Source organism: Haliotis cracherodii, unplaced genomic scaffold, assembly GCF_022045235.1.
Source record: "Haliotis cracherodii isolate W230 unplaced genomic scaffold, xgHalCrac1.p SCAF_8, whole genome shotgun sequence".
Lineage (NCBI taxonomy): Eukaryota > Metazoa > Mollusca > Gastropoda > Lepetellida > Haliotidae > Haliotis > Haliotis cracherodii.
This window is the reverse complement of record NW_027266341.1, coordinates 55,559,169-55,631,257: the sequence shown is the minus strand read 5'-3', so window position 1 is coordinate 55,631,257 and position 72,089 is coordinate 55,559,169. Positions and strand designations below refer to the sequence as shown.

At 39.9% G+C, this 72,089-nt stretch overlaps 2 protein-coding genes across 3 annotated transcripts; one reads left to right on the top strand and one right to left on the bottom strand.

The window, feature by feature from the left end:
• Window positions 1-14,485: 14,485 nt before the first annotated feature.
• LOC139449744 (protein cramped-like) lies at window positions 14,486-47,158 on the bottom strand. Its single transcript, XM_071231268.1, has 21 exons — window positions 46,898-47,158; window positions 44,490-44,749; window positions 41,178-41,275; window positions 40,047-40,200; window positions 38,718-38,789; window positions 35,676-35,724; window positions 34,096-34,131; window positions 33,890-33,939; window positions 32,502-32,701; window positions 30,380-30,530; window positions 29,516-30,195; window positions 27,494-27,766; window positions 26,465-26,572; window positions 25,069-25,360; window positions 23,336-23,416; window positions 22,397-22,479; window positions 21,535-21,694; window positions 20,894-20,956; window positions 19,822-19,967; window positions 17,982-18,131; window positions 14,486-15,083 (listed from the first exon to the last, which is right to left on the bottom strand). Exons 1-21 carry the CDS (start codon window positions 46,963-46,965, stop codon window positions 14,961-14,963), a joined length of 3,297 nt encoding a protein of 1,098 aa, XP_071087369.1. The 5' UTR covers window positions 46,966-47,158; the 3' UTR covers window positions 14,486-14,960.
• Window positions 47,159-49,613: 2,455 nt separating this feature from the next.
• LOC139449573 (jupiter microtubule associated homolog 1-like) lies at window positions 49,614-62,272 on the top strand. Of its 2 annotated transcripts, none has more exons than XM_071231028.1 (4): window positions 49,614-49,813; window positions 56,548-56,762; window positions 59,331-59,443; window positions 60,554-62,272. In XM_071231028.1, the coding sequence occupies exons 1-4, from the start codon at window positions 49,758-49,760 to the stop codon at window positions 60,698-60,700; spliced, it is 531 nt and encodes a 176-aa protein (XP_071087129.1). In that variant the 5' UTR covers window positions 49,614-49,757; the 3' UTR covers window positions 60,701-62,272. The 2 variants fall into 2 exon arrangements, with proteins under 2 accessions (XP_071087129.1, XP_071087128.1); XM_071231027.1 differs by having other exon boundaries at window positions 56,548-56,768.
• Window positions 62,273-72,089: the final 9,817 nt, after the last annotated feature.

Below are 72,089 nucleotides of genomic sequence, written 5' to 3'. Positions count from 1 at the left end.
TGAAGTGCTCGTAATATATCCCATGTGGCGACACTTGTGTTTTAGAGAAGGCAATTCTCGATTCGCACTCCTTTAAAAGGAAGCCACAGTTATTGTTACATTAGAAACGATGAGCTATTATATTGGAATAAAAAAATTATTCCAGATAACAAAGTGTCAGAGAGCTGTCCTCAGAGAATATCCCGTGTCACAATTGTCGCCACATAAACATTTAGAAGTGTCTGATCTTAAGGTAACCCCACCTACTTAGAAATCTTTTGCTAAGTGCAGATCATGAAACTGGGACACAGCAGCACAGCAATATAGGGGCAACATTCACTTTTTAACAATATCCATATGAATTTATGTCTCATGTTCGGAAACCCTGGGATTTGCAGGTTGCTGTCACCCAGATATTATTAGCTGTAAGGAAGAAACACTGTACAGAAAACAAACAACTTGTGTATACATTACAGAAACATTTATTCAGATGACCGAAAGTCGAAAGTAATATGCCTCAAGGGAGATCCAAAAACGGGCCAAAATTGTATAGAAAGTATGGTCTTGTGCCATGCTAATAAGCAAAGAGGTTTGCCAAAAGGAAACTGAAAGTTGGGCCAAAACTGTGAGCCTAAAAATACGCCAAAAATACGCTGGAATGGTAGTCTCTCTCTCTCTCTCTCTCTCTCTCTCTCTCTCTCTCTCTCTCTCTCTCTCTCTAATACACACATACATGTAGGCTCGTTCATTCACTCCAGCTCTCATCTCTAACATATATACACAATATACACTCTCCCTCTCACACATACATACACACATCATACATACATGCTCATTCACTCTCTCACACTCACACACAAACACTCACACACACATACCCACATACATGCATACAGACAGACATGATAATTCAATCTTACATTTACTCTTACACGCACACAATACACACACACAAACATACATATTCATTCAGTCTCTCTCTCTCTGTCTCTCTCTCTCCCACACACACACACACACACACAAACACACACACACACACATGCTCATTCAATCGTATATTTACTCTCACACAAACGCACACATACATACAAACCTGCTCATTCATTCACTCACTTGCACACATTCAGACATTAAAAGGATAAAGGAGTCTAAGAGAAGATCTTCCTAAAGAAGGCAGCCGCTCCCGTCAGCGCCTTTCTAAAGGGATGAATGTCTCTGTCATCCACAAAGCTGTGGTCGTCCTGGTCCTCGTACACCCAGTAGTCACTGTCATCATCATCACTTGGGGCAGGATAGTAATCAGCGTGGTTGATGGTGACGGGGGCGGGGAGCGTCTCACCGTAGACAGGGCGGGCCCAGAACGGAGTGAAGACGCTCAGGGGGTCGGGACAACGGGAAGGGGACACAGCCAGGGAACGCTACACATCGAGGGGGTGGAGGGAGGGAGGGACAAAGGAAGTCAGGTCAGACAGAAATACGGGATACTTTTGCAAAGAAAACGAATCACAGTTTATTATAGGGACTGGGCAGACTTAATGTGCAACAAATCACCTATACTAGACGGAAGAATTTACAGGGAGGGCATGTAAAATTATACATACACAGTCGGACTCCTCATCCTGAGACGGCCACAAACTCACAGCCGCAGGAGTGCCATAATAGCGAATTATGTCCTCCCGAGCTGAAAAAGAAAAACGAAAGCTAGGCTCAGTTAAATGTACGCCGACGGCTACGTTCAAAAAATCACAATTTACGACTTCTGACAGCTACAGTATGTCACTCGACCTCGGCCCTTTGACACCTCGAACTCCAAGTGTATGTAGGGTTACAGGCTGTGCTGCAAGACGACATTTAACCAATAAAATGGGCCAAACACCTGCTTTTCACGTAATACAGGTTATCTTACATCTGTACTACATCGCCCGACACTATAATGTACGAACAGGTTTCATCTGAGCACCACATGTCAAGTTTACAATGTAAAATGTTCAGTTAAGACAATTGCAAATGGCGGCCGCCATCTTCAGTCCCGATACAGCTGCCTAACAACGACCAATTTCACGTCTAATTTAACATCTTAATACTGTTAAGTGGAATAATTGTGATCTTAAATACCTTGAATGTGAAGCCTTGTATTCATCTTGGAAGAAGAAACACTTGGAATGATACAGCAGTGAGCAAAACGTAGAGGTCAGCGGAGCAAAAGCGATCGTTTTTCTGTTGAAAACAGAAGGGACGTCGATAACGGCAACGGTAACTACGTTACGGAGTTCCAGGAGTCAGAACGAGGCTCATCGCCAGCTTCCGGCGTGGTCAAGCCTAATGGCATTGCCGAGGGTGAAACTGCCAGTTTATTTCGTCTGAACACCGGGATTAAGTTGTAACTTACAACTGAAACGTTGCCTACATCAGTTTCAAAACATTGTGCAGGTGAAACGGGGTGTTTTTCGTGCCTCCATTACTCGAAACAGGGTGAATTTTGTTCACTTTGATATGGATCATCTCTTGTAGACATTAACCTTAAACGTTTGCTAGGCCGAATAGCGATACCATATAACGACCCTCTATTATACCAGCCTTCACAATACCTTTTACATTCGACAGACTGACACGGGCTAGCAGGCTAGTAAGAATGCCCATCTCTCATAATCCAAGTGGGATTGGGGAATTATTCCCTAGCCTAAAGGGATAAAATAAAAGTTAAATGGTACTGGTAAATACCAACGTGTGCAGCGACAGTTCTTATTTGGTTTGATTTCTAATCTGGAAAAACGACGACCACAGAAAATAGCTAATAGGAGAGAAAGATAAATGACAAGCATATTGGTTATTACTATACTAGGCCTAAGGGGCCGACCATTTCATGTTCTGTTGGAAGGGGGAGTGGGCGACGTTGGATTTTGTATGGAGACTGGATATTTTTCAGCTACAAATGCAAAATCAGCTAAAATTATGAGCCTAAATAAAACATTTTTTCAAAATTCCACCTTGCAACAACGTATTTTTGGTGGCTGACATGTTCTTTTTGTCCAACAGATGGAAGCATAATTAGTTTTCAATCAATTTCGGAGACAATATATTTATTTTCTGAAAAAATCCTAGCCACCCACACACTCACAGTCAGAGGAATCCTATTGACCGTCCCATTTTGAAAACGCTGATGTGGACGTACAGGGGTAGAATTCAGACCCCTTGTATTATTTAGGTATTTTTGTAGAATGCAAGATACGAATATTACGTCATATATATGTACATCAATCTACTCTTGCATACGAGTAGGTGTCAGTATGGCTTTCTACTTGCGCCTGGCCTCGGCCTATGTATAAAAGCATGCCCTCTGCAATATCTGAAGACCACGGGCCAAAGGACCAGCAGTGAGGTCGACTCCTGTAAAGCCATAATGATGAGACGAGTGGAATCCAATATTGACTGGGGCGAAGGGAGATCACTCTCAACCCCTTGTCCGACTACTGCTATTAGTTGGGTGAAGTGCTCGTAATATATCCCATGTGGAGGCATTTGTGTTTTAGAGTAGAAAGGCAATTCTCGATTCGCACTCCTTTATAAGATAGCCACAATGATTGTTACGTTAGAAACATCTTGGAAAACTCTGAATGTGGTGTTTCTTCAGGACAACGCACCTGTGCGTTGTTTGTTTTCACCATGGCTGCTTAAGCATGACTAGTTTCAAACCTATTGAACACCCTCCGTATTCACCAGATTTGGCACGGTCAGATTTCCACCTCTTCTCAACTTGAAGGAAGAACTGTCAGGCAAACATTTCGTAAATGATATCATTTCTGCTGTTAACTTTTAACACTACCAGGAGACCTGCTGCACCAGTAGGATCCAGGCATTCCATAACCATTGACAGAATTCTGTGGACATTGGAGTGGATTATGTTAAATATTAATTATCAATAACTCATTGAACGCAGTTACGCTCAGAACTTTTCAGCCACCCCTTGTACTTGGGACTGTAAAAACCTAGTCCTAGATTTCATTAAAGCAGTAAATGTTTTCAATCTTTGTTACTTCAAATCACGAGTGAGTGAGTTGGGTTTAACGCTGCTTTTAACAGTATTCCTATGTCACGGTGTGTCTGCTTAATGTGGGAGGAACGCCCGAAGTGATGTAGGTCTCAGACGTTTACCACGTGGGTGAAACCCACGAGCACGGTTTGGTGCTGACAAACCTAGAAACATAATCGGGGCGAACCGGGATTCAAACCCACAATCATAGGTTTCTGGCGTGTCCAATCGACAAAACTCTGCACAGCGAATCGCTGCGCCTTAGACAACTGGTCCGCCACTTCAAATCACAAGTTACCCCACTTAATTAATTGTGTGTTACTTCATCTTGTGTATTCCACCATGACATTTGTCAGTACTATGGATTCAAGATCAAGGCATATGCTATCCACATTGTGAAGTGCTCTATGATTAATACTAAGCCCCACAGCACATAACAGCTGAAATGGAAATACAACCGAAATACTGACCAAAGTCCCTCACTCACTCCAAGAATGACAAAACAAGACACTGAAATAAAGATTTTATTTTTTTCTATAAACAAAGATCACAGCAAAATATGCTTATTGTATTGAAAATTTGACTATACCTGTATGCAAGATGTCCATATGTACATTCAGTGTGAGTTCACACTCGGAGGTCAAGCCCACACAACCTCATGTCTTGAGCAAAACAAACAAACTTAGGCTGTGAAATCTGAGATGGGCTCAGCTTTAAAAATCTGAAAAATCATTAACTTTTATCTCTTCAGGACACTTTACAATGTCCTGGAGCACAGAATTATTAGGTTGCTATTTTGTTAGGAACTTATGAACCAAACAAACTCATTGACACAATAAAATGACCTTGAATTCTTTGTTTAAGGCCCTGACCAAATTGTTGAAGGATTATTTTAAAGCCATGCATGGTCACCACAGCCAACTAACAACAAATCCAGTCTCACTTTTCATCCACAACCTCCCAAGTCTGGCTTAACAAAAGTAAAATACTGCCCTGAATAAGAAGTGCTAAGTCCTCCAATACTGGAAGTAAAAGTCAGCACCAGGGCCTAATAGCACAAAGCTGTCTAAGCCCTATCAACATAGTAGCTCCTATTGACTTGAGTCTTAGTGCTAAGATCACTTTGTGCAAGTGGACCCCGGCAGATTTAAACGGCAAAATATACATGTCAAGCACAACAGATGTAGGTTCAGTCCATTAATTGTAGGTATATGGTTACCAATCTTTGCCTTGTATGAGTGAGTGAGTGAGTTGGGTTTAACGCTGCTTTTAACAGTATTCCAGTCATATCGCTGCGTGTCAGCTTAATGTGGGAGGAAAGCCCAAAGTGATGCAGGTCTCAGACATTTACCACTTCAGTGAAATCCACAAGCACGGGTATGGTGCTGACAAACCTAGAAACATAATCGGGGCGAACCAGGATTCGAACCCACAATCATAGGTTTCTGGCGTGCCCAAGGGACGCAACTCTGCACAGCGAATCGCGGCGCCTTAGGCGACTGGGCCACCCGTGCCCCCCCTCACCTTGTATGATATACTGATGGAAATGAATAAGGTAACACTTAGTTTTAGACACAGTGAAATGATATGCTATTGCTTCCCAACCTTGTCTTCCAAATACACACTGGAAACAATGCGCACAAACACATCTTAACATTTGAATACTGACAAATGTTGAATTTGTATGTTAATTTCAAATGTAATGATAGTAAAGCTTATTTCCCCATTTTTTTCATTGTTCCCTTATTCGTTTCCATCAGTACACATTAGATTGGCCAATTGAATGGTGATCATAGTCTCATATTTAAACAACTTTTTAAAATATTTGCTGTGATTTCATACAAAATAATTATAGTCACAAAGTCAGCCAATATATGCTAAGATGGAGGGAGTGTCATGACACTTCTGTTTTCGGTACTAACTTTTGGCAGGATTAAAACAAATACACTGTTTAAGTTCCGGCCTGACAAAGCCGTGAAATAATACTACAAAGACTTCTTCATTACCTGTTCAAGCTGCCGTGAAGTTTTATGAGAACATTACAATTTAGTTGAAGATGAGGTGACCATCTGTTTTACAAAACAGAAATATAAGCTACAAGACCACACACATACTGTTGTCACAATTGAGATGTTTATCGGAAGCAATGTAAATTTGGGAGACAAAAACACAAATAAAACATCCATAAAATTTGTAATAGAACTAAAAATCTTGAATAATCACCATCATCACCTTTCACATATGAATTATTCACTTCCCTTTTTCCTAAATTGACTTCCATAAAATAATCTGTGATAAGATAATGAGTGAGTTGGGCTTAACGCCGCTTTTAACAGTATTCCAGTTATATCAGCTTAATGTGGGAGGAAAACCCGAAGTGATGCAGGTCCCAGCCATTTACCACTTCGGTGAAACCCACGAGCACGGGTATGGTGCTGACAAACCTAGAAACATAATTGGGGCGAACATGGATTCAAACCCACAATCATAGGTTACTGGCGTGCCCAAAGGACGCCACTCTGCACAGCGAATCGCGGCGCCTTAGACGACTGGGCCACACGTGCCCCTGATAAGATAATGCATGAAGTGGGTTAATGTCGGTGGGCCCCATGTGACGGCAACCAAGTAATACAACTTAGAAGTGACAAACCAGTGGTTAATAGTGTGAACAACTACCCATGGCCATCCCGTCTCCTCTGTTCTCTCCATACTTCTCTGCCATTGCTGCCGCCCCATGACCAATTTCAGCCCTACTTTAAGACAAGAATGTGGCACTGGAGAACTATTGAGGCCTTACATCTCAAATGTTAGGCCAAGATTTCTTTTAATTTGTTCAATCAAGGATCCACCAGCCCTATTCCTACATGAATGAAAAACTAAACTCCAATATTCCCCACCCATGCACAAATATTCTACAATTCTTGGCAGTTTTTAGAATTACATAAAAAAAGTAAAAATCTGTCCCTTGTCCTCAATAGCCTAGCCTAAATTTACACCAATAGGTTAGGGAGATAAGCCAACATTGTGCACACTGACAGTTTAAAAATAAAAAAATCCTTGATTGTGTGATGGCCATGATTTGTGTTTTATTGGCAGGAAAAATCTGTGATCCAACAAATAATAATATAATGGCCTTATGTTCCTCTTGTCCTTGAATAATGTGCAGTCATACACAACATGGAGGCAAAAATACTGGTAGTTATGCTGGAGTAATACACTGGTCAATATTGTGACAAGTTTGAGATGGCATCTTTGATGTGTATGCTCACAGTGCAATATGTACTACATGCTTCCTTCCACACTATGCAGTGGTTTTCATGCATACCAGAAATGCAATATATAACAGCATAAGCTCATGCCAAGCCACAGTTTATACATACACTTACACACTATGCAAAATGAGGTGTATCTGCATACCAGGTATGCTATATGCATATGCTAACACCATCCAGTATATACATGTACATATACACTATGCAAAATGAGGTGTATCTGCATACTAGGTATGCAATATGCATATGCTAACACCATCCAGTATATACATGTACATATACACTATGCAAAATGAGGTGTATCTGCATACTAGGTATGCTATATGCATATGCTAACACCATCCAGTATATACATGTACATATACACTATGCAAAATGAGGTGTATCTGCATACTAGGTATGCTATATGCATATGCTAACACCATCCAGTATATACATGTACATATACACTAAGCAAAATGAGGTGTATCTGCATACTAGGTATGCAATATGCATATGCTAACACCATCCAGTATATACATGTACATATACACTACACAAAATGATGTATATGCATACACAATTTGCAACATTTGGTATGTGAAACTCTGCATTGGTGCATCCACGCTGTAATATAGTACAAATTTGAGTGTTCAATGGTGTATAGATCCTTTCACACCAGGCAACATAGGCCTCAACACTGTCCATTATAGTATGTGTGCATACACTATGCAATATGGTGAATGAGCTTTAATACTATGCAATGTACAAGCTTCAACACTGCAATATGACACACCTACACACTCCAGGGTACAGGGTGCGATTTTTCATTGACAAGACAAAATTGGCTTGAGCAGCCCAGTTTTATAAGACTGCTATCAGTAAAATATATGAGTATATATAATATATACTTACTTCAAATTGATACCATGTACGAATGCAAATATATTAACTTTCATTTTTGAAGAGATCGACAATCTTCACTTTATACATGTCGGCTAAAAATATGTTTTTATTGTAACATGGTAGTCATAAGGACATTATTATGTTTTACAGCAGGGGTAGATTTAACAACAAATACGATGTAGCCAGCATGGCTTGCTTCTTTCAAAAGTTACTGGCACTTCTCCAAACCAAATGGTCCAAAACTAAATGTTGGAGGCCACTGTTGAGTTACTTGTGTGGCTCTGAAATGTTCAGAACTCCTCACCCCTAAAACGTCATTTCCTGCAATCTGAGATTAAATCTTGGCTTCCTTTTGCCTCATCTGTGGCAATTTATGACAAAATAAAGATGTTATTTTACAGAACATTACAAAATGGACGTCGGTTGTGTCATTCTACCAAGATGATCTGTGTGTTAACCATTCACAAGACTTTATCCCCCCTAAATATTTCACATAAAAAATTCCCTAGTTTCCATTTAAAAAAATAGCATACACAGAGAAGAAGTGAAATTTTGACTAGCCAGACGGGCCATCTACTCTTGATTCAGCAAGCCTTTTATAATTGTAAGTGGCCATGGGCCAACGGGCTAGCAATTAAATCTTCCCCTGATTACAGTAAATTTGAAGTGTAAATGTATATGTCCTAGGACAGTCACTGCTCAGTGTAATATTAAAAAAGTATGTCACTAATGAGTAAACTAACATTGTCTGAAATGTCTTTTTGTCTTAATTCTCCAGTATAGTATGTGGTACAGCTAGTTTATCAACTGCAGAGAAGAAAAAAAATTGCACCCTGCATAACACTGTAATATAGCATGTGTATGTTCACACTCCATGCAGGGAAGACTTACACATTGCAATATAGCATAAATACTGTGTGATGCGGTGTTAATGCTTGGATACAGACACTGATGTAAATATACACAGTGCAACATGTAGCATGCAGGTTTACATGTTGTGCCATGACGTGCATATTGAACTGCAAAAGAGCAGAGTAAGGTGACAGACAAGTCTGGTTGGCAAGGTAACATCAATACTGGCTTTAAACACAATCACCATGTGTATGCTGCGTAATAGGATGGCTCTGAGATGGCTTGTAGTGATGATGAAGACAAAACAAACATACAAAGCCTAGGGCAAAGCCTTTCATGGTACAAAGTCTCATGTTGGACAAAAGACGACCCAATTTTAAGACATCTCTGTACCCCCCCCCCCCCCCCCCCCCCCCCCCCCGCCAACACACACACACCCCTCACAATACACACACACCCCACAATATACACACACATCCATACAAAATTACTGTTAAAATGACACTCATGAAGTTCTTCAGTCATACAAATCTAACTCCACCATGTATTAATGATAGTGTGGCAGGGTGTTTTGAGGATGTCAAATTGACTACTTTCTCACTCAACTGCAGTGGGGATATCATTTTAACTTCAGAGTAATATGAGCTATCATCTACTGACTTGAACTGTAATCCATAAAAAGTTAATTTATCGAAAGGAAAACTTACAGATTTATCACTTCACCTGAGCCCACCCATAAAAAATGTACCGTATTTGACGTAATAAGCACCGACGGCGATATTTGCTAATATGTTGGCTACTGAACAATCCAAATTAGCACCCCTTCCGATTGATCAATGTACCTAAGACTTATTTATTCGCGTATCATACGCACTCATGTGTTATACACACCCTTAATCATGGGAAATTAAATTCTTGAAAAATATATCTGTCGTATATAAACATTTCAGGCTGTCAGCATAAACCACGAAATTTAATTTTCAACTCGGTTTTTTTCCACCAAAATAATATTCAAATAAGAGCCCCCTATTTCTAATTTTGAGAGCGCCCTGGGCGCTTATTATGTCGAATACGGTAAGCCTTTTTAGTCCACATTGAACTTCTGAAGTCCTGCCTAACACGCCCAATGTGATGAGCTACATATGACGTCTTTACCATGAACTGACCGCAACTGCTACGTTGATATTGAGGATGAGGATGACTATCTCGACCTAGCACCGTGAAGTGGACATCTAATGTGCAGCTTGGAGTAAGCAGGTAAAGCATGTTAGGGATATGTCTGCAAGCGACATCAAGATCTCACCGCCAACTACAGCAGGTTGCAATCCCTTCGTATTGTAACATGTATTTTGTACAAACGTTCCATATTTACAAACATGAACACTCTAGTGAACAATTCATGAAAATTAACTTAACTACAATATATATATCACACTCACATTGTCTACAATACATCATTGACAGGAAACTCATGGATTTCAACATCAGTGTGATGCCCTCAGAACTGACAAACCATAATATATATACATGCATGTATATATATATATATATATATACCACATCATCATAATTATACATATACTGTACAGTACACCAGCTTCTTCAAGCACCAATACTGTCACTCCAGTCTAACAAGACTCACAAGTTCATGGCATGTTATTCCACTAAGTTGGTTCTGTTAAGCTATCAAGAAAATATCACTACCTTCTGGTTGCTTATGCTAAGTCAAAATCATTCATAAAATGTTTGGTTGTTTGTTGTTTAACGCCGCACTCAGCAATATTCCAGCTAAATGGCGGCGGTCTGTAAATAGACGAGTATGAACCAGACAATCCAGTGATTGACATCATGAGCATCGATCCATGCAATTGGGATACGATGACATGCATCAACCAAGTTAGCGAGCCTGACCACCTGATCCCATTAGTCGCCTTTTACGACAAGCATAAAGTGTTAAGGTCTTCATTTCTAAAATCCAAACTCAACACCTAAAGACTGCAGTTCGTGGACTGACTCCACATGGGCCAGCTTTCAGAAACAAAGAGAAATGAAGATCATTCTGTTTCTAGCATTCAATGACCAGGGGCCCCTGAAAATCTCAACCACTGATGATAAGTAATCTTGCTCTAAAACGTGTCATGTGTGGGACACAATCCATGATTTGTTTGTTTCTTTGTTGTTTAATGCCAGACTCAGCAATATTCCAGCTGTATGACGGCGGTGACACGTCCACACCGTTTACCCTTAATTGTCTTGATAAAAATTTGGAAAACTTTAACACCCATTCCAACCTGCTGTTTCTCATGACTACCAGTTGATAAATAGATGGTATACCATTATGATGAGGCTACATCACGCAGTTCTATACTTAACATCTTTATCGGTCTGGGTGTTTAAAAATTCTCAGAGAACATAAAAAGTAAAAACATAATATATCTATCAACCACAAGCAAAGCTGATAAATAAAAACAGTTGATTCTTAGGAAATGAGCTTAAAATGTGCAACCAGGTGACCTGTTATGTTTGTTTGATATCAAAAATGTGTATTAAAGCACAAAAATAGAACAATGTAATGTAATAATGCCACAGTGTCTTCCGGAATCAGGAGGGCTTATAAGCTAGACACTCTTGTTCTTGAATGGTATTACATAACAGTACCAATTTCAAAGATATCTAGACACACAAGAAATGATCTTGTCAATGTCGGAGTTTTAAAATCAGATATGAAATTATTGCCCTTTCATTGATGAAGCATAACAAATTTCACAGGTCTTCCTGAAACATGTTTTGTTTTTCTTAAATGAATTCAGATTTTTGTTAACAAATGAGCTTGTACTGTATTTCATTTCACAAAAAAGGAATTGGCCTCAACTCAACCATGACAACATTTTAAAAACTTCATAAGCCCGCCTTCACTGAAAAAGCAAATCAGTCAGACAAAAGCATCATAATCATAGTTCTTGGAATTGTGTTATTTCTTCTAAGCTGGGACGAGTCAAAATTTACTATCCGGGTACCCGCCACCCTATTACCCGACCCTACCGGGGTATCCACTGTAGATATTGAGAGATAGGTACAAACTGTCCGATTTGGAAAAGTTTGACCGTAGCCCTGGCAAAATGTATTTAGATACACGTGTAAAATGATCTGGTCATGCATACACTGAAGTTTACTGCATGGAGTTTTATCTTTATTCAAACATATAATAGTCAGAAGGAATGGGTGCATTGTTAGAAAGAAATGGGAACATTAGTGACTTATAGTGTAACCATAGAGTTTTAGATAATTTTTGTCATCGAACAATATATCACGTGACTAACCTGGGGTCCAGGTAGTCCTGTGGGTACCAGGGTCCCACTCAGGACCCACCTGGCCCGAGCACCCGAGTTACCCATCCCATCCTTAATTTATTCCCATAAGCCATGTATGAGGTATTTTTACTCAAAATAGTAACTTATTTTTAAGAGGGAAAGACCAATGAAAGAATGCAGTGATTCCGATGTTTACAATTACATTAAATTTGGTGGTCCATGGCCCTTTTGAATGTGCATTTTAACAAGTAAAACTGACACAGCTACAGGTCAATATGCAAAACGAAAGAGAAATTATACATCAACCATAACATTTAAATCACTCAAATCTGTTGATTCGAGAAAAGAAGAATCAACGGTCCCTAAATGGGATCATTGATTCTAGTTCTGAAATCAACAGAAACAAGGCTTTCTCCATTGCATACCATACTTGGTATGAGTGCTGTAGGGCTTTTTTGTTACCGTTAGTGAGTTGGGTTTAACGCCGCTTTAAACAGTATTCCAGTTATATCACAGCGTGTCAGCTTAATGTGGGAGGAAAGCCCGAAGTGATGCAGGTCTCAGACGTTTACCACTTCGGTGAAACACACGAGCACGGCTATGGTGCTAACAAACCTAGAAACATAATCGGGGCGAACCGGGATTCGAACCCACAATCATAGGTTTCTGGCGTGCCCAAGGGACGCAACTCTGCACAGCGAATCGCGGCGCCTTAGACGACTGGGCCGCCCGTGCCCCCTAAAGTTAGTGGGATATCTTGGATCAGAAAGATCTTTTTTCCCCTTTAAGTAGAAGTATACTGTCCAGCAAGGTTGTTCGACTGATGATGAAGGCCTTAAGAATAAAAAATAATTGTTTCATAGCCTAAGGTTGGGATGGAGAACAACAGCAGTGAAATAGCCGGAAGAATCTCTGCAGAGAAAGCAACAACATCGTGTCAGGTAAGGTTGGCTTAAAAGATCGATAATCAGAAGAAATATTAACAATTATCAGCATAAAAATTGTGTTATCAATAATATCTTGCATAAATTAGTGATGAAATAAAGTTTAAATTTACCAAAAAAGACTTCATTTTGTCAATCATGTCAATTGCCAAAGACGGAAAGCAACTGTTTTTGTTATCTCTTAAATGTCCACAAAGTAGTCCATGCATAAATGTGTCACAATTCATCAGTGACGTGAAATATGTTGATTTCTTTCAGGCTTTTTTGCATATTCGTTCAAAGTTACTTCTCCGATATCTATTGATAGTGGATCGATATTTTATTAACGATTATCAATTTCTATGATCCATATCAGTAGCCAGCCCTAACATCAGGATTTCTCGTTCTTATCACTGGCAAAAGATCCATGAATACTTTGTAATGATATCATTTGAAGGCATCCTAAATCGATGGTGACGAAGGACATTGATCATATGGCTGAATCAGACAATCTCCTGGAGTTCTCTCAAGCTCTAACACTACCACAAACACAGCTGTGTGAGGCATTCAGACACCACTGATACTGACACATAAATACTGATTCTCTTGTCAGTAGAATCACCCCATAACCTGTGCATCAGAGACTGAGCAATCCTCTAGATTCCTCTTATTACATCAATGCTCCTCAATACCGGCCCCACGTCAGTCTTTGCATAAGAACCTGTATCTTATATTTCTTTTCTCCTTAAAACACAGCTCTAAAAGAAAGTCAAGGAACCTCTGATTTTTTCATATTACTATACTTAATCTGGCATGGCATGACACACGATTCTTTCATATTACTATAGTTAATCTGCCATGGCATGACACACGATTCTTTCATATTACTAAAGTTAATCTGCCATGGCATGACAGATTAACTGGAACAACATGCAAAAATCAGGCAGGTGACTTTGTTCGAAATGTGCCTCTGTTCACCCAGCAGTGAATGGGTACCCGGTAGGATGAGATGTGGTTGGTTAACCTTCTGGCGCCTAAAAGGGAGCTGAGAATGATTCTTGAGTGTACACTAATCCAGTGACTGGGGTAATAATAGCGCATTGAGCATGCCCCTTAGTGATGTGGAAATAAGCGCAATATAAATAGCCTATTATTATTATTATATTATTTATAGAAAAGTATACATAACATCGGTAATCGGAGGTTATCAATGCTATTAAAATAATTTGTCTACTTTAAATTAGCTTTCATAAGTAAGCAAGAAGTGTATGATCTGCATCTCGGAACTAAAACCGTAAGACTCCTAATTACAGTACCAGCATACATTTCAAAGATCACAAACTATATCCACTTGATGCAATAAGCTCCACTAGTTTAACCATCTGGTGAGATGTGCTGGAACTCGTGAATCCCGCTCAACTCCTAGATGGGCGTCGGTGACTTGGGGCATGATCTGACCTCCAGCGAGTACTGGATGGTGGAGGGGTAGAGGCAATTACAATACTGCTTCGGACTCTGTGATCAGTACAGCAATGGATTGACTAGCTCTTCAGTGTTTGGTTTTAAAATCATCATGACTTGTGATCGGTGTGTCACTAGATTGTGGTAATGTAGAACTTGAATGTATGCTTCTGGAGACAGAAGTACGAGTCATGCAACAAGGCTCTTGTCCTGGTAGTGTGGTAGAATCTCCATGCATTAACACAGATCAGTGCTTGGCGTCTCTATGTCTTGGTAGTGTTGAACCTGCGATGTGTGCTGCCAGAGACTCGAACTTGCTCACGTAATCCATACTGTTCTCGTTCATCATCACCTGAAGCGTTGTGTCCACCTGCAACAACCAACATATCAATCAATGTCAGTGAGTGGGAGGGCAAGTGGGATGGCAATCTCATAAAAATCAGATCTTTTACTCCGATACCTTAATCCATCAAATCTGAGTACATCTCCATCTCATCACAAAAGATGGACCCTCAGCAAACTTTGACCTTCGACAATGGATACATGGGTTCTTGACCCAATCAGATGCCAGCTTTCTAAAACAATTCGGCTTCATTTCCTTAACATCTCAATTTGAAAATTGTGAATTTATAAAAATTAAAACCCACATAGAACACAAATATTCCCTCGATGGTGACCTTTTGAGTGTAGATGCAATGAAAGAGGAGAAACAGCTGCCTGAATAGAACATACACAACAATATAGGCTCTCTTGTTCGGCAGTCGGAAGTCCCCAGCTATATTCAGAAATCAGATATACTTATCCGAATGTTTTGCTCACTTTTATTGAAAATTTAGAAGCCTCAAAGCTGATTGGCTTATCAGACACGGCACGACATGATTGAGTTTGGTTTTAAGCCACTTTTACCAATACTCCAGCAATATCACGGCAGGGGGACACCAGAGTTGGGCTTCACACAATGTACCCATGTCGGGAATCGAACCCGGGTCTTCAGCATGACGAGCGAACACTTTAAGCACAAGGCTACCCGACCGCCCCAGATACAACATGAAGCAACATCCTTTGGTAGTATCCTCATTTCTTCATGCATGGAGGTAGAGCATGGGAGAAAAAGATCTGACTTCAATGATATCATACTTAGCTTTTTCCCATACCATCCTAAAGTCACATTACATGAGTGAGTGAGTGAGTTTGGATTAACGCCGCTTTTAACAGTATTCCAGTTATATCGCGGCGTCATTACATGAGTGAGTGTGTGAATAGGGTTGAACCAGGGGTCCGGAAAATTTAAAATCCCAATCGGACATTTACATTTATGCTACGCCCCCTTCAAACAGCGTGTTTTAGTACGACTTTTTACACACAAATTACAAGTTGTTATGTATTCATAATATGATGAATTATGAATTGTTTCAATTTAAATTGTTTAATTCACCTGACAATTAATAACAAATAATATCATTTTAGATATATATGGAAAACATACGTTTGTTTCTGTTATAATAACGATCTGTCAACGTTGTGAACTGTCTTATTAATATTCATGAGTCTGCTCAAGTGTACGCGTTGTAACATTTGGATCGAGACTATTATCCCATATTTGGTTATCACGTGACCTCACGGGAAAAGTGTTTTTTTTAAACTAAAGATTATTTAAAAACAAGACAGATAATATAATCATAAATCCTAAACTATCGTTGATAGCAGTAGTTATTTGAATACTTTTTCATCTGTACTTAATTATTGACCATAAAAAAATTTGATAACGATCGTCCGAGAAAGCAAAATGGCGGTCAATCAAGATTCAATATACGACTAGCTACTGAAAACAATAAAATCTGCAAATCCTCGTTGTATGTCAACCAAGTGAAAGTCGTTAGTCACGACTTACAAAATGATCATTCAGACTTTGAGGGTTTGGCAGATCCGCTCGACTGATCTGCATCGGTCGACTGGCTGTCGTCACGCTTTCGCTTCTTGACTGAGATTACATATCGTAGCATTGTGAGGATAATGAGGTACATCGATGATGCAAGGTATTTATGTACAGTTGTAAACACATTTTACTCAAATCAACAAGATGTTCTCAGTAATAAATCCTCGATTAATCAGTGTCAGCTCAGTTTATTGCCTATTACAGTGATTGACCGATTGGACTATCATTCTAGGTACGATGTATTTACAGCAATCAAAACAAACAAAGCTTGTCAGTGTAGATAATCTTCATTGTGTTACAACTGCAGACAGAAATTGCTCAGTCCTAACTGTTGATCATGTCCAGTCAAAATTTAAGAATGTCCGGACAGAAAAATTTAAATGTCCGGTAAGCAATATTTTAGACCGGACATTTGAGATTCCCAATTGGACATGTCCGGCGCATATGACGGTTTCCGGACCCCTGGGTTGAACACCGCTTTGAACAGTATTCCAGTCATATCGCGGCGTGTCAGCTTAATGTGGGAGGAAAGCCCGAAGTGATGCAGGCCTTGGACACTTACCGCTTCGGTGAACAAACAACCATGGGTATGGTGCTGACAAACAGGGCGAATCGGGAATTGAACCCACAATCATAGGTTTCTGGTGTGCCCAAGGGACGCAACTCTGCACAGCAAATTGCCTCACCTTAGACGACTGGCCCCCCCCCAGGCCCGCCAGACACCCCCACATAACATGAATTTTTTTTAACAAAAGCCAGGCTTCATGTCCAAAGCGACAGGTAGTTGAACCATGACACTAGGTCAGTGCTCCTCCATGACAAAGGGTGAAGGCCAATGCAGCCTTAGAAATTTGCTGGTATTTCTTAAAACCTTATTTCAGTTGTCCTCAAAAGTCTGTAATTTGTCCTGCTTGAACAAGACAAAAATGATTTCTTTACTTAAAGTTTTTGTCAATTTTATTCAGTTCTAATATGTAGCAAAATTGAAACATTGAGAACTGGTTTAAACTCATCAAACTCAAATGCTACCAGTCAATGAGGACGACCATCACTGAACTTTTACTTGACACAGCACAATTTAGAAGTCTGGGGCTAGCAGGTGAGTGGACAAGTGTCTACATGGGACTACAGTCCATGTGACCAACAAGCTATGTTGCCAGACACTGAGTGGAACTGAGCTCTAAATCCATGCCAAGCTTCTCATGTCGATCCTTTAAATCTGACTTTATCGAAGCTGTGGCACATCACTGGGTGTAACTGCGTCACAACAGATTTTTACACAAATGTAATTGGGGTTTCCAAGCATGTGGGGAAGTCACAAACACAACTCACATCTAGCTTCGATACGATGGACTCCTGCGAGTTCTCACTGAAAATGGATGAGGGGAAATGAGCAGCGATGGAAGTTGGTGGCTGCGATGTTTGTGAGTCGGACTTCTTGGCTGGGGATATGAGGAAGCTGGTCAGTGACATGTCAGCTACCTGGAAAATAGAACAATACATCTCTAGTACTATCTCCCAGGAATATCTATATGTGGCATTTGTGAAGCTGCAGAATCAATGAAGACAGAGCTCCTGGATTCACCCCTGCATCATTTAACACCCTGTTTGTTGGTTGTGTTATTTAATCTGTGTACTATATGTAATCTTCACTATATAACAATGTTCTTCCCAGTTGTATTCAGTTAGGAGATAAACACCTTTTACAATCTAGAGCTTGCTTGAGTTTCAATACCGAACTAGGTTTCCTGTAGATGTTACCATACTAAATTGAATTTGGAACTGGGAATCTGGCTGGGACTGTGAGAGGTGTGATCAGTCAACTTCTGTCATCCACACCAGCCACAGCCACACCCCCACCCAAGTGGCTGGGACTGTGAGGGGGCGTGATCAGTCAACTACTGTCATCCACACCAGCCACAGCCACACCCCCACCCAAGTGGCTGGGACTGTGAGGGGGCGTGATCAGTCAACTACTGTCATCCACACCAGCCACAGCCACACCCCCACCCAAGTGGCTGGGACTGTGAGGGGGCGTGATCAGTCAACTACTGTCATCCACACCAGCCACATCCCCAACCAATTTGCTTGGGACTGTGAAGGGTTGTGATCAGTCAACTACTGTCATCCACACCAGCCACATCCCCAACCAAGTGGCTGGGACTGTGAAGGGTTGTGATCAGTCAACTACTGTCATCCACACCAGCCACATCCCCAACCAAGTGGCTGGGACTGTGAGGGGGCGTGATCAGTCAACTACTGTCATCCACACCAGCCACATCCCCAACCAAGTGGCTGGGACTGTGAAGGGTTGTGATCAGTCAACTACTGTCATCCACACCAGCCACATCCCCAACCAAGTGGCTGGGACTGTGAGGGGGCGTGATCAGTCAACTACTGTCATCCACACCAGCCACATCCCCAACCAAGTGGCTTTGACTGTGAAGGGTTGTGATCAGTCAACTACTGTCATCCACACCAGCCACATCCCCAACCAAGTGGCTGGGACTGTGAGGGGGCGTGATCAGTCAACTACTGTCATCCACACCAGCCACATCCCCAACCAAGTGGCTTTGACTGTGAAGGGTTGTGATCAGTCAACTACTGTCATCCACACCAGCCACATCCCCAACCAAGTGGCTGGGACTGTGAAGGGTTGTGATCAGTCAACTACTGTCATCCACACCAGCCACATCCCCAACCAAGTGGCTGGGACTGTGAGGGGGCGTGATCAGTCAACTACTGTCATCCACACCAGCCACATCCCCAACCAAGTGGCTGGGACTGTGAAGGGTTGTGATCAGTCAACTACTGTCATCCACACCAGCCACATCCCCAACCAAGTGGCTGGGACTGTGAGGGGGCGTGATCAGTCAACTACTGTCATCCACACCAGCCACATCCCCAACCAAGTGGCTTTGACTGTGAAGGGTTGTGATCAGTCAACTACTGTCATCCACACCAGCCACATCCCCAACCAAGTGGCTGGGACTGTGAAGGGTTGTGATCAGTCAACTACTCTCATCCACCGACCCCCAAGCAGGACTAGATACATACCTCCCCATTGAGCCACTGTGTGTCTGCCCCTGGCCCCAAGTGGCTGGGACTGTGAGGGGGTGTGATCAGTCAACTACACTCATCCACTGACCCCCAAGCAGGACTAGATACATACCTCCCCATTGAGCCACTGTGTGTCTGCCCCTGGCCCCAAGTGGCTGGGACTGTGAGGGGGTGTGATCAGTCGACTGCTCTCGTCGACTGAGCGGAACACTGGAGCATCCCCTCCTCCACACTTGGGGGAGGCTGAGTCCAGGAGGGCTACAACAGAGATGGAACAAACATTAGTTTCAGAACAAACTAAAAAATGCTAGTCACAACTTGTTTCAAATGAACCACCACATCCTAGCTAGTCTTGCATTAGGGTCAAGCAAAAACAGAGATGCTTAACTTGACCAAAAGTATGACGCTATTTTTGAGAGGGTAAGTTTTGTTTCTTTGTTTGTTTGGTGTTTAACACCACACCCATCAATATTCCAGCTATGTGACAGAGGTCTGTAGTGAGTGAGTGAGCGAGTTGGGTTTAACGCCGCTTTTAACTGTATTCCAGTTATATCACGGTGTGTCAGCTTAATGTGGGAGGAAAGGACAGAGGTCTGTAAATAATCTAGTCTGGAACAGAAAATCCAGTGATTGACATCATGAGCATCAATCCATGCAATTGGGACATGATGACATGCATCAACCAAGTCAGCGAGCCTGACCACCCGATCCCGTTAGTCACCTCTTACGACAAGCATAGTCTCCTTTCACGGCAAGCATGGGTTGCTGAAGACCTATTCTACCCCGGATCTTCACGGGGTGAGAGGGTAAATGATCGATTAGATCGATTGGGACAACACAGATAAATGCAATGGCCAAATGGCTGCAATAAAAATGGGCGAGATATGGCAATCTGTAATGGGAGAAAAGATACAGATAATGGCCGTCAATTGTTTGGATGTTTGTGAGTATATTCAGGAATACCAAACTTAACCCCCCTTGTTCATAAAATTGACTTGTCCAATACTGCCAAGATCAGATTGTAAGGATGGAGGCATCATTATTCAAATACGAGTACATCTGTTTGAATCTTGTAAATGTTATTAAAATCCTTACAAGAGGCTGTAAGTAATGTTGATATCTCATACAGGAAATAAATGACACATGTTCATTGTTTATTTCTTAGACAAAAAATAAGGAAATACCTGTGAAGCTGGAGTTTGAGTTCACCAGTGCCATGTCCAACAGCTTGTCAGCCATCACATTACCTGCAACATCACATATACATCTCAAGCAGTGCCCAGGGAGTCCAGGGTATATCCTTTGTCATCAAACTCGAACATCCTATTCTGAATAACTTGGTAAACAGTAAAGTTGGTTGGTTGGTTGGTTTGTTGTTCAACGCCGCACTCAGCAATACGACGGCGGTCTGTAAATAATCGAGTCTGGACCAGAGAATCCAGTGATTAATATCATGAGCATCGATACACACAACGTGGATCAATGACATGAATCAACCAAGTCAGCAAGCCTGACCACCCGATCCCGTTAGTCGCCTTTTATGACAAGCATAGTCACCTTTTACGGCAAGTATGGGTTGCTGAAGACCTATTCTACCCCGGAATCTTCACGGGTCCTAAACAGTAAAGTAACGCCTTGACTTGTCACTACACTAACTTTCCCACAAATGTTTCACAGAAATCACCATAAAAACATGTTTCCTAAAACAAAAATAAAAGTTATCTGTATTTCAATTTCAACCCCCTACCTACCTGTAAACAGTGATATTTCACGAGGGGTGATCTGGATGTGAAGAGAGGCAGTATCACTGGGGCGGTCTACTCACCTGGAGGGGGGCAGGAGAGGGACATGTCCAGGAGGGAGGACAGGTTGGGAGGGGAGATGCTGAGGTCACTGCCGCCGACCCTCTTGCCAGCCATCTGACTGCTGGAGGTGGAGCATGCTGGTACAGCCGAACCTGCAGATGTACCGAGCAGCAGCCCAGGCTACAACACAACACATGATATGTACAGGCAGGTCAGAACATAGCAGCTGTACTTAACACAGCTGTACCTAACACATCAGCTGTACGTAACACAGCAGCTGTACCTAACACAGCTGTACCTAACACATCAGCTGTACCTAACACAGCAGCTGTACCTAACACAGCTGTACCTAACACATCAGCTGTACTTAGCATCACAGCTGTACCTAACACAGCTGTACCTAACATCACAGCTGTACCTAACTAACATATCAGTTCCACATCGACCTAAAACATCATTCTCATGTCTACCAAACATATCTTTCCACATCTATCTAAGACATCGGTCAACATATTAGTTCCTTGTCTACCCATCATATCGTTCAACAACTACAGTGGTAGAACTAACATTTATTTAGTCCACTAGTCCTTATAATGATAACATATAGCAAAACCCTTAAAAATGGAAAATTTCTACTAGTCCTTATGATACCTTAACTATTGGGCAGTTCGGAAAGGACTACAGGACTAGTGCCAATTTCTAACGCTGAACTACTCAACATATAGCTCCACATCTTCCTGAACATATCAGTTTCACGTCCAGCTACTTGGATCAACATACAAAAGCTGCCTTAACTTAATACTGAAACACAAACCATCTTCATTAAACAACTCGGGTGTTTAGTTTCTCCCTGAAAGCAACATGTACGATGTGGTCACCTACCGTAGTGGCTGTGATGTCAGTGTTGACCGAGAGGGGGACATTCAGAGGCTGACCAGTCGACATCACAGGGGACTGGCCTGTTCCTGGGAGGAGAGGAGAGAAACCATTCACTAAACGTTCATCAATCATAATTCACCATTCTACATTCTTCAAACAAAACAGGACATTTTACTTTTCTCTCCTAATTTACCACACAATAGAAGACAATTTGCCATCAAATGAAACAGATTCCTTTTTTTATCTGTGTCTGTAGTGTAACTGAAAAAACATTACACTCATGAAAAGACATGAAGGGTTGAAGAGATTTCGGGTCATTGTCAAAAAGGATTGTTTTAAAAGAAAACATGGAGAACTTCTGATGAACATTAGAAACAAATGCTCGAATATTTTGGTTTGGTTTGGTTGGTTTGTTGTTTTACGCCGCGCTCAGCAATATTCCAGCTATATGACAGCGGTCTGTAAATAATCGTGTCTGGACCAGACAATTCAGTGATTAATATCATGAGCATCGATTCACGCAATTGGGATCGATGACATGCATCAACCGAGTCAGCAAGCCTGACCACCCGATCCCGTTAGTCGCCTCTTACGACAGGCATATTCTCCTTTTACGGCAAGCGTGGGTTGCTGAGGACCTATTCTACCCCAGATCTTCACGGATCCGATTATTTTGGAGACAGATGTAACAACTTTGGGTCTCAGTCCCAAAATGAAAAATATTTCATCAGACAAATTTATTTGGGGTTATTAAAGTGGAACGAGGTCGTATATTCCCAAATCCGATTTATTTTCACAACAAAAACCCCAGTACTGGTTCAAGATAACGCTAGTCATCTTTATACTGAAAGGTATTCTTCAAGATGTCTGTCAATGATTGAAGCATGTCAGTACACTCTTCTGACACCAATACATAGTGCTGATGAGTAGACGAGTACACACCCAGAGTTAGTGTTTGTGTTTTGTTTCCCTGGCTGGCTGGACACATTGCTTGAGATAGGAGAGGGGAGTTGTCATCGATGCCTACAAGTTGGCACAAAATACCATTAGTGTATGACAATGTTAGATAGAAAATATCAATATGAACAGTTTCAGGTTTCCTAAAATGATCAGTTTCTTGGAATAACATGATCAGTTTCTTGGTATAGTATCATCAGTTTCTGGATAATAGCATAATCAGTTTCCCATGTGGGTTATAAAATATCAATATCATCATTGTCAGATTCTGAAAAAAATTTATCAGTTTCTTGGAATAGCATAACCAGTTTCTTGGTAGTGTCATTAGTTTCTGGAATATAGCATAATCTATTTCTTGCCATAACATATCGACTTCTTGGTTAAAATTATCAGTTTCCTGGAAGAACATAATATTTTTCTTGGTATAATGTGATCAGTTTCTTGGCACAGCATTCTAGGAATAATCATGTGACCTTGACACGCAAACAGCCAAGTCACCAAGTCAGACCCCCATTCCATATCTGTCACTGCCTTCAACAGAGCTGGGGCATATTCTAGTCCAGGAGTCTGCTTGTGATCATAGCGCTAACTCCCATACTTTAACATAGACTTGCGACAGTCGTAGCTCGAAGATTGCTCTGTGAAAGTGGCCTCTGGTCCCCATGGGTTTATATTACCAGGGCCCCGATTCAAAAAGCAACTGTAGCGCTACGACTTTCATAATACCTTTACTTTAACATAGACTTCTGACAGTCGTAGCTCTACAATCGCTATGTTAAGCGAATCGATCTTATGCTCCCATTTTGCTACAACCACGAATATCCCGAAACACCATGTTCAAAGATAAATCTCAATCATTTCTTGAAGTTCTTAGATGAATCTTATTTGATTCCCAAACATTCGTACAGTTCGCTGGAGTTCGTAGAATCAGCGAAATAAGTGTTTGTTTGACAAAAACTTTCCTGGAAGGGTCCCCGAATTGCAATTTCGTGGCTGTATCGTAATTAATTCTTATCTTCTGTAACAGCTTCGTAATTGATTCGTTTGCATTCTTGTCTATTCTTAGTGATTCGTGGCTCCCAAAATTTCTTGACCTCAACCCGAAAACATTCCAAACAGCCACGAATGTCCGGAGTCAACAACGAACCATGTAAAAATTAAGTAAGAACAACACTATTTCCCAAGGACCAGGACCAGAGCAACACATGCTCTCCGTTGAACCTCAATGGTGGAAATGATTGGTTGGCCAGCCTTTCGGGACCCAAGAACATGCTTAAGTGTCCGGAAAACTACCGCTTTTCATAAACTACTTGTAAATAGGTCGTATTAGTCGTATCTTATTTGTTGCTATTGTCCTGCATTCATACATGCATTCAGCATATTCGTTCCTTAGTCGTAGGTGATTCTTACAATTCGTATATGATCTGTACCAGTGTGTACATGAATCTTGTAATTCATACGTTTCTTTACCCATTCCTGACATTCTTCATACTTTTCAACCCGATTAGCCACGAGTTTTCGTAATTCTGTCGTACGTTTGTCCTAACCTCCTCCCGATTCTCCACGAAGGTTTACATTATTGGCCGAATCATCACAAATTTCGAAAGTTTCCGATTCGGGGTGATTCGGGATATTCGTGGTCGTAGTGAAATCTTTCTCTCTATCCAAAAACAACATGATCTTGCTTTTTCATAAATAAGAAATCAAGGTAAGTTTACCTGCACTAAGAGGGGTGACGTTCTGACTAGTAATCACTTGTGTTTCCATCGGCCGATTGGTATCATTAATCGGTGAATTGAGACTAACTGGTGAAAATGTCTGTGGTGTTAACGACTGTGGACTTCGACTCAATGCTTGAGGGCTGATTATATTTGTTGTTAGTTGAGTCGGATTTGAAGGCAGTATTGTCACAATCTGTCCGCTTGGAGCTTTGGGTAACAAAGTTCTTTGCACTATTAAAGGCTTTTGCCGAACCATTTTCCTCCTCTTGTGCATCAAAAAATTAGATTGCTGAAATAGAAATACATGAACAGTAAATAATAATAGATCTTTAAATATTCAAAGTATTCTTACAAATACTGTATTCGACGTAATAGGCGCCCTGCTCTAATAAGCGCCCACGTCGATATTGGCTAATATATTGGCTCGTGAACAATTAGCACCCCTTCCGATTGCTCAGTGTACACAAGACTTATTTATTCACGTATAATACACACTCATGTGTTATATGCACCCATAATTATATGTCGTACATAAACATTTCAGGCTGTCAGCATAAACCACAAAATTTATCTTTCAACTCTGTTTTTTTCACCAAAATAATATTCTAATAAGAGCCCCCTATTTCTAATTTTGAGAGCACCCTGGGCGCTTATTACGTCGAATACGGTACTATGAATACCCTCAAAATATACAAAGCATCCTAAGACCTAGCCTCCCACTGCCACTGTTTCAATGTACTTTATAAATGTTACGGTTGATATAATGCATTCTGCAACAGTCCCTATACTGATGTTGCCTCAAAACTTTCATGAGCTAGACAAGTCAAATACAAGATGTGTGGTGATGTTACTCCATGGCTACACCTATCGTCAAGTTTAATTAGGTCAAATGAGAGGTCTTAGGATCTATTTGACGTGTCCTTTACCTTACTTGAATCTTTTTTAAATAAGAAGTCATGCATTTAGTAAAGTTTTAAAAAACAAAATGTGTCCTAAAGATGTCAATAGCCTCTTGGCTTCTTACAAAGAAAGTTATCTTCAAGGCCAAAGAAATTCTCAAATCTATTATTTTGATAAATCAAAGTCTTCTCTTTTCAGTTCGAGGTTTGTATCTTGTGTGAAAAGTTCAATTTTCCGTCCTCAAACATCATGCAGGGCTTGAATTGTGGGATTTATCCAGTATACCAAAGACAGTATGTTATTTTGATCAAATTGGGCAGTGAAATACACATGACTACTACAAACCCCTAACAATTGTTATGATTATATAACAAGAATTGGGAAATCTGGAATTCCAACTTTGGAAATTTTACTAGTATTTACTGCAGACTTAGGGTCCAATATCGGCCTCTGAGCAGGTCCAGCTTAATACCTGCCCAGACTCAGTACCGACCTTTTGTTGCAGGGACTGTATCATCTGGTTGACCCCGGCTTGAGGGTAGCGGACGAGGGGGACCCCCACCGGCACACGGAACACGCCATCACCAGAGTTGGGTATTAACTGAAATGTAGCGATTCATATGATCAAACCGACATGCAAGCAACATCTAGTGAGAGAGAGCTTTCAGTCTACCAGCCCGAACTTGTCATTATTTTTGTCAATTTTAGTCTTGTAGCTTAGTTAATGGACCAGCATTAGTTGATGTTACTAGACAAGAACATTTATTACTAGACACGTGTTTCCTACTAGTGTTCAAATGCAGGCTCAGAGAGTGATTTATCATCCAAAACTGGCTCCCACAGGAGATATCGCTTGGGTGAGATCAAGCGGTATCTATACTGTAGATATCGCTGCAATGAAATTGCATCACAGTGCTTTGCAGACCATTGTGACATCATTGGTTACCATGTATTCAAGAAAGCAATGAAATCAAACTGAGCTTTATTTCAAATTATCAGAAAGGTCGTTCTGTTGTTTAATTACGGCAAATGAGTCTATGATCTATTTGACGTGCCCTTTACCGAATTGTTTTTAAATAAGAAGTCATGCATCTAGTATTGATTGACTGATTGTTGCTTAACATCACATTCATCAATATTCCATCGACATGATGGAGGTCAGTAAATGATAGAGTCTGGACCAGACAACCCAGTGATTGACACCATCAGTATCAATCTATGCAATTGAGATATGATGACATGGATTAGACCTGACCACCCCACCTATTAGTCATCTCTTGCTAAAGACCGATTCTGACCCAGATCTTTACAGGTTGTGAAGCTATTACTATCGTAAAGTTAACATATTAACCAGCACAAAAGTCAAACTCCAACCAACTCAGCAAGCCTGACCACCTGATCCCGTCAGTCGCCTCTTACGACAAGCATAGTCGCCTTTTATGGTAAGCATGGGTTGCTGAAGACCTATTCTACCCATGTCTACCCCGGATCCTCACGGGTCCATAGGCACCTTAGGGCTTACCGGTTTAGACATCACTATCTGTTGTGTGGGATGCTTGATATGGGTGCCCAACATTTCAGCCTTCACTGCCACATCCTGACCCTCAGAGTCCGCACAACTCATGTCCCCTCTCACCATGCTGCACCTATCACTTCCTCCTCTGTTATCGTCTTGAAACTGGTCGTCCTTTCCTAATTTGGACTTAGCGTTCCGCGACTTCTCCTTCTTCGACCTCTCCGCCACGGCACCACACACAGAACACAGCACACTCTTCCTGGCCACAGAATCGGTGTTCTGAAAGTTGCAGAAAGCCATTTGTGTTATATATGCTGAATTCATCAAGTTTCCAATTTCTACATATTCAGCTAATCCAGTATGCTATTAGTGTCAATATCAACAAACCCAGTAAACAACTTCTAATTATTCCCCAAATCCAGTAGGTCATTTGTCAAATATTCTGTCATCCGAAAAACGGTACAATATTAGCATGTAAAGTTTCCTCAATATACGGCTTTTTTCTATTGGACAATGAGAGGTCGTTGTTAAGTATATGAACAAGACATTTTGATGTTCCTACATTTTTCATGAGATGGTATTCCACATTTCTGGTGGCAAGCCCTGGCCTTGGAATTCCCCAGCATGAATAAATACAGAAGCATTGTTTGCCTTCATTTAGACCCTTTAATCATGACCTTAGCGTTTCAGCATGTATGTCATCTTCCCGAGGCAAGTGAGTTAACTGACTATAAAAGTCAGGTGGAATCTGATTGGTCCATAGGAAAGACTTCGAAGGGACATAATTGCTAATAGCCACTGGTGGCGCAATGAGCCCAGTAATTCCAGCCTAGTTCGGCAAGGGTGGAAACTGGACTTTTATAGTCAGTTCACTCCTTTGCCTCGGGAAGATGGAATTATTACTTTGATACGAAATTCAGGCCAATACCCATCATTATAAGTAAGTGTGCCACTTATGTAACGTAAAATGTAATTTCATAAATCCATTTTTAATGTGTTCACCAAAGAATTTAAGAATTAATATCAAAAGGTTGCAATCGTATTATATTAAACATAATATCAAACATGATATTGACATTGTATAATATTTAACAATACTTAATGACTTTTCTATTTACATTTATTGGACAGTAAAACAGGAATAGAATTTGAGAGGTAAAATGAGTAATGGATGTGATAACCTGATGTAGGAAGTACTGAATTTCAATTTCAGTGGTGTGTGGTTTTGTAGTTGTTCAACAAAACAGAAGTAGCACAGCGTATTATTTGCCCACATAACATGACAACACCTCTGACTTGAGAAAATCCTAAATAAATATTCTCTCTTCTTTACACATTTTCCCCAGTTTGCCCGTCATTGGCTGTTAGTTTGAAATTCAGTATATATATTTCTGAATCATGAAATATGATACAATTTCATTTGTCATTCAAGTTTGTTTATCATACAAGACTGGCTTTGACAGAATATGTCACTTGGGTGAGATCAAGCAATATCTAATAAGAGATATCGCTGCAATGTGATTTAACGCCGCTTTTAACAGTATTACAGTTATATCACGGCATGTCAGCTTAATGTGGGAGGAAAGCCGAAGTGATGCAGGTCTCAGATGTTTACCACTTCAGTGAAACCCACGAGCACAGGTATGGTGCTGAGAAACCTAGAAACATAATCGGGGCGAACCGGGGTTCGAACCCACAATCATAGGTTTCTGGCTTGCCCAAGGGATGCAACTCTGCACAGCGAATAGCTGCGCCTTCGACGACTGGGCCATAGAATCGTAACCTTGTGTCTTTTGACATCAAATATATTCACACTCATCAAAAAAAGTTAAAAACTCCCAGGCAAGTCACAACAGGCCAAAAAATATTTCAACACACATATCAACAATGATTAATTCGATACCAAAAGTCACAAGATTGAGATTCTCCATGTATATATCCAATGGAGCAACTATTTCAAACACGAATGCATCTACAGGTCTGAAGGCCCAAGAAATACACAACAGCCACCCAATGGAACAGACTTACCGGCTTAACTCTCGAAGGATCCCTGAACTCAACGGTAGCAATGTGTGCCAAGCGTCGCAGCATGTTGGTGAGAGTGGAAGTGAAATGTGTGTTTCCCTTGGTCTTGGTGTCACACCAGTCGTACTCCAGTTTCACCGTCTCCTCCTGCCCACACATCAGGTACAGCTGAGCCAGGGTGATGGTCCGACCACTCTCAACAGTCCATCCCATTTTGGCCACGGCCACCATCTCCTTCAAGCCATCTTCACTGTCCTGACTGTCAACACTTTCCTGCCCAGCATCGCTGTTCTTGCATGTGGCGTGATTGGCATTGTCATTGCCCCCTCCCTCCACGTGTTTCTGCACCCCGTCGGTCCGGTGTTCTGTGTGGACAGACATGGAGGGTCCGGAGAGGGACAGTTTACTCGATGGCAATGGGTCAAAGTCATAGAACAGAGGTTTGTCTGGAAATACTGCATTGTCATCCCCAATCAGCAGGCTGATCTCCGGGGTGGAGCTTACTGGATGGGTGGGGTCCTCCTTGGCTTCTACTGGTTTAGATTCACATGTGACTTTGGCAACTTTGGGTGGTGTGCTGGATGCAGCTTCAGCCTCAGAGGAGTTGTCGCTGTTCGGCTTCACCGTTTCTTCCACGGAGATGGATTTCTTGGAGGTTCTGCTGCCTGATGTGCTGGGGGAACCTGAGATGAAACAGTATCAACAACATAAGTCTTCATGTCACTCTAAGGTAGATTAGGTCCCCAGTACCCCACGATCTTTGTAAGTATTATACACGAATACACGAATAATTGTGCTGACTCTGGCATAAACATCCATTCAATCAATAAGAAGGGCTTAGGCGATCACTGACGCTAATTAACTCACCCATAAGGTTTTCTTTATAGCTGGCGAAGGTGACATCTACTTTAGGCGCAGTGTAGGGAGTGACGTGGACAGGCTTGAGAGCGACGTCTGCTGGCGGGAACACTGTCAGCATCTTCATCTGCACCTCCTCCGCACTGCTCACAGCCTCTTTCTGATCACAGTCAAGGTCACATCGTTTCTAATCAAATCAACTAAGTACGTCAGACTTTGTGTTGCTCTGAATCACATCACTATTTGGATACAAGATAATATACCCAAGATACAAACAAGGAGTAGGAAAGTGTTGTCTTATTCTGTGGTTCAAGTTTGACGATCTAGCTCTATCAATGAAAGACTACTCCAAAATAAAAGAAACACAATGTCTAAATAACATGAGGCAATAGCTGGAGTGACTGAGTATGGTTTTACGCCACTTTTAGCAATATTCCAGAAATATCACAGTGGGGGACACCAGAAATGGGCTTCACACGTTGTAACCATGTCGGGAATCGAACTTGGTTCTTCGGCATGATGAGCAAACCCTTTAACCACTAGGCTACCCGACTGCCCGGCAATAGCTGGAACTAGCTAGAACTAATTGCAATGTCTTAGATATATTCATAACTTCTATAAGTAATTGTAATGTCAAATGTAACTGCAATGCAGTTTCTTGACATAAAATTGCAAAGTCTAGATATAATTGTTGTGTCTAGAATTAATACTGAAATGTAAAGTCTTAAAAGTAAACACAGTGTCTTGCAGTAATTGCAGAATCAAGGCTTAACTGCAATGTCCAGAAGCGATATGACAATGTCCAGACACAATGTCTCGAAGTAATTGCATTGTCTAGACGTGACGAAAGCATCTAATCCAATGGAACCAAGAATTACGTTACGACAAAAAGAATGTCCCAGGCACAGTCTACATGGAAACACCAGCCCTGCTGTGATCTGACTCTGACAGCCCTGTTTTCTACCTTATGGATATTATGGCACTCTTCAGTGTTCAACATGAAACAAAACTGTCAGAACCCAAGTTTGTTTGTTTGTTGTTCAACACCACACTCAGCAATATTCCAGCTCTATGAAGGCGGGCTATAAATAATCGAGTTGGACCAGTGATTGACATGAGCATCAATCCACATAATTGGGATACGATGACATGCATCAACCAAGTGAGCAAGCCTGACCACCCGATCCTGTTAGTCACCTTTATGGCAAGCAAGGGTTGCTGAAGACCTATTCCAACCCGGATCTTCACGGGTCCAGAACCCAAGTAAACATTTAAGACAAGACTTTGACAGGCATTAAGAAGTTGGAAGGACAAGGAACCTTTCTGGATAATAACTTAAATATTGTTTGCAACAACGTTTCGGGACTCCTTCTTGACCCTTCAGGTAGTCCTGAAGTGTCTATAAATGCAGTAAAAGTTCATCATCTTCAAACATTTAAGACGTACCCAGATTCAAATACTAAAGAAGCAAATCCCAAGGACTTTATTTTCAAACAGTTCTCTAATTTGACATGTTGTTTACACAAAACAGACTGAGGTCATTAACCCTAAAACAAAACTCAAATGACCCACCAATAATGAACAATACCAGTCCTTCGGTGCCTAAGTGTGGACACCTCGCCCACTTTACACACAGCCCCCCCACAGGTATTCCCATCAATCCTTAGCCCTACACAAGCTATGAAACAATGTAAGACTTAGTGAGTGAGTTGGGTTTAACGCCGCTTTTCACAGTATTACAGTTATATCACGGCATGTCAGCTTATTGTGGGAGGAAAGCCTGAAGTGATGTAGGTGTCAGATGTTTACCACTTCGGTGAAACCCACGAGCACGGTATGGTGCTTACAAACCTAGAAACATAATCATGGTGAACCGGAAGTCGAACCCACAATCATAGGTTTCTGGTGTGCCCAAGGGATGCAACTCTGCACAGCGAATTGCAGCGCCTGAGATGACGGGGCCACCTCTGCCCCCAACAACGTAAGACTTCTACACAATGCTAGTGCATCATTCTAAACAAAAAGGCTCCCTGACCCTTAAAGATGACACCATGACCCTACGTTCACACATTATGGGTGTGTCTACCAATCCACAGTCACATCAATCTGAAGCTAAGCTGTGAAAGGATACAAGTTTTACTCTGTGCTCCTTCCACTTGCGTGTGAGATAGCTAACTATGGATGCAACGCTCCGATCCCCCGCCAGCTTGAAGCGGACCCTGGGGTTCTGGGCTACGGACTGGACGTGTGACCATGCTTCATTCGTCCTTGGAACCAGTTCCACAGTGATCTTATCTGGAACTGGCTGTAGTAATGGCTCTTCTCTGGGCTCTGTAGGAAAGAGAAATATTTCTCTCATATTAACCACAAATCATCATACAGAAAAACCCTGTTTCGTCAAACTCAAACATGCAAGACTTTATTTTCTCAGCAGAATTCTTATTGTCACTTATGTCTTATAACAGTACCCTTATGATGACTTGTGCTTGCCACTCAAGTAGTAACTTTAATGCTTGCATCACTTTGGGCTTTCCTCCAATAATCAAGCTGACACTGTTTTGACAGGGATTTATTCAGACCAACTTGGAGGCCAATATTTGGCCCCATGTCTGCAGCAATTGTCAGAACGAAATTCCGAAATTGAAATCACAAATTTCCCACTGCCTGCTCTTGAAACTAATGTGATGATGGCTTGGTCAAAGTGTCTTGTATTTCACTGATAACAGGACCACTATGACATGCAACCAGGCCTGACCACCCTCTTATGACAAGCATAGGTTGCTGGGGAACTACATTCTTACTCAGAATATTCACAGATCAGACTTAAAATTATCTTATAAAATATCATAGCTAAAATGGATAGTATTATCATTAAACCGTCTGCATGTTATCAGAAATGAGCAGGCCACTGTAACTTGATAATGCCCTCATATTGCCTGACGACAGGCCATTGTATTGCCCATGATTAGGTGAAGTCATAGGGATAGGTGACATCACGTTCAATAGTGACGTCATCTGGTTTGTTCTAATGTTTCCATATTTGTAAAAGAGGGTCAGTGACATTCGTGTTGATTGCAGTAAATGTATCCGAACCGATATTGTTGGGATTTTTTTTTTCTGAAAACAAATTCCATCCATTTTTAGCTGTAACGGTAACACTATTTTTCAGGGCATTATCATTTGAAGAAGTCCTAGGTCTTTTCAGCCGCCCCCCCCTTCATCGGGCAGTTAATGGAGTGAGTGAGTGAGTATAGTTTAACGCCGCTTTTAGCAATATTCCAGCATGGCGGGGGACACCAGAAATGGGCTTCACACATTGTACCCATGTCGGGAATCGAATCCGGGTCTTCGGCTTGACGAACGGATGCTTTAACCATTAGGCTACCCGACTGCTCCAGCAGTTAATTGAAGACCTTGAGCTTCTGCAAATGATAATGCCCTGAAAAATAGCGTTACCCTTATACCATGGTACTCCTGAAATCAATTAATCTAATGAATACAAAAAACATATGTACATACCTTCAAAGGTATTCAATTTTTTCAAGGCATTACATGCTGGCGTCCGAATCCTATGAAACAGAGAAACAGCAACATAAAAAAACTATGTATCACTTAGGGGATGTTATATTGGAATAATAACAGTGTTCATCCATATTAAGAGGAAAATATATAAGGCATCAAACTATAAAATGTTAGCCTTGTGTTTAGATCAAAAGAATACTTACTTTTTGTTCTTCCCTTTGATTCTAACATTTGTCACACTGAAAACAAAAAGATGACGCATATACATATGACAAAATCATGACAGAATTCATTGAAACTAACAGACTCAATCACATCAGGAAGTAATAAAACAGATATATGCCAGATAATCAAAGCAGAGTTACCTCCCTTGTTGTGATTTACTAAGTCACAGCAACTTGTCCAACTTGTCAAATCATGTTTGTAACCCCAAAAATAAGAATAACAAAAAATTCACAATTGTTGTTTTCTCTTTTCATTATCATTATGAGTTAAAACCGTTCATAATATCTACAAACTAAGACTCATGAATGTGGAAAATAATCAAACCACACTAGACTAATAAACAAAACAAGTCACATATATATTAAACACACAAAAAAACAGGATTTTACACAATAAAATACTGGAATTTGTAATTTCAAAACAATTGAATTAGTATTTTAGTGCCATATTTCCAAAATGGAATAAATTAATCATTACAAATCACAAAATCACAGAGTTATCTCCCCTAAAAAGGAAATGCCCAGTCATCAATATTCATACTGATCATATTCACTAACAATAGCTAATTGAACACCAATACAACCCAAAAAAAACATACAAAGAATGCGACCCCACCCACATGATGACAAAGCTGACTACTATCACAGTTCTATACTCCGAGCTGCTAATAGCTGACTTTATCCATCATCAAACATGACCACCCCATTGATCAACATTCCAATGTCGACCTACCTGAAACAGGCAAAATGACGAGCTTCAGCCTCATGTACACACTCCACAATCATTTCCCTACAGTACAACCGATCCATGGACACAGACCCTTCAATATACCTATCACTTGGTGAGTAGAAATCTATCTCTTATTCCTCTGTCAAACGTATGCCTGTGACAGACAGACGTCAACACCTCAATTATCAACCTCTCTCTAATGACATAAGTTCTATGTTTAGATTCTATAAACCTTCAGGGGTAAATATATCCCTACCCTACCAATGGATAAAAAATAGGATAATGTGAATCAAAGAATTTCTCGGAAGAAATAAAAAACATGCTATCTTCAAATCGTGAACAAAATGATTCCCTTGTATCAATAGCAAACAATATAGGGAATGCATTTATTAATTGCTATAACATAAAATTTTCTTTATAAATAAATTGTGGATCATTCAGCCAACATCAAATTCTTTATCAGGCAGGGGGAGATAATCAGACATCTTGAACTATCATTCCTCTTATATTTGTACAGAGGACAGTAACAGTAACAGTAACAAAGGTATTTCAGTTATATCTGGTTCCAAATATTAAAGAACTTAACTTAAATCCTATATATTCTGGACTAAACATACATATCTTCTGTCAATAATACCGACTGTAGAGCCATGACAACCATGAGTATCATGCAAGTTAATTTTCTGAAACAAGAGTTGTGTCCCTTGGACAACACAATCCTAGTCACCAGTGGTGAAATCCCTTCATGACAACAACCGAATAACTTATCTCAAGGCTGACAGTGATGATAACCAAATTAAATTATTACCATCCCTGGCAGTGTACTCACCCTTTGTGTATAAGCTCATAAAGCTTCAGAGCTGTCTTCTCATTTAAACCTGCAATACAAGTTACAAAATGCTTCACTGAATGGCTTCAAAAATAGAATATTGAAATTCACTAATTCATTCAGACGGCATGATTATCAGATAACATCTGCATGTTCATTATGTTTAGTGATTAACAAACTCGCTCATGAAAATTGTGTGAAGTTCACCACTATTTCATATGGGCAACCTGGCAACAGATTTCCAAGCCCAATGTATGTTGTAGGAGGACCACAAGGTGATACGTGGAGTTTTATGCCCCATCTCGTGGTATAAAACCTAATGAGGGATGCATAAAAACCCATGTACCCTGAGTGATCCTGCTGCAACAAATTTATCTAACCGACATATTTTAATATGACATTGTAAAAACACTCAAATCAATTCCACATTGATATAAAACAGATGCTCCATTGACCTGAGGTAAGCTTGCGCAATGTCAAGTGACAACAAGTGGCTTGGAAAAAGCATGCAGCTTTTTGCTTTGAAGCGGGGTATAAAGGATTTACTCTTTCTTTCAAAAATGCATGTGCAGCCTGTAGTGCTTGTGGCAGGGTATAAAAGATTTATTCCCCAGCTGAAAAATGTATTACCTCCAAGGCGGGTTACACAGTATTCTATCAAGATCACATGGACCAATCAGATCTCATCATTTTGACATGGAGGTATGATAATGCTATTTCTACTGCTGATAGGCCACATGACCACAAGCATATTTGACATATTTTCTTAACAGAGGAATTCCAATCTTGTTTATTCATTGTCTCCACATAAATTAGTTGGGATCAATTTCATTGAAGTCATATCATTAAGACATTCCCTCTGATAAGATATCTCTTCAACCAATCAGATTGTCAGCTTTCTCAAACAGTTTGGATTGATTTCTTGGCAGTTCAATTCGTAAATTCTGATGTAAACCCACAGAAAAAACAAATATTCCTTCAATGAAACTCCCATTAAGATACAGATGTTCAGAAACGAAAGTGTGCATAAAATATCCACGACAAGACCTTAATTAAATGGCTTCTGATCTTCAAGCTGAGACCTATCATATCCTAATCAAAGGTATGATTTTTAAAGAGATTGGTGCAGTTTTTGATGTTTAAGCAGTTGTAAAATGGCAGCAATCCCCAGCTGAGTGCTATCTGAAAACTACCATATTCGACATAATAAGCACCCTGCTCTATTTTTAAATAAACACCCATGGCGATATTTGCTAATGTATTAGCTAGTGAACAATCCCATTTGGCACCCTTCCAATTGATCAATGTACACAAGACTTCTTTATTTGTGTATAATACACACTCGTGTGTTATATGCAGGGGTCCGGAAACGGTAATATTGCTTACCGGACATTTAAATTTTTCTGTCTGGACATTTTAAAAAACAAACAACGCTACCTTAGGGGTCCAAATAATTGATGAATGTTATTGTATCCCTTCAACGACTCCAGGTTAATAAACAGGTTTAACAAACTTGGTCAATAAAAGTATGAAATTTAATATAAAACATCACTAGACATGATGATTTTACCATTTAAAATGTATTTCCTGCTCTCATAGACATTGTTTTATATGCAGAGATTAAGATTACTGTGTGTATTTTCTCTTCAACTAAGCCGGAAATAGCAATCAGCTGTGCACCTGGGAACACTGTACGTAACACCTTTTCTTGTGTGTGAAAAGTCGTACGAAAATACACTATTTGAAGGGGGCGTGGCCTAAATGCAAATGTCCAATTGGGATTTTAAATTTTCCTGACCCCTGGTTATATGCACCCTTAATTACAGGCAATTAAATCCTGGAAAAACATATGTCGTGTATAATACACACAGACTTTTCTTTTGTATCATTTCAGTCTGTCAGCATAAACCACAACATTTACGATCTTTCAACTCTTTCACCAAAATTATATTCTAATTAGAGCCCCCCATTTCTAAATATGAGACCGCCCTGGGCACGTATTACGTCAAGTACAGTATTGGCAGTCTGTTCACTAGCAAAACTTTCTACCATTTCAGTGTAAATATGGACTACTGTTAGCTGATGTTACTAGACTGAACAGAATTTTACTAGACACAGGCTTCAGAATAGTGGCTGTTATGACACTGCACTGTTCCACAACATCAGTGTGTGTGTGTTTGTTGTTTAGCGCCTGACTCAGTAATATTCTAGGCATATGACGGCGGCCTGTAATTTATTTTGAGGCTGGACCAGACAATCCAGTGATTAATAGTATGAGCAATTCACACTGTCGGGTTACGTTGGTATGCCTTCAACCAATCACTGAGCCTGACTACCTGTATCCCCACCCCTTCACACGATCAGGATACACTTCGTGGAGTGGTGATACACCCAGGCAGGTCACAGCACAGTGCTCGTGACTTTTGAGAATGCTCAAACTGATGAATTATTGACATTTCCCATCACAATACCATACCTCTGGGTAACACAACTGAATATGCTGATTTGGCCAATGCACCTCCACAAGAGTGACCACAATAGAGTATTTCTTTCTAAGCTAAGGTCATTGACAATGCCATTGGAGTGAGTGAGTTGGGTTTAACTCTGCTTAACAGTATTCCAATTATATCACGGCGTGTCAGCTTAATGTGGGAGGAAAGCCCGAAGTAATGCAGGTCTCAGACGTTTACCACTTCGGTGAAACCCACCAGCACGGGTATGGTGCTGACAAACCTAGAAACATATTGGGGCGAACCGGGATTCAAACCCACAACCATAGGTTTCTGACATGCCCAAGGAACGCAACTCTTCATAGCGAATTGCGGCGCCTTAGACGACTGCGCCACCTGTGCCCCCCAAAGCCATTGGAAGAATTTCTAGTTGAAAGTTTAAGAACGGTGACATGCAACATGTGCAATAATATCATTCCATCATATTGTGTATGTTAAGGTGAGTGAAGATATGCTGCAAACATTGCACGGCCATACCTGGTTATCAAAGTTAAACACAGAATGCTGTCAAAGTTGTTCATGGTTTACTTACGGCTTTTAATTGTTTCTCTAAGAATGCCATAGTTGATGAGGGCATACAACTCTTGAGTATCTTTCTTCACATCTGCAATAGACAATAGTTCTAACATGAGTAAGTAGGTGAACAGTATTTCAGTCATATCGCAGTGTGTCTGCTAAATGTAGGAGGCAAACCTGACATCACAAGGTCATACATATCCACTACTAAGGTGAAACCTATGAGCACGGTATGGTGCGGACAAACCAAGCATCCTAAACAAGGTGAATCTGATTTTTATACCCAAGATCATAGGATTCTGGAATGGCAAGGAATGCAACTCTACAGTCAAGTCTCGTTAATCCGACACTCGTTAATCCGACAATCAGCTTTTTCCGACACTAATAATGGGAACCGATTAAATGAGTGCTATTTAGACGCGTTAATCCGACAGTCTCGCACTCCAACTCCGATGCACCTAATTTGCAACGAATTACGGAAATCACTCATTAATCAGTCTCATCAATCCGACACAGTGATCAGCGTACTCCGTGGTCATCTGCCCGCGAGTGCAAAGCCTGTGTTTTGATGTGAGACGAATCGGCTAGTAGCTGCATATTACAACAGCTGCAGAGATAAACTTGATTAACAATAAACAATTAATGCTTTAAATAAAGAAAACAGGATAAATCACATCCTTAGATTACCTCAATCTTATTAAAATCAGATACAAGTTCTCGCTATCGACGAGGACACCCCATTACAGGTCATGTCAGAACATCCTTTCGCGAACTATGACCTACCAATGTAATGACCAACAGGAAGTCGACGTTTGCCACTTAGAAAGCAGCTTTCTTAGGCTTCGGGTACCAGTTTCAAAGTTGCGACTTCCATTCCAGACTATGCTTTTTAAAGTATTTTGAATAAGTCATACAGTCCGTAACAGTTGTTTTGTGTTAAACTTTAGAGATTGTATGATTAGAAAACATATTCTGCCAACAACGTCACATAACAATATGAATATCTATTATATATTTTTTATTACGTGTTTGAATCCTTGTCTATCGTGTAGTTGTCCGATTTTCGATCACGAACATTGATACTACTTAATTTCGTTCATCTGACATACTCGTTAATCCGACATAATCATATGCACCCATCGATGTCGGATTAACGGGACTTGACTGTAGTTGAAAACTCATCTCTACATTCATACGGCTTAAAACAGTCTTGGTTCTCAGGCACTGCCCACATCATCATAAAGTCTGCCGCACATTTCATTTTTATTTCCATTGAATAAAAATACAAATTCCAATACTTCAAAAAAATGTGATCCAATATAGCACAGCGTTACTGTGGACTTACCATTTGTGGTCTGAATGAACTTGTTGATCTTATGGCATGTACGATAGTAGAAAAATCGAACTTGATTCTTGTTCTTGATGAGAGATGGGTGGACACCCCGCTTCTTGCATCGCTGGGCAAGTACACATTGGATAGCATCGAAGTCCTTGCCATGCTGAAGGAGAAGGTCAACTAAGGTTATTACATGCTCCTCTTTGTCTTGTTTGTTTGATGCTGAACGCCGCACTCAGCAATATTCCAGCTAAATAACTGAGTCTGGACCAGACAATCCAGTGAGTGACATCATGAGCATTGATCCTCGCAATTGGGATATGACATACATCAACCAAGTCAGCAGGCCTGACCACCCGATCCTGTTAGTTGCCTCTAACGGCAAGCATAGTTGCCTTTTACGGCAAGCATGGTTTCTGAAGACCTATTCTACCCCTCATCTTCATGGGTCAGATGCTCCTGTAAATGCTGGGATAAACTTGTTTAAGTATGAACTAACCATATTTTATCATTTTCACAAAAAGAATAGCGATCTTTAACATTTTGATGACAACAATCGGAATACATGCAGAAATGGAAATGGAAATATATCCAAGTCCTAAAAAATTCACCAATTCCTAAACAATTATTTAACAAGCAGTTTTAACAGCTTAGCCTACATCAGACATACAGTTAAGCTGATATCCACTGAGCAGGGTCATCAGCCATTCCTTTGGCCATTCAGTGCTTCTATTCATTACCCCTAATGCAACAGTTGTGTTTCCATCATGCGCACTTGGTTCAAAGGTGGTTGTGCGTATGCTAAAACGGACAACAATCGAATCCAAATGAAACAAAGAAACTGTAGAGGTTTGGGTTTGGTTCAGTTTGTTATTTAATGCCGCATTCAACAATATTCCAGCTATATGATAGCAGTCTGTAAATAATCAAGTCTGGACTAGACAATCCAGTGATTGACGTCATGAACATCTATCCACGCAATAGGGATACGATGACATAGTTACATCAATAAAGTTGGCGAGTCTGACCACCCGATTCAGTTAGTCGCCTCTTACACCTTTTTACGGGCAAGCATGGGTTGCTGAAGACCTATTCTACCCTGGATCTTCACAGGTAGGTACACAGGACTTAGTTAGGTACCTCAAACAAGGCATCAAAGAAGGTCTTGATGTCTTCTTCCATCCATTGTTCCCACTGGCGTTTTGTCTTGGCTTCGGGTGTACTCAACTTGGACTGAACTGAAACACAGAAACACAACTGAAGATATTCCACCATATCACTGCAGCCTGTATATACTGGAGGCTGAACTAGACCAGTAGTCCATCTTGGGATACAGAGGCATACAATCAAATCATCAAACAAGCCTGGCCTCATCACCCCATTTAATCAGCTCTAACAATAGCAATAGAGTCCAGGGCCCACTTGCACAAATCGATCTTAGTGCTAAGATTATCGTAACTCCCATTCTTTAACATGGGCTTACAATAGTCGTAACGCAAAGATCGCTTTGTGCAAGTGGGTCCAGGGCCCATTTGCACAAAGCGATCTTTGCACTACGACTATTATAAGTCCATGTTAAAGCATGGGAGTTACGATAATCTTAGCGCTAAGATTGCTTTGTGCAAGTGGTCCCTGGGGACATTTTCTGAGTCAGGATCCTCTTGCATAAAGGGATCTTAGTGCTACGACAATAATAACTTCCATACCGTAAGACTTAAGATAGTCGTAGCGCTTAGACTGCTTTGTGCAGATGGACCCAGCTGCAGGTCACTAGGGGGTCATCACAGGGTTCATCTACTTGTTCAGTGTGATAGTGTCACAATGTCCTGAGACTGATGCATGAAGAGTTGTGCGGCAACATCAATCTGCATCAATTTTGTTTCTTTGTTTGCCTGTTGTTTAACTCCACACTCCATATTCCAGCTGTATCATGCTATATGATTGCGGTATGTAAATTATTGACAATCCAGTGATTGACATCATGAGCATCGATCCACACAATTGGGACATGACATACATCAACCAAGTCAGCAGGCCTGACCACCCGATCCCGTTCTTCGCCTCTTACGACAAGCATAGTTGCCTCTTACGACAAGACTGGGTTGCTGAAGACAGATTCTAACCCGGATCTTTACTGGTGCTACGTAAAATAGATTGCAATGAAGTCTTTAATTTTCCACCTTGAAATATCATTTTGTTAGTGAGGCAGGTGAAAAGAAAGACTATTTGCAAGTTCCCTTGATCGAAGCTAACGCTTGCCCATCAGTCAAATTTTTAAAAAGCTATAAAATTATTTGCTGTGTAAGAAATTAAGTCCTGCCAAACAACTGATATCTAACTTTAAAATTAGGACTCTGGCAAGGATCCTTTGAATGTCATGCTTAATTTTAAACTGGTGACTCATCATAATTAATGCTTAAATAACACTCATCACAGGTGTATTACCATTGATTCCGCGGGATAAATTCAGAACTTCATAGAAAATATACAGAAATCTGACATCATCCCGTATATGCAAAATCAATAGCAAGCTACCTAGAGTACGAAAAAGGCATGCCTAATCTCCTTAATGATGTTTATGTTGACACTGACTCTCCATTAAGGTAATTAGCTGACGTTAGTCATTCCCGTGAGTAAATATACCTGGCAAAGCCACACTTGATTGGCTTACATATCAAACCCAGCAAGTGGCTAGGACCTATTCTTCCACTTGCCATGATTGCCCAGCTATTGATTTTTGTCCATCTACAGAAATCTTCATTTGAGATCATAGCAGTAGCATTCTTTTCACTGGGCAAATTTTAAATCGGATATTTGATGTAGAAAAATGATTTTGCTCTATTAAGTTAACTATTTCTGCCACAGAAAATAGTAACAGTAATAAAATTCCCATACTGCTTGTCATGTTGTATTATTTCTCATAATTAGATATCTTCAGAATAAGATGTCTTGCAAACATTTACTGATTTTGTTTGAAACCAATCTCATTAAAATCAGATCTTAGCTCTACTGCTGCTTTAAAAAAAGACCTGAGAACATCATGCAACCTCGAAAACTTAACACAAGGTATTCCGAATGATAGTTTCGGGGTTAACGACTGAATCCATACAATCTAGACCATCTATTAGCCATTCCAGATTGTTCTTTTGTTCAGGTTTCAAATTTTTAATCGAGAATTTGTCAAACCATCTTTCGAAGCGTAGCTGCCCATTCGAAATTAGTGTTGTAAAGCACGAAAAAGCTGCTTTCTAAATGGCTAATGTCGACGTCTGACGTGACCCGTTATGGGGTGTTCTCAGATCGTTGTTTAGCTGCAGCGAGAACTAAGATCAGATTTTAATGACAGACATAACAAACTGTTTTATTTGGTCCCTTCCATTCGCTATATTTATGTTGTAAATATGCTTTTAACAAACTACACTTATAACAAACTAAAATAAGAGGTTCCTTTGAGTTTGTTACAACTGTAGTTTACTGGACATCATTATAACTTAGTTTACTGAATTTGATGGGGGGGGTTTAAATATGCCCAAATAAGCCATTGTTGACATTTCTATGCACGTGCATCCACAAAATGTCCCTGCTTTTTTGAGTGCAAACATAACACCAATGAACAAGATCTTTATTGTAGAATTTCTTCAACTAGTGGTAATTCAAGGGAATAGTTGTTAGTAGGTAGGAAAACTTTTCAAAGGCCTGGTCACTTTAAATACATAATTAATATATGTTCATTCAGAAACAGTGACACAAAATATGTTTCAAAGAAGATAATGATGGCACAGCCGTAGCATCCAATGTATGTGTATATATCTATAAGGAGACAGACTTATTTTGCCACTTCAAACTTGTTAAATTAAATCAATTTGAATGTCTCCAAGGGACAATGATCTATGTCTATTAGTACATGGCATATGGGCATAATTTGATAATATAATGTCTGTCTTAGATCTATGCGTAATTAATATACAATGCAAATCGAAATGGATGCGTGTGACTACCTCGTTTTGTCGAACAAAGTGTCCACAAATGTTTCTCGTTTTCATTAGATTCAGTTCTGCCTTGTGGTTGTAAAAAGGTGTAAAAGTGAATGACATCTTGTGATTGTTCATGAATGAAAAATGTAATTCCAGTGTGACTGAGGTCACAGCTATCCAATCAAAACAAATAAAATGTGGTCAACACCTGTGTACAACACCTGTGACAGACAAATTTAGTATATCCCCACATGTATCTTCATGTGGGTTAAAATTCAGCTTGTATCATTTGGGAGATGCAGCTAAATTAGTTACTCGTAATGATTATTGCTGTTTAATTTATTCAGCGGAGTATATTCTCTGAAAATATAAACCAAAATGTAGGAAGATCAGTCATCTCAAACTCACATTTCTACTTCTAAGATAATAAACATACGTAAACACAATATTGTTAAAAATATAAACAAAATAAACAAACCAGATGAAACCTTCTTGACAGGTGACCACTGTGGACTTATATCCCGCCTCGTCTTCTTCACGACTCGTGTACTTGACCGCTTCGCCGTGGTCACCTGGGGGGCAGTCACCTGGGGTGCGGCCCCCTTCCCATCATCCCCTGCAGCCTCTGGCACATCGATCTTTGTCGATTGCCGCATGCGCCTCTCTGTACTGGTTGATGTTGGACTGGCATTTTCCTCCTCTTGAGAACCTTTTTCCTCAACAGGGGATGGTGTTACCCTACAAAGAAATAACGAACATGGATCATATGGTGATCATAATAAACATTTCAGTTTGAGATTTCTTCAACTTGTTTGTTTGTTGTTTAATGCTGAACTCAGCAATATTCCAGCTATATGACGGTGGTCTGTAAATAATTGAGACTGGACCAGACAATCCAGTGATTGATGTTACGAGCATCGATCCATGCAATTGGGATACGAAGACATGTATCAACCAAGTCAGCGAGTCTGACCACCCGGTCTTGTAAGTCGCCTCTTAAGACAAGCATAGTCGCCATTTACAGCAAGCATCGGTTGCTGGAGACCTATACTCCCCCGTAACTTCACGGGTATCTTCATCTTGTTGAACAGGGCTGGGACGGATAACTCAGGTACTGGGTTCAGATGGGTACTGGGTTCAGATGGGTATTGAGTAGGACCCGGGTACCCACAGAACTGCCCGGACCTGTGGTTAGTCACGTGACATATTGTTTAATAATAAACATTCGCTACTAACATCATGGTTACCTACAAGTCGCTAATGTTCAGACATCTTTGTGACAATATGCGCATTCCTTCTGAATTTTATATGAGTAGAGTAAAGATACTGCTTCAGTGTATGCATGGCTAGAATATTTTATATGTGTATCTAAATACTTTTTGCCAGGGGTCTGGTAAAACAATTCCTAATCAGACATTTTGTGCCCAACTCTTGAGACCTACAGCGGGTATCCGGGTAGGGTTGGATAATAGGGGTCGGGTACCAGGGTACTAAATTTGGACTTGTCCCAGCCCTACTTGACTGAAAGCTCCATGACACTTAATAAGGTCTTGGGGTTAGACAAAAATAAATTATCAGTATGACAGAGTGATCATAGCTTGTTAATGAATGTTTTCAATGTATGAAAGTAATGTCATTTTGTTCATCTGATATCATCCATTTATCCCAGTGGGGAATTGAGGGCAGAGCCCACAGCTGACATACATGTCTCAGAATGGGGACGAAGTTGATACAAGGTGTGACCTTGGCAACTATGTCACTGTAACCTGACTGCATTGACGCTTGTTATCAACCACTGGTTTCTCTGACAATGCTGATCGTGACTTGATTATTTGCAGACTGGCATAAAAAAATGCTTACTGTGCCACAAAATAACATTCACTCACACTCATCCGAATATGTTTTATATTTATTATTCATATAAAGAGATCCATAATTATCTCGTGTTAAACCTCTGTGTTACAGAGAATATAAATGAAAGCTTTGATAAAGGCTAATAAAGACCCCCAACCCGCTCACTAAATCTGTGAAACATTCTTGCAAAAATCCATTTCATTGACTGTTGTGATATTCATAACATTTCATATGCTTATTCACATTTGCCTTAGCGGATAGGTATAACATTATTAGAATGTGACAGGTAATGAGAGAATAATAAAATTGTATGCTAGTATCAGTAAGATTATAGTAAGCCTAGATCTAGATCATATGCCTGCGTCTGTTCCTGGAAAAAGGCACGACACTCATAATGTGTTTGATGATCCAGTTCTACATGTGTCAACATTACAATAAACGCTAGGCAAAAAGTTGCCAAGTTGTTTGAATTAATAGTAACTGATGTGGAAAATAGTGTGTGTAACATTAAATAAATAATAAAGCACGAAGACTTTTGAAAGAGCTAAATTAAGTTTTGTTTACTTCATGCAGATTGACCTCTCGATCCGAATCAGCGCCCGGGCTGTTCAAACGATCCGCGTTTACGACCGACCCTCCCTCCTCGTAGTTACCGCGTAACTTGTTGTCAGTATCAAGAATTAAAACGTTGCACAATCTTATGATACAATATACAGGTCGATTGCGGGATAGATGAATAAATAAGGCGTCAAAACAAAAACAAGGATCTCATTACCGATAAAGTAAAATTCAACATGGCTGCCATCACGAAACTCGCGACCAAGCAACACTGAAAATAATTTAGCCGAAAATAATTATACTTTGAGGTTCTAACGACAATTGACAAGCCCAATAAATTCTAAGCACCCTATGGATTAAACGTACGCAATATTGTGGCAACAGATAGTGCGACAACTTCAGAAATAGAACGAAAACATGTCGTGTTTTGAGATAGCAATATGGCGCTAGACAATTTCACAAACGAAACATTACCGACTTCCAACACCGTCCCGAACACTGTTTTCATCCTGAGAAACTTTCCTTCGTTTTCCCGGTGGCATATACACTGATTGCACGCAACCTTGACACAAGTTTATGTCTACATAATTTCACAAGTGTCCTCAAATGGCCTGTGTGTAAATCCCGTCAGTCTACAACTCGGCAGCGGCGGCGAACTGGCTTCTTTCTTCCGATGCACAGTGGTGATATTTAAAAGAACTGATAAATCCACCTCTTTCAAACTATGTTTAACTACAAAACTCTATGGACCATTTATGGACAACATGTGAAATAATCTATGTTCGCAAATAAAATATCAACTAAACATCGTTTGAGCTCGTCTTTTGTTATGTTCTAATATGACAAGTCCTAGAGCCAAGTACAAGGTCATGTGACAGATTTCTCAGGTTTGGATATTGAAATACAAAATAAAAATATTACACTTGTAAATTTATTTCTTTAGTTCTACACTTGCATAGAGATTTGTAAAATTAGGCAGCGAAAGAAAAATAAAACACATGTTTGAATCGATGGTTTTCAATGAAATATAGGTTTTCGCACACCCATTATATCACACGATATTGCTTAGGTTCAAGGGAAAATGAATTGATGCAGACACATACATAATGAAATTATTATTGACAATATGAAATACACGTTTAGATGTGTATATGAAACTGAAATAAATACTCTCCATAGTAATAACAATAAGTATTAGTTAAATTTATCTTACTTTTCCGATATATAGAAAACGCAAAAAATGCTCCAAACATTTTAGTTGAAAATTTATGGCGTTTTGGTAGTTTGACCTTTAATTGTCCCCGTAGATGAAGAAACATCAATAATGCTTTTTCTTAGAAATATATATACCTTTTGAATTTTATGTTAGTTGATACATACTAGATACTATGACGAATCTATTTCAAGTGCTTACTGTTTACACGCATACACTATGTAATTGTCAATTCATGTTTTTTGGTTTAAATATGCGTTAAAACATTGTTTATTGACTAATAATACGTTGACAAGCAAGGTTGCGCTTCTGTGAAATGTTATTACCAACACATCACATGTATATAACGGTTACCAGCTTTCCTGAGACCGATTATGTTATGTTTTCGTGGCACAGGACCGGCAAAGTAAGGATTGTTGTCATTTGACTTGGCGGGAATCACACAGGGGAATCCCAAGCGTTGATTGGTCAATGGAGTCACATGACTGGAAAACTCCCCTAATGCCCGCCCACTATTAAAATAGAAACAACAGTTATCGAAATCGGATAAAGCGAAATGATAGAATTTTGAATTATTGTCAAAACTGTTAACGTTATGTTTTATACAAGTCGAACAGAGAGACAATTTCCGACATATATTATTTTGACATTCGCATTTGTAACGAAGAATCTGATTGGTCAAAGTGGGAAATGTTCTTTATACACAAAGATGTGCCTATATGTGCAAACCAAGTGCTACCATTGTATCAAATACTAACAATGTAAACTATTACAATAGTGAATTATGTTTGCGATTTCCCCTTTCCTTTTACAACAAATGTCAAGCGACACCGACACCACACCAGCTGGAATAAATCGTAAACTACTTACTTGTCCACAATTTAAAGGCTGATTTTGAACACAAAGACGTCTGTTGGACATGTTCATTTTAGATCTTCTATAACTTACTGAATTTTGTTGATTTCGTCCTCATATGTGAAGAAGTAAAGTTTATTTATGATTCACAAATCATTTTTACATTCACTTCCAGCAGTGTGATATTTTTGCAATCGAGTTACACTGCCACACACATTCAATATGGCGTGCAGCTTAGTTCCAAACAAGGATGGTCAAACACTGTTCTGTATTTACCTAAAATTATAAATATTCAAATGTTTTCAATCCGAGTATCGTGTAATAGATCTCAACTTTGAGTATCACGCTGTTATGAACATGCTCCAATTATTCCTGACCTAAACATTGCTCCCTAAATATATAATTACATACATGGATACGTTATGTAATCTCCAACGACGCTTATACACCATTGTACAAACAATTTAAATTACCATTTAGACAAAAGAAAAGTTCATTCTAAGCTCAATCTAAATTTTATTTTATTTTAATTTATTGAATGCAATAAGTATTTGAGTATACAGTTCCCACTGACTCTGTTGTCGTTCTGAATTCAGGTGTTATAATATATACTAACTTTGCACAATGACTAATTATATTTTTAGCTGGCTGATGTTTAACCTACACCCGATGATAACACGGTTTGTGTGCGTGCGTGCGTGTGTGTGTGGTGTGTGTGTGTGTGTTAAAGAAACAGTTGTTGCCAATAGGCAGATAACAAACTTAATTAATCAAACAATGGGATTAGCAATAAAGAATAGAATGGGATTAATCGACGTTGAATAGTGCGGCTTATTCATTGCTTTGTTACGCCCAAATGGATCATGTGCTAGGTTAGTTTTAGTGTTTATCGTTATGTATAAATACAGAAAGGGGACATGAAACAAAATAGTATATTTTTGGCCTCTTAAATCTATTTACCATGTGGATAAAATTCATATATATCCCCCAGGATAATATGGACCATATTCGTTATGCCGACATGACAAGAGATTTTGATGTCTTATCAACAGAAGCCTGTTTGATATAATGTCAGTTTGAGGTTGTTGTCACGAGGGTAGTACTATCAGACGGAATGTAATGACATCACACAGGTGTGCGTGAAATTCGAAAGGTTGGTGAGCGAGACAGTCGTCAAGCTGGTTGTGTGTTACTTTGAGGGAGGTTTCAGCTGCAGAAATATTGAGTAGGACATTAGCGACAGCGAATTCTACATTCCACGTCAAAATGACCACGACATCGAACATGTGCGGGCTGAAAGAAGACGAAAAGCCATCATCGAGGTGAATTTCATGTTTTGTGACATAGATTATGAATGAAAGACAGGCAAGGCATGGCTGCCGTGTGACCACTTCCTGTGAAATCAATGAGATGTACAGTTTATGTAAATGTTTATATATTGGATCAACACTCTGTCTCAACGTGCCCCTGATTGCTTAGGAATTGTAATGCATACTCGGGTGACCTACTTACTATGCATGTCTGAATCTTGCTGCTGTGGTCACACCGTCCCACGGAATGTCATGTGGGTTTCAATCAATTTTGGCATGAATCATCACCATTATGTTATACCTACGTTACCTCTGGAGCCTTTACTTGTTAACCTATTTTTTAATTATGATGAGAAAATTTGATTTTTAGTAACTTTCTTGATCTTGTGTTGCATTCCCAGCCCAGTGATTGTTCTGGGTTAGAACTGGGCCCCAGCTACCTTTGCAGATCCTAAGATGTCACACTCCATGACTTGTTTGACATCCATGTCATAATGTCATCATGCCCCTAAGGCATGAATTATAGATCATAATATGAATCACATAATTATCTGGCAGAGACTATTATTTACGGGCGGCTGTCATATAGCTGGAAAAGTACGGCATTAAACAGTTAACACTCTCATACAACAGAAATAGTATCTTTTGGAGTAAATTGGTCAGGAACATAGTATGCTTATGATGCCAAAAGGATTATTTAAGTAAAAAATCGGAAAGACTTCGTTTGTATCCCCTGCCCAAAAGTTATATATGTATGCATTGCCGTGGAATCCATTTACTTATATATATATTTTTAGGGGAGATACGGGCAGAAGTCTCACAAAAGAATCTATGATGCCATTTCTATTTAATAAATGATATAATTTAATAGGCCTGGGACGGGCTACCCAGGTCTGGTGGGTACTGAGAAGGACCCGGGTATCTACAGGACTACTTGGACCCATGATTAGTCACATGATATATCATTTAATGAGAAAAATTTACTATTACAACTCATGGTTACCTACAAGTCACTAATGTTCTGACAATATGGCCATTCCTTCCAACTTAATGTTTTGAGTAAAGATGTAGCTTCAGTCAACTTCAGTGTATGCATGACCACACCTTTATATAGATGTACCTAAATACTTTTTGACAGGGGTCCAGTAAACCATTCCTTACTGGACATTCTGTACTCAACTATTGACACTACAACAGGTATCCGGGTAGGTTTTGGTTAATAGGGGATCGGGTACCCGGGTTGTAAATTTGTACACGTCCCAGCCCTATATTCTAAGATGCACTAGGCACACAGGGTTAGAAACTAACAGTTTTTGTCCACTGGTCCTTACAATGATAACATATTGCAAAACCCTCAATGGGCCATTTTCTACTCATCCTTAGCAGGGTTAGAAATTGGCACTTGAAGTAGTCCTTGCAAATCTGCCCAATAGTTAAGGTATCATAAGGACTAGTAGATATTTATCATTTTAAGGGGTTTTGCTATATATTATCATTATAAGGACTAGAGGACCAAAAATGTTAGTTTCTACCACTGCCTTAGGTTACCATTACTATTGGGCAGTTTGGTAAGGACTACAGGACTAGTGCCAATGTCTAATGCTGGCACAGCAGACTGGTTTACAGACACCTATATCTTCACTGCTGATTACTTTTTGTCAGGGCATATTTTGTCAAAATATCATACCATAATATTTGAGAAAGTCTCATACCCTGGTTTGATTTTAACTATAGGCTGTGACTTTGCTGACAGCTTAATACCTCAGTTGGAAGCGGTTGTTGTTATCATGGCTCCCACAAACATCGAAGAAAAAGATTTGCTAGGAAGGTCTATAAGTGACAAAAGTCACAAAATCCTATTCAGTAAGCATGGGTGTTCTGATTAATATAATACCTGAGTCTGTATTTTTGTTAACTAGATCAATTCGAAGACAGTTTGTACCTGTTCTGTCAACAAGGATATATACCATGTATACATTGACTGCACTTGCAATATATTTCAGAGGTTTTTATCAGTGCAGATGTTTATAAATTCATGTTTCATGTCATTCATAGATACAATTATATGTTTATTGTGATATCCTTGATAAGGGTAGTGTTCCTATTTCAAAGGCCCCTATTTAGACATTGACAGTGCAGGCCTCTACCTTAAGTGTTAACAAATCTAATTAAAATCAAGTCATCTTCTCCGATATCTGGGGTAGACATCGCTGGTCATATCCAACTGGTCAGCAGTTCATTTCAGTCTAGTGGTTATGTAAAGTAACTAAATATGGGAATTAAGCAACCAGTCCATCTAGATAGATTAGCCATGTCTATCCGTGGATATCATACCGCTCTGAGAAGGTCTGACAACTCGCCATAGAAGGTTAGACTGTGTGAAATAGTATAAAATAATCACACAACCTTCATCATTAACATTCGGAACAGGTCGTTTAAGTTTGTTTTCAAAACACAGAAATTGGATAAGCTTAAGGATAAAACACTCCTCGCTTTTGGTTGAAAATGTAAAAACGCAAAATAGGGTATAGTCACAGAGCCTGACCACTGCATCCATTTGATGGCCTCTATTTTGCTGGGGACATGTTTTTTATCCAGAAAATTCAGTGGGTCCATTGCAATAGTATTGTGATAGGTTGGCAAGTATCTCGGCCATGACCAACATTGTCTGACATGACAAATCCGTACAGATCCATCAGGATATAGATTGAGTTGATAATCTGATTGCTTCGGAAGTTGCTGGTAATACATCAGGGGTAAGGCACCATTTGGCAAATGGTGCTAGTACGCAGATCATTTAGGACTAATGGTTTATACCTCTGATAAAAACATTTATCGTTTCCTGAATGGATACCCACACGCGTCTTCAAGCAAAATATGTTTGGGATCAACTGCTTTTGAAAGCAAAGACAAATGTAGTTTTTGTGTTTTTTTCATGATGTCAGTCGGTAGTCAAGTGCAGCGTTGATGTTTATTATTCATATTTTCATTTGTCATTGATGTATTGTCATCATTTATCATCACTCGCATGTTTCCATGTCCTACAAGGCTTGTCCCCCTCTCAATTGTCGCCATGCGTTGAAACGGCACAAACCAATCAGAATGCGCATCAGGATAAGATTACTTCAATTAATATGATCCAGAGTATTTACATATTTCGGCAATATGCGTTTGTTTAAAAATGTGGAAAAATGTAGAATGTCAGTTCCACACCACCGTGTGTATACATATGACAGAAATGTGATATATATAGAGAGACATTGTTGCTTGGATGATAAATTCAAACGTTCACATGCGTTTGTTTACATTAAGGAAATGGCTCACTTGACTGCGACATCTGTTCTTGTGGGGAATCGTCACTATATGGCTGAGATACTGCCAATGTGACGTAAAAATTGAACTCACTCACTCTTGTGGGGGCATTAGATTTATTCTGTCTGTAGAAGTTCAATCAGGACAATGAAGGTCCTAACACAAGAAGTATGGGGAAATGATGATATACCCTGAAACATTATATAGTAAGGTTAAACTCTCGAAAGGAAGCTATCATAAAAAGATCAGAAATTGGTTATGAAATTTTATTGTAATAAATAATGGGTTTTGAATGACGCACATATTCTCTGGTTTATTAAACCTGTAAAAGACTAGAATGATACTCCCACACAATTTAATCAGTTAAATACCATCTTTAACAAAGCTATTAGTTATAGCCAGCACATGTATTGTATTCAGCTACCCGTTTTTGCATTAGTTACAAAAGATTGTAATTCTTCCTTATTTCTTTTCACCTTAAACTTCAACAAGTTTTGAAAATTGAAGCTTGTTTGTTGTTTAACATCACACTAAGCGATATTCCACCTTTATTGCGGCTGCTCGTACATTGTATAATCTAGACTTCACCAGGAAAAACAACTGTTGGTATTGTAATCAATGATCCACGTGGTTGAGGTATGATTGTACGCAATCAACCAAGTTACAGAGTTTGACCTCTTACGACAAGCATAGGCTACATCATGTACATGGGAATCCCTGCAGGATTTGAATATTAACATTGTCTCACTATGTTGTTAGTATATGTTTAGAAATACTTCTATGTATCTCTTGACATGGTGGATATGATGTTCCTTTATAATTTTGTTGTAATTAATTCATATAAAACATGTACTATTCGTCAAGGCTGTCTATGAAAGGAGCGGTTCATTCATGAAATAAATGAGTTTTAAGAAATGTTGCTTCAAGCATTGAAAAGACAACGTCAAATTTACTAGACTTAACTGAACATGTCTTGGAAGTTCATTGTTGAAATTACTGAAGCCCAAAAATCACCTTCATCTAGTCAGTTTTCTTTATCTAATTTTAATATCTGATGTAAAACTCAATAATTTGCGAATATAAGATAAACAGCTGAGAAAGAATGTGTTGAATGGCTTGCCAAATATACTTTTGTACAAATGAATATATTTGTATCAGAGTGGTTCAATACTGTTACAACAGGAACAAGAGAGCACTGTTGTAACACCTACATTAATTTTAATATAAGATGTGGGTAGAATAAAAGTTATCGTTCTTGTTTGAAATAGTTCTCGTGTTCATACACCAATATGGAAACCTTCCAGACGGGCACGAGTCAACATTCGGCTTGTCCCAGAATTGGACAAGTTGGTCACGAATTGTTTTGTCATCTGACGATGGATAATTGTGAGGATTTGAAGCTTGATCATTCATTACACACCCTAAACATCTGTGATTACATTTGATAAATATAGATCTATATTACATGATTGTTTCAGAGATACCAATCTGTCTGATTTATAATTATAGACATATAAGTTAAAGTCTCCCAGTAACATTTCAAATTTTAGTTGCTAATTGTTTTCAGTCAGCAACAAAAGATTTTTGTCTAACATGTCTAAACAAGTCTAAACTAGCTGGGACCATGACCATATCTTTCCTACCCCTCTCTGTAATACCATCATTCTCCCTAAGCACTGAAGATGATTACATGTACCTACCTAAACTGAGAGAAAGAACGGCTTGTCATTAATATGAAATAGATCATGGTTTTATGATGTTCATCATTTGTATTATTAAGGTTGAAGGTATTGTGTTATAGAGCTTTGTAATGTAATCCTTGTAGCAGTAAGTCATGTGACAAATGCGCAGATTTATGCATAAACTATTGTGTAGCAAAATAAGTGTATTCAAAATTGATCAGAATAAGGTGAGGCAATTCCAGTTTTGAAATTATATATTTGTAAGGGAAGCAGATGTGACAATATTAAGATTGGGTTACAGTTTTCAGTTTTAGAAATTTCTTTAACTATAAGCCACTGGCCTGTGAAGTGTTTAAATTTTGGAGGAATGTAGAAGACCAGTCGACCTCACACATTTTTTTATTCTGTCTCAGAAATCTGCCCAAATGCAAATTAAGCAGTGGTACCCAATCTCACTTAAATCTTTGGCTCCAGATACGTTAACTCTCTGCCTGAAGATCTGAAGACACCTTGATAGGAGGCAATGTCAGGTGAACTTTCTATACAGCCAATCAGCATTTAGGCTTCTAAGTTAACGCTATCTGCATGCGATAGGATCTGCACTTCAGCTCGTAATATATTTCAATTCAATTTTTTTATTCCAATACACAGCCCTATTCATTATCTTAGTTCTTATTCTTATAAGGGGCACAGGTGGCACAGCTGCCAAAGACATCACTTTGTTGTGCAGAGTTCCATCCCTTGGACACACAAGAAAACCTTCAATTGTGGGTTCGAATCCCAGTTTGTCTTGATAATGTTTCTTGGTCTGTCACCAAAATACCTGTGCGCATGGGTTTCACCAATTTGGTCAACGTCTGAGACCTGCATCACTTTGTACTTTCCTCTCACTGAACTGTCACCTTGATATAACCATCTTCCCGAGGCAAGAGAGCTAACTGACTATAAAAGTCCAGTTTCCACCCTTGCCGAACTAGGCTGGTATTATAGAGTTACTTATTGGCTGGACTAACGAGTTTATGCATAGTTGAATCAACATCGCGCACTGAAATCAAAATCCTGTTCGTAAATTATCGTACAGATTTCGGTTGATTACAGGGTTTGTAGAGCATGTGCACCTTCAAATCGTTGTAAGCAGATATTTTCCAAATCTTTTCATGTTTTTAATCAATGTGCTCAAGTGATTTGATGCATTTCGCAATGTAAGACCCATTTCATCACAATATAGATCTTGATTATCGATCAGATCGTCCTTCCTGGGGCCGCCATTTTGTTTGAAGCAAATGCAAGTGATATGAGGGGTGGAATCTGATTGGTCCATAGGAGAGGCATAGAAGGGAAATAACTGGTAATACAATCGAGCCCAGTAATTCCAGCTTAGTTCAACAAGGGTGGAAACTGGACTTTTAAAGTCAGTTAACTCTTGCCTCGGGAAGATGTGATATAACTGGAATACTGTAAAAAGCAATGTTGACCTAACTCACTCTTATTAGAAGTACCTTGTGAGCATTCAGTATTGGAACAGGTCCTCAATATTTTATGAATATACATATTACAAACCTCACCTGTACAGTAGCATACAGTTATGACATGTAAATAAGAAAACAAAGATTCCCAATCTCACGTTTCTTTGAGCCAACAGGAACGGGGATTGTGTGGTCAGCCATATTGAGTGGGCCGATTCAGATTGTGTGTCATATATCTCAGCCATATATCTCAGCCATATATTCATCATTGCCTTTTGTTTAACAGAGTGCTGAGACCCCCAGGCGGTGCGTCCAGCGACATCTTCGGGACAAGTGCTGCTCCTACAAGTGCTCCACGACAGCAGAACCAGAGGAACGGATCCAACATCTTCGGCGGGCCCGAGGAACCTTCTCCATCGCGTGCCCAAGCCAGCAATAGCTCTCAGTCCAATTTGTTTGGAATGGAGCCACATGTTCTGGCAGGGAAAGGCCGCAATCAGAGTAGGGGTACCTGTAGATTTAGCATGTCTTCTTACCTATCGCAACACAGTTCAACAGAAGGTGGCTGCCCAATGGAACCATCTACCTTCTGGTGAAAGATGTAACCTCCTCTTCACACCAATCAGAGCAGTCATTGCACCAATTCTGGTATTCGATTCTACAATCGATAATCAACATGATCAAGTTGTGGTTGACAAGATTGATTTAAAAAGGGCTTGTTTGAGTTTTTGATCTGCAGCGAGTCAGCTTTAGGGTGCAGATGGGACTTGTTTTTGTTTTTTTGTTATTTTATCCAACTTGTTTGATAGAGGAAACAAGTTACAGAATTTATTATCTTGCACTGTGCATACTTAAAGTAACCATGGTAACATTGCAGATTCATTGACAGATATAGTTTACTAATCTTGATGTAAGAATTTTCTTTTTGTTGTAACATTGGATATGGGCTTAACATGTGAACATATTTTTGTATGTTCTGAGGAAAGGTGCTGTTGATTGGTAGGTGTGACGGTGACTGCTTTGTTCTGTAGGTGTCCTGATTGTACCTGCACTGTTAACCTGCACCAGCACTGATAGTGGCATGCATGTAGTGTCTGTCTCCAGTACAGCTTTAGTAGTGTTCATGTAGTGTCTGATTTTAGTACAGCTTTGTCCCTCTGGTCACACATTTGTGACACACTTTTTGATGTCGCTTTTCTTCTTGTCGTGACCTTATCAATGATACTGCTTGCTGACGCATGATAGGACGTAAGAGCATACTGATATTGCAGATCAGGGCTCGATTTAGCTGTATAACATGCACCAGTGCAACCTGGTATTGAAAAATGAAATAATATTATTGTCAGCATACATGTAAAAAAGAGTCGAGATTTCTGTCTTCATAACCCTTATTTGTCCACACGACATTCCTTGTTACACAGTATTTATTTATTTATTTATTTATTTATTTATTTATTTATTTATTTATTTTCTGCGTCCATTCTCTACATTTATACGTACTGGACTCACACCTTGTACATTTGGGTTTTCATGTCAACATGCATCTGGTGCAAATAAATTCAAGTTCCTTAAATCGAGCCCTGCACTTGAATGAAAGATGTATTGTATAATCACAGTTGCATAAATTTTAGAATTAATATTTTTGGCTGGCCTAGAATACTGCCCGAAATACACAATATAGGATTAGAAATATCTAAATTTTCGAAGATTATGATGTGTGGTCGAGTGACGCATGTTTGCGCACTGCCATAAGCTCGTTTGTTGCATCTTTTAGTTTTATTGTACATGTTTTAAATTGTATGAGACATCTTTCCTTACACTTAAATATCGTTCAGTTGCTCATGTTCTTTTGAATGGATGTCACTGAGCATCCGATGGTGTGAGTTAAAGTAGGTCAGGTATCTGTTTGCTTTGTGGAGTCTAGTAAACCTTCTATATTAGCATGGCCTGTGGTACTTGTCAATCAGTCTGCACCTTTATCTACTAGCCTGAAGCCCATGCCTAGTTATACCTGTTTGGTCATGTAAGCATACACATGTGTTTGAGTGTGCTACATTATGAACAAATTTGGGCTTTCAGGCAGGAAAGTGTTTGGTGCAGAATGATTTTATATAACTGGATTTCAGGATATTATCCAAGCATGGGTTTTGGTGTATCCTTTCTTGCATGACAGACCTCAGCTAAATTTGCCCCAGGGACTTGACCTTTGCCTGTAACAGCACTGGGCGTGGCAGCAGTACGTGTATTAACGTTAGGAGGACTTAAATTGTATGACTAAATCCTTTCAAAAATAGACAAATATTTGAAGAATGTGTTTAGCATTGTAAGAGGGATATCATTAACGTCAACATTATTTAGAATTTGTGTAACTTTCATGCAAAAGTTGACTTTTTGAAAGGCTTTTGGTACATTGCAGACAACTTAAATATATACAAGTAGGTCACTGTGACCTACATCCAGTGGTCGAGCTGAAAACAACTGTGGCAGTGTATACAAAAGGTTTCTGTTGCTGTAGAAATACTTCAGTACATAAGAAATAGTATTCATAATGTCTGTAAGTGAGTGATCGTATGATTTTTGTCAGGCTTTGATGTGAAAGTTTGGATTTTAAGTCAAATAGAAAACCTGGATCCAAGGACACACATTTTGTGAAAGGACGTCGACAGTTGCAGTGGTCTTTAGTCCCAAAATATATTTGGTTTCTTGTTCATTAGGCCAACCTCTGGGGTCAGGTTTGTAGCGAATTATTATAATGGCTTGCCATATCTTTATTTATATTATTTTATGCTTGGAGTTTAGTGCACCAGCAAAACTCTTCCACACTATCCATAGTGTTTTTACTCATACTAGTTGTAGCACTTTCTATGAGAACTAGTTTGATAAGTGTGCAATGGAAAACTGATTGTTTGTAAGGCTGTGTCCAGCTCATAACAGTAATTATTGTAAATAAATGAGTAAACATTCTTTTCCTGATATAACGACTTATAATCAAGTGAATTAATTTAATTTTATCAATGTTTCAAACACCAAAAACAACATTACTCATGGTGTACCTGATCTGCTTTCCAGGCAAGTTCAACCCCATCACTGGAGAACCTTACGAGGATGCTGTATCCCCCGCTGCAGCCCCAGCAGCTCCTGTTGTGAAGCAGCAGCAGCCACAGCCACAGGAACCGCAACAGGTCAGAATACCTCTACTTCATCACAATAAGTTTGAATCGAGGGGCGGTGGGGTACCCTAGTGGTTAAAGTGTTAATAGTGACCCTGAAGACCCAGGTTCGATTCCCCACATGGGTAGAATGTGTGAAGCCCATTTCTGGTGTCCTCCGCCTTGATATTGCTGAAATATTGTTAAAAGCGGCATAAAACCATACTCGCTCACCGAAGTATGAATTGTCTCGGTGGACTGGTATACCTGCGGGGATTCGAATATGTCCCCAGTAACATTTAAATTTATTTGTAAGAGGCATCTAAATGGGTGTGCGGTGAGTTTGTTTAATTCCAAGTCACTGAGCCCCTTTTTGTAGGAATTTGGCCATAATATAAATCACAGGTTTGTCTCTGGACAGTTATTTGTGAGCAGTCATGATAGGCTAGATTATTGCTGATCGGGGTAATAAACAACAAGAGTTACTGAGAGTCCCAAGGAATCACAAATAGATGTGGTAGCCAAGTGGTTGAAGTGTACGCTCGTTGAAGTGTACGCTCGTTGAAGTGTACGCTCTATTCTGCACAGGGTACTAAGTGTGAAGCAAATTTCTGGTGTCCCCTGTCATGATTGCAGGAATATTGCTAAAAGCAGCCCGAGAGCACACTCACTCGATTTTGATCATAATATCTGAAACAAGATAAGGGAGATACGGTTGCCTTGTGGTTTAGATGTTTGCTTGTCAGTCTGAAGGCCTAGGTTGGATTCCCCACATGGGTACAATGTGTGAAGCCCATTTCTGGTGCCCCCACCCGTGATATTACTAGAATATTGCTAAAAGCAGCATAGAACCTCACTCACTCACTCAAAATCATCCTAAAAGCTCAAGCCTATTTGTTTAGTATTATTCCACACATATCCTTGTAATTTATGTAAATTACTGTTGTTGATTGGTTCAGGGGTTCATCAATAATTTAGTAAATTTACAATCAATAAGTCAGTATCTGTTGTGAATGCTTACTACATAATCAATAAAACCCAGTTATTCAAACTGGTCATAAAAGAGAAACCAAACTAACTGCAATTTAGAAATGTAACGTAGCATTTCCCCAACATGTAACAATGTCCTATATTGTGCTTCAGACGGCCAGCCCCTCAGCAGCTGCATCAGACCAAAGTGGCCAGGGTGACGCCGGCCTCCAGACCCAAGAGGGCAAGGCACAGCCCGCGGTGCACACCTCCTCCCGAGTCCTCAACCCCCCTGGGGGTGTGGCCCACAAACTGTGGTGAACTCATGTTTGGACTTCCGGCCCGCTTGGTGCATATAGCTTGGTCACTTGAGCTGGCTGCTTCCTGAAGGAGCCCTATCGTTGACATGGATGTATCATTCTCCACACAACAACTGAAGCCACAACTCCAAGTCAGGATACCAGCTCAGTTCGTGTTGGTTTCTGTTGAGTTTGAGAAAATAGCTTGTATATTATGATTTCTGTTACTGTTCTTTCATACCTGGATTTTTATGAATATTGACATATACACATGCTTTGCTCTTTGAGTTTGGATAAACTGTATTTACTGTGGGTTTGGATCAAATCAGCAAAGCTTCTGTAAACATTTCTTTGTATGCTTATTTGATGGTTTCAAGTCAGCGCCTCATCTGGCAGCACTGCCAACTGTTCTAATATTTTCATTTAAATGTTTAAATTGTAAGTTCTTGCCACCAGCATTTTCCATGTGAAATTACAATTACGTCTTCTCATCAGAAACGCTTTCAGTGTTCATTGACTTTGAGTGCATCCATGTTTGACAGTGGCGTATAAACATGAAGGGAGGTAGTTTGAATACTCAACTACAAGCAGGGTCTGCTCAGGCTTCCATACAAACTATTTGCACGTTTTTGCCAAAAGGGATCAATTTTTGTACCCATTTAGTTCCTAAATGTTTCTAACCAATATTAGGTAACTAGATAGTTTCGGTATTAGGGCTGCTATTATTTGACAAAACCTGCAGTCTCAAGGTATAGGGAGTTTGGAATGTCGTTATTTTGATTTCATTTGTTCCATACATTTTAAATCAAATGATAAACTATTGGATGTGGTGTTTGAGCCACAAATGTGAATATGATGAATTGTAAATAACCCCCAAAAAGTTTTTACCTCAAACGCACAGTTTGATATATTTGCTATTCACCCATAAGTCATTTCTGTGTGCCTGTTCACAATTTCAGACAATATTCTGACGATTATTGCTGGTTGAGTCGCCATGACAAGGTCCACAGTTGGTTTACAACAAAGTGATGTGGGTGAATTTCGTTTCATTCGTTGATTATATTGTACAGTTACGCTTACTGTAAACTGAATGTTGATGGTAGAATCCATTAATGCTGTTCTATGTGACAAGCATGGCATTGTAGACTGTCTCGCACGTTGTGCAATATGACCTGTGTTACTCATCTTAAATCTGCATTGAACATCAAAGTACACAAGACAACTTAGTTCGATCTCTGAAAGTGCATTCCTCTTGATTTTTCCTGATCTGAATTGACCATCTATTTCTCACCTGCTGTCGACCATCATGTCACTATTTTCTGTAATTTTTATGCATACATCATATATTTATTTAGCCATTGTAAAATAGGACATGTCAATGATACAATGGCATTGTTATGAAATATTTTCTGTCAAGTGCTGTTTTCTTGTCTCTTCATGATGATATGGTTCAGGTATGTAAACTTGGATTTGCCCATGCTTTCTGTCGAGAGAGCCAGCTCCCTCTGGAGACGGGGCAGCCCACTGACAGTTGTCTGCCCTTGACTGGTGTCTACTTTGCTGTCCTCAATAAACCTATTCATCTTACAGCATACAGTACTTGTTTTGTTATATTTCAGTGGATATATCTCCAGATGTGTGTACATTGCAACTGAACTGTTTGAGAAAATTTGATCAGGTTTTGAGTTAGCACGCATGTTTTGTTTTACCATCATATCTGTGCATGACACATATTCTTTTCTTTTTTATAATTTATCTTTCTAGAGCATTTACACGTTTTTTTCATGATAATTTATTCACATAAATTCTGTTGGTAAATACCTCATTGGGGGAACACAAGTTTGTTACAAAAGGTAGCACTTACGACACTATATCTTGTGTGACGAAAATCAAAAGGGTGCCTTTTTAAAGACTGCCCTCATGACAATCTGTGACCAGAAGATTTACACCGTATGTATTTTCATTTTATATGATTTATTATGTTGCCGTGATTCTGTGATAGAGCTTATTGGATAAAGCATTGGAAATGAACTGGCCTTTTGCATGTTTAGGTTTAGTTTTGGCAGATTGATCTTTTTTTCTTATATCTATTACATACCATTTCATATAAAAAAAACTAACTCTGTGCAGCAGCAAATAAGGAAATAAACTTATTTCCACTGCTTCATCGTATGTTTTTTCTTTAAGGTTATACTAACAAGACTTTAAGACTTGGCTGTAATCATCTTGGAGGCCCATGCACTTATACAACCTTTTGGAAAACTGGGGTGCACTTAAAAGAATTTTGCGATTGTAGGCCAAAAGTCAATTGTTATTTTTGTTGAAAACCAGTCACTTGATAATTTAGTTCTGTTTTATACATCAATATGATTAGTATGTGTCAAAAAGTAAGAACACACACACACACACACACACACACACACACACACACAAAAGAAGGCTGTGCAGGGTTCAAGTATGTTCTATTTTCAGCTTATCCATCCCTTCTGCCGCTTGGTAAACATTGAAACAAGTTCAAACAATCTTGAACTTAACGGAGCGGCTCGTCACCATGACCTGTACCCATGTACACTTGGTCTATTGATGTAGGTCCTCACCCTTTAGATTGAAGGTCGAAAAAGCCAAGTTGAACTTTATTATGCTTGTGTTTAAAGTGTAGTGATGTTGGGAATTTCAGACTCAATTACGAAGTCCTACAATAGGTGCTATGACTTCCAACCAACCTTTCTTACATTTTTTTGATAGTGATGAGCACTTTGGTGACGGTCTACTTTGGTTTTAATTCTGCCAGGATCCGCTAACCGTTTAGAATCCAAAATTCTCCCTGATTATGATCCTTGGGTGTCAGCACCATATCCGTTTTCCTGGGTTTCACAAATGGAAAATAGCAATGACCTGCCTTATTTCAATTCTTACTCACACAGTGATAAGATAATGTTCAAGGCGGCCCAGAAAACGGGCGTGAGTCATACTGACCTCTGTGCTTGACAGAAGCTCCGCCCCGTGGGGTTTCCTGGGTGCCATAGGTCCCCAGCAACCCTTATCTCTCGTAAGAGGCGAAGACCGCTTCCGTGGTCTAGTGGTAGAGCGACAGGTCGGGAGTTCGATCCCGGCCGCGTCATGCCAAACGACGTTATAAAATGGTACTTGTTACCCGTCTTGCGCTCGGTATTAAGGGGCTTAAACAAGGACTGGTAGGCTCGGAGTCGGTAAAGTGTCTGAGTGGGGTATTCACGATAAGCTGCTAAGCTGCGGCATGGTAGCTTAGTAGGCTTGCACTATGAAACCGGATATAGTCCGACTTGTACAAGCAGCCACACACACGTGCATTTACGTCGCTATGTTAGTGCAATAATCTCTAACGCGACGTGAAACCCCATTTCACCTCACCGTAAAAGGCGACTAAATGAATCTGGTGGTCCGACTCCGTGACATGGTTGATTGCAGATCGTTGTTCATGTCAATCCTGGATTGTCTGGTCCAGACTCGATTATTTACAAGCCGCCAACACATAGCTGGAATATTGTTGAGTGCACGTTAAACAACAAACAAAAAAACAGTCTATTCACACGTCTTTGTCTTACATTTTAAACACTAATTATTATGATCAGGTATAGCATGTTTAACAACGTGTCCCTGTCTGGAATCCCATGGTGGTATTAATAGGGTTAGTTTGATAGCCACATACAATTATCCACTGTGATCGCGATCGTTGTTTTTCATGTAATCACTAAAGCTGTTTGTTCGGGTCTTGTTGAAGCGTCGTTCGACAGGACAATAGATAGTATTTGCCGTTACCGAGCGATGGCAAATAGCCACTGTGGGTTCAAAACAAACAGGTAGCTTGACATGCTGTTCGGTATTTTTACACCTTACACATTTATCTGGGAAAGAGGTGAGGTGAAATGGGGTTTAACGATAACGTTTAACGTCGCGTCTAAGATTATTGCACTTATATAGCGACGTGCATGAACGTGTATGTATGTGTGAGGCTGCTTGTACTAGTCCGGACTAATGCCGATTTATAGTGCTAGCTCACTGAGATACCATGCCGCAGTTTACCATGAATACCCCACTCAGACACAGTATACTGACTCCGAGCCGACCAGTCCTTGTTTTAGCCCCTTAATGCCGAGCGCCAGACAGGGTAACAAGAAGTACCATATTTTAACTTTTGGTATGACGCGGCCGAGGATCGAACCCCGGACCTTCCGCTCTCCGGGCTGACGCTCTACCACTAGACCACGGAGGCGGTCTATCTGGGAAAGAAATCCCATCAATGGCACATTAACTGCTCATTGTGATGAATATGGACTCCAGGGCATCCGGCATCACATGCGTCATCTGTTGTTACGGTTCAGTGAAAAATTAAACTGTTTTCACTCATTCGTTGCCAGGTCAACCCTAGGTGTCAATGACTTATTTCTAAGATCCACACCGCTAGTGTTATTTTTGTATGTCTGAAGGTATGGGAGTAGGTAGTCCTGCGCCATGATATATTTTACTAAAAGCCTAGGCAAGTCTAGATCAAACTACATTAAACTACCGTTATAACGACCTGAAAGGGCCACTAATTTTAGTTCGTTATAACCGTAGTTTGTTTTAAAAGCATTTATACAGCAGTTGGCCGGGGCCAAAAAATAAGTTATAAGCGTGTTCATTATGAACGTAGTTAACTGTATACCAAGTGTGTTTCCTTGATTCAATATGAACGGCAGAAGAGGAAAGGTTCTTTTGAAAATAAAGACAATTATTTAAAGAAATGTTTTCATAGACCAAGTGTTAGTCTAGGGAGTAGGTAAAGCACCAGGAAGCTGTAGCGCTGGCATACGCAGACCTCAACGGTCAACGGTCGACCCGAGGTGTCAATGAATAATTTGACCCAGATCCACAAAGCGAGTTAACGCTAAGTCTGAAAATATGGGAGTGAGTAAAACATAAGGTCGGTTTTAGTGCCTGCATAACCAGGGCCCGTTTCACAAAGCTATCTGACGAACTAAATGTGGGACAGGTTGCACGAAGTGGGAAGTCTCCACAAATTAACGTAATGCTTTTGACTGCGTGGCACCAGTGAAAGAAGCTAAACTTAGCGCTACGGCTATATAGCCTGACCAATTGCACAAGATAATCTAAGAACGCCGACTGTCATAGAGCCGTTTGCACAAAATATCCTCAGTGCTGCGACTGACCGGGTGCACAAAGCGACCTTAAAACTATAACTGTAAAGCACCGATTGAATAAACTAATATGTGTAGTACAATTGTCGTGGGATGGCTTAAACAAAATATTATCGCTACGATTGAAGTGGGACCGGCTGTACAAAGTAGTCATAATATTACTGTGCTCCAAACGGCATTCGATCCGAAGGCCCAGACTCCATTCCTCTATTGATTGGGTAGAATGTGTTGAACCAATTTCTGGCGTCCGCTGCCGTGATATAGCTGAATTTTTGCTAAAAGTGGCATAAAACCCGACTTGCTTGATATAACTGAAATGGGGTTTAACGTCGCGTCCAAGATTATTGCACTTATATAGCGAAGTGCATGCACGTGTGTGTGGCTGCTTGTACTAGTCCGGACTGATGCCGATTTATAGTGCTAGCACACTGAGATACCATGCCGCAGTTTCACATGAATACCCCACCCAGACACAGTATACTGACTCCTAGCCGACCAGTCCTTGTTTTAGCCCTTTAATGCCGAGCGCTAGACAGGGTAAAAACACCACCCTAATAAACATTTGAGTGTTATATCAAGCAAGTCGGGTTAAATTAGTGATTCCAGAATAGGTGCATTTAAAACCCCATAACAGTCACAAGAGTCGACCAAACTGGAGATGAGGTTGCCAGGCTCTGGGAATTGGTGCTCATGCTTTCAGCCTCTGGTTTGCCTGGCATTGGCTCGATTAATAACGAGCCACCGTGAAATAGCTCGAATGTTAATTATACTGCGGCGTACATCGACATCAGCTCGCAGTCTGCGTGGCTGAATTATTACCAATGCGGCCTTGATTTTTCACTGTCTTGTGTAACGTGATTCTGGCCACCATATGTCTGACAAGGGAGCGGGGAAGCAGGTTATCCCCCAATTTATTCCTTCATACTTCCTTACTTGTGTCTTGGCCTCAGATCACCATGGCAACGCGTGCGTACTGCTTCGCTCCCACCCTCTTGTGAATCTTCACACCGAGTAAACATTCCGGGGATTAAAAAAGCAACAACGTATTTTCAACATGGGTGCTTAGTGCAAGTCGTGACCCAGTTCAACTGTAATATACGTCATTAAGTATGGAGTTTTGAACTATTTCCCAGTGGGTGTTTGTTTTGTTTACACATCTGTACCTGTAAACAATGCTGTTAATCAGTGTTTACTAATGACTAGTTTTTTATATGAATTTTTAAATATAAATGTATTATTATTTGTTATCTTATCTGAGTGTTCGAATGTCAGATATTCCATGCGTACATATTCTTATGATAATATATTTTGACATGAAAGTCAGGTCAACCTCAAATTCTAATACACAATCCGAGGACTCATCGCGTTCTTGTGAGCACGGCTGGTTCATTCGTGTACGGCGCCACAATTCGATGTGCAGAGTAGCGTCCCTTAGCCGTGCCTTGATCCGTTGATCTTGAATTCAAATCCCAGATACGACCCGATAATGATTCTTCGTTTATCAACGACATACCCATGTTTTTAGGTTTCACAAATTAGTAAGGGAGCGACCAACAGGAACTGGGATTCTTTATTTATAAAAATAGTGTGTTCAAGAGACCTCTGCACGGTTACAAAATCTATACTGGGCATGCAGGATGTCCTGGTAAAAAATACATTGTTTAGTTCCTTCATCCAGAGCAACATTTCTGTATGCCTTGAAGTAGTGACCAAACGAAATAATTTACTTCAACAAAAAGCCCCCCCCCCCCCCCCCCCCCCCTAACGTGTACGACTTCCCTTCCTCGCACATTAAGACATCTTCCCGAGACAAGAGAGTTAACTGGCTATAAAAGTCCAGTGGAAACTGGACTTTTTAGTCAATTAACTCTCTTGCCTCGGGAAGATGATATTTAGATGATACACGGTGATAAAACTGAAATATTGTTCGAAGCGGCGTTTAACGTAATTCACTTAACGAGATACTGAGTGAGTGAGTTAGGATGAATTGGGAATAGAACCGAGACAAAAGTGTGACAGCGCCTCAACCACGTGACTACCCAATCGTTCCTAAAATAGATGCAACGAGTCATGTTCACCCCCACAGAAAATATATTTACTGTATTTTAAGCATTTATATTAAAAAGGTGTAGGCTTAAGTTTTAGAGAGTAAGTGAATGTTTTACCGCCACATTGGGAAATATCCCCACTATGTCAAGGCGGACTGTGCAGAACTGACCCCAGACACACAAGTAAGTATACGGCATTCAACAAACCCGTGAAGATCCGGTTAAAATAGGTCTTTGGGAACCCATGCTTGCTGTAAAAGGTGACTAAGCTTGTCGTGGTGACTAAGGGGATCGGGTGGTCAGGCTCGCTGACTTGATTGATGTATGTCATTGTGTCCTAATTGCGTGGATCGATGCTCATGATGTCAACCACTGTATTGTCTGGTCCAGACTCGATTATTTACAGACCGCTGTCGCGTAGCTGGAATATTGTTGAGTGCGGTGTAAACAACAAACAAACCAAATACATATACGGGTAATTTTAGTTTGAGAGAGTAAGTGAATGTTTTACCGCCACATTGGGAAATATCCCCACTATGTCAAGGCGGACTGTGCAGAACTGACCCCAGACACACAAGTAAGTATACGGCATTCAACAAACCCGTGAAGATCCGGTTAAAATAGGTCTTTGGGAACCCATGCTTGCTGTAAAAGGTGACTAAGCTTGTCGTGGTGACTAAGGGGATCGGGTGGTCAGGCTCGCTGACTTGATTGATGTATGTCATTGTGTCCTAATTGCGTGGATCGATGCTCATGATGTCAACCACTGTATTGTCTGGTCCAGACTCGATTATTTACAGACCGCTGTCGCGTAGCTGGAATATTGTTGAGTGCGGTGTAAACAACAAACAAACCAAATACATATACGGGTAATTTTAGTTTGAGAGAGTAAGTGAATGTTTTAACGCCACATTGAGAAATATCCCCGCTATAACACGGTGGCCTGTAAGAACGGACCCTAGACACACATACACAGAATAATATACAGAATATATTCAGAATCCAATAATTTGAAAACAAAACAAATCCCAGCAGGTAACGCAATGTGGCCATCCGATACTCAATTAACCACATCCTGCAACGAGCAGGGATGCTGTTGAACTATCTCAACCCATACCCATATTCACCACAGGGACTCTTCAGCATGGGCCATATGGCGTCACATGGGAATTTGTATTTTCCGGTGTTTCCTCTGGACTTCCGCCTTCATTGCCTTCCCAGTCACGGTGAGCGCTAAAATAACATCTGCTGAGGATATCAGGACTTGGAAGGATGAGTTTAAGGCGCTGGTGGAACACATAAAAAACAGCTACAAGAGAGTTCCTTGTGAATTCCGGGCCAGAATTGTTCCATAAGAGCTGACTACAATGTGTATCGGGAGTCCACAATGTTTCACATGGCTATTGTTTCGGACCCATTCGTAACCACTCGTGTAATTCCGGTACAAGTCGAATGGAGATACAGGTTACGGAATGGGACGAATGTGTCTGACCCTTACTCGATTTTGTTAGAGTTGGTCGCTATAGAGATAAACTATTGTTGACTTCGGTGTAAGGCAACATTAACACATTTAAAGATGAAAGCCTACTGTAACCCTTTCAGTTAGACCTGAAAAAGGGAGAAAATGACGTCCTTCCTTTTTTTTATCAAAGCAAACTAACCTCTTTTTTCTTAAAATGTTTTCATTTCTGGGATTAAGTGTTTTCAAACGTAAATGGCAGATCGTCCAAGTGTTCTATGGTGATTTTACGAGCGCCTCGGACAATGCATGTTAAGCTATCGTGAGTAGTTTGAAGAGGCTAGAACTGCCTTAAAAGGTAAAAGTAACAACAGATGTTACCATAGAATAAATATTCGATAGGCAGTGCAGGAGAGCAAGAAATTCGTGTCATTCCGAGACAAGCAGAATGGCAGGTTACGGAAAAGAACGAGTGGTGGCGAAGGTGAGCAGGACCCTTCGTTGCTAAGCTGAACTCGACTTAATGAGTATCGATCTACGTAACTGGGATACGATGACATGCATCAACAAAGTCAGCGAGCCTGACCACCCTATCCCGTTAGACGCCTCTTACGACAAGCATGGGTTTGCTAAAGACCTGTTCTAACCGTATTCTCACTGGTTGGCAGTTGTGTGATGAATATTTGATTAGTGTAATTTGAGACATTCTCGTTTACTATTGAATTTTATTCTGTTTTCTTCAAAACTCTACCTTTAAAGATAAAAATAGTACCCGGTTTGAAAAAGTGGGAATGTAGCGATCACCATGTCCGTCTGTCCTCCGTCCCTTTTCTGTTTCCGGAGCAGAACTAAAAAACCGTTGAACATTTCTTGATAAAACTTGCTGTACAGACCAGTCTTGTGATGAACTGGTGCATTTTGATAATTAGGAGTGTTTTAAACCCTGAACAGCATTATTGTTTCCTTCACTTAACTTGGCATGTTGGCAAATATAGCAGCTATGCACTTTGTCCAGTCAATTTGGTGAAAATAATTTATCTGTAGAGAATATATATAAGAGTGGAACCTAATAAGCATATGTCTGAGAAAGGATAATCTGTATATCTGTGAGACAATAATGTAAGCATTGATATCCCTTTTAAGGCGTGGTGGGTAATCTAGTGTGTAAAGCGTTTGCTCCTCACGCCAAAGACCCGGCTTCGATTCCCAACTTGGGTACAGTGTGTGAAGCCCATATCTGGTATCCCTCGCCGTGATATTGCTACAATATTGCTTAAAGCGGCGCAAAACCATATTCACTCACTCACTTTAAAATTTGCACGATAGGCAATGAGCCTAAAGTAGCCAAAATAACCAAACTCCATTAACGAACGTCATCTCTCATGGATTAATTTACACTAATGTTTCTTGTCTTATTTTCAATCGTAGCATCAATTATCAATGCAAAACATTTGTCTTAATAATCTTCCTGTATAAGTTTACCAAGTACATTTGCCTTTTTTTTATGAAGGTTATCAAGATGTTCACTAAGAGTGTCCCATATGCGTGTATATAGGAATTGACAATCTGTAGACTGAATATCATTTAGAAGTAGTGATTTGCGTGTTCATAGTCATTATTTTTTCTTTTGCATGAACTTTTAACAATTGTATCCATCGTTTAGAAATGGCATGTTTGATTTTGTAAAGTAGTGTAAATCTTTTTCATTCAAATCGATTTCTTTACTAAGTCCATCAAAGTCTCTGTATTAGAAACAATATCCATAACATACTTTAAACCTTATCTATATATCATTTAACAAACAATCCTAGTTCTTTCTATGGAACAAAGTTTAATATAGGCAATCTAAAGAAATCTTAAACAGTATGTGCTTCATCAGGTTTGAGACTAATGTAGTTATAATGTTGTTTTCAAATTATCTTTTTCAAAATTAAAAAGGTCAATGTTTCCAAAAGGCGTCAAACACTCGTGAGCTAAACGTTGCCAAAGGCCCATAGAGGCATATACTAGTAACTTGCCAAAGATCTATATACGTCTTTCAACTTTCTTATTGCTTTTATTTTCATATACTTACAAAATGATTCCAAGTCTGTAATTTTAGCCCCACTTTTGCGTAATCATTTATCAACATTATCCACATTTTCATTTTAATTCCGTCTCGCCAAAATAAAATTGACTTCAGTTTTTTAAAGTACTGTTTGTCTGGGCTGGGAAGCGCCATAAAAAGGTATTTAAAGGGGAATAATCTGAGATTATATAATTTTTATTGTTGTTTGGTAAAGCTTATCTCAAACTTTCCTTTGGAACTTGGAGTAGCCTCCCCTTGATTGTGTCGTTGAAACTTTGGATTCCGTAGAAGATTGCGAAAGAAGATCAATGAATCTGCAACAAAAGACGTTTATAAAGTTTTAGGATGAAATCAGATGGGCGAAATCTTCACCGGAATGCATACCGTGACTGTAAACTTTGACCCTTTTTGATTGTTTATTGTTTTTAACTACCATCATAATATTTAGGGAGATTGCTCAGCGGTTTGAATCCAATTTTCTGCCTAGTTCTAGATAGCGTTACATGTGTGGAACTAGGCATTGTCTCTCATTTCAGTTATCGTTAATTGTTAAAATGGTATACATTTTAAAATTTTAACGAGCAGATACAAGTGTTGGTGTAAGATGGACTGAATTCAAAATAACTGTGACTGTCTGTTTGCCCGGGCCATCCTACGTT

Coding starts and splice junctions, on each gene's coding strand:
- LOC139449744 (XM_071231268.1), bottom strand. CDS start 46,965: ATGCCACCGGGAAAACGAAGGAAAGTTTCTCAGGATGAAAACAGTGTT. Junction 33,940..34,095: donor ATCAAAGGGAAGAACAAAAA/GTAAGTATTCTT, acceptor TCTGTTTCATAG/GATTCGGACGCCAGCATGTA. Junction 30,531..32,501: donor AGGAGCACAGAGTAAAACTT/GTATCCTTTCAC, acceptor GACTGTGATCAG/AAAGAGGCTGTGAGCAGTGC.
- LOC139449573 (XM_071231027.1), top strand. CDS start 49,758: ATGACCACGACATCGAACATGTGCGGGCTGAAAGAAGACGAAAAGCCA. Junction 56,769..59,330: donor AGGCCGCAATCAGAGTAGGG/GTACCTGTAGAT, acceptor TCTGCTTTCCAG/GCAAGTTCAACCCCATCACT. Junction 59,444..60,553: donor AGCCACAGGAACCGCAACAG/GTCAGAATACCT, acceptor ATTGTGCTTCAG/ACGGCCAGCCCCTCAGCAGC.